This window comes from Arachis ipaensis, chromosome B5 (genome assembly GCF_059453495.1).
Source record: "Arachis ipaensis isolate K30076 ecotype BB chromosome B5, ASM5945349v1, whole genome shotgun sequence".
NCBI classification, from domain to species: domain Eukaryota; kingdom Viridiplantae; phylum Streptophyta; class Magnoliopsida; order Fabales; family Fabaceae; genus Arachis; species Arachis ipaensis.
In genome coordinates this window covers 76,814,427-76,886,515 of record NC_142440.1, presented here as the reverse complement: position 1 = coordinate 76,886,515, position 72,089 = coordinate 76,814,427, and positions in this window count along the sequence as shown.

Sequence of the window (72,089 nt, the reverse complement as noted above, 5' to 3'; positions counted from 1 at the left end):
GGTTAGGGTTAATAGAAGAAGAAAAAAAGGAAGGGGAATAAAACAAGGTAATATAATAATGACGACAAAACAATAACAGTTATACATGTAAAAAGAATAATAAAAACATAATAGTGTATGATATGATTAGATGATATAATCAAAATAAAAATTAATAACTTAGAAATAATAATAAAATTAAATATAATTAAATATGTTCAATATAAGATTAAAGAAATAAATATTTTTATCTATTAGAATTATGCCTAAGATAAAGTAGATTTTGAATTTTAATTTTTTAAATCTGCTTCAAATTAAATAGGATTGAGAAAATAAATAAATTTAATATATAAATAATTAATTTGTAAATAATGTTAGTAAATTTTTATCTTGATTTTATTACACATAATAACAACATAATTCTATTTTTCCTTATTTTTTAATTTAAATTTATTTATTTTATATTTCTTACAAATATTAAATAACTTAAAATATTTTATTTTTTTATAATTTATTTTTTAATTATTGAATAATTTTTTATAATTATTGATATTAAATTAGGATAACATTTTTGTCATTTTGTTTAACTATATCTTTTTCTGATAACATATACATATCTTTAACGTGTGTTTTTATAATTTAGTATTTTAAAAGTATTTTATAGTAATTTTAATTTCAATAAAATATCATATAACTAAGGCTATGTTAATTTTGAAATGATAAAAAAAATACTTATTTGACAAATTTAAAGGGTGAATAATATATTAACACCAATACTAAAATATGATATAAATAAGATCACGTCAATATTAAAATAAAAAAATAGTGATCTAATAAATTTGAAGAGCGAATAATATATTAAAAAAATTAAATTAATTTCTTACGTTAGTGCCTGTTGAGCTGCTAGTTACTATAACTTGAGTTGAAAAGAGTGGAATTTATCAATTTAATTTACATTTAGAACTCGAAAATTCACGCTTTTGTAAAATTTCGATCTCCTAAATGAGTTTAATTGATTAAAATATGCTCTTTAGACTTTAGAAATTGTCAAATTAATTCTACTTTTATTACATTCGATTTCTTGATATGTTTGTTCAAGTTGTTTAAGGTTTAGGAAGCAACGATTACATAAGAAGATGGATGAAAAGCATGTGGAAGTGAAGATTTTGTGAAGAAACGGATGAGAAAAAAATCATGTAATGTATGCATGCATCCATCTGTGCACACGCACATGTGAAAAAATTCTGCTTAGGTACACACACATGAGACTGTTCACGTGCCTCATTTAAAATAGCACATGAATCGTGATTTGGAGGGGGTCATTTCGGCACACTTCAAACCACTTTTTAGGCAATATAAAGTAAGACTTGAGGGGAATAAGAGAAAATTTTACACACACACTCACTCACACTCATGTTTGGACATTTTTTAGGATTTTACTTCTTAGTTTTTAGTAAGAGAAGCTTCAACTTCTCTCTTTTCTTGGGTTTAACTTCTATTTTCTCTCTAGTTTTGGATTTGAATTTTGTTTAATTGTAGTTTTTACTAATATCTTTTTGTTCTTATACAATTATACTATACTTTATTTAGAATTTCATGTTAGTTTACTTTGCTTTATTTTGCTACTTTATAAATCATGTGAATTCTTAGTTTCTTATGAATAAATTTGATGTTTTATGTTTCATTTATGTTTATTTGAATTATTAGTGGTAAATTCTTGTAGTGAGTAATTGTAGTTTTATTAATTTTTACAATTTATGATGTTTTATATTTATGCCTTCTAAGTGTTTGATAAAATATCTCATTTAGTTATAGAGTAGATTTTTATTCTTAGTTTGGGTAAAAAATTTGGGTGAACTTGAATTTTTAATATCCAAAATGATTAAAAATTTAGATATATTAATTAGTCTTGTTTCCACTAATGCTAACTTTTTACTAATTTTAATTAGTAAGTTAGTTAGAACTTGTGGGTTAGACTTAATTAATCCTAATTAACTTTTCTAATATGTAGAGGTTATTAAATTGTGTTTGCTCTTTATAATTATCAAGTTGTGGTTAGTAACAAAGATATAGTGATCCTTAATCCTCAACCCTTATCAAAATCTTTTAAAACTTAAACTTACTTTCATTTTCTAGTTAATTGTTTTAATTGCTTTTAGTTTAATCTTTTTTATCGTTTAGATATTGTATTGCCCTTTAATTTATTATTATTTCAATTTCTATTCATTTCAAACAAAATTCCAATTTTTCTATAGTCAATGATCATATATTATATTGTAATTTTAAGGGAAAATGATTCAGGACTAAACTCTCGGTTATTATTTTGAATTGTGATATCTTTAAATCAAATTTTGATAATGTCAAAGTTCGATTTGGAATTATATCTATAACAAATATTGAATTTTTTAAACTTGTAAATTTTTAAACCGATACTTAACACTCATCAATATCTTTGGCAATGATAGATTGGATACATCAGTTGAAGCTTCCAAGTGGCTGCAACACCGCAATGAAGGGTAAAGATAAAAGCATATGACCACATTCCTTTTTAGTGTATCAACTATCTAAGGGTACACGCAACCTCCTAATTGTGCTATTATGAAGTCCACTTATCATCGTCTTAATGCACGATTTGTTAACAAGGGACGAAAGTCACAAGCTCAAATAGCCATTGGGCAAGTTTTCTCACAATTCCTTTTGAAGACAATACAAGCCAACCTTGATGGGATTGCATAAATGCTTGTGTCATCATTCACTACAAGAAAAAATACTTTTAGTAGTCATTTATTTTATTTTTAGCAGTAATAAAAATAGCCGTTAATACATTTACCGATAATTAGATATTAGCTGTCTTATGTTTTGTCGCTAAAAGGCTTTAGTGGCAATTATAACATTTTCTAGTAAAGACCTTTTTAATAACCGCAAAAAGTATATTACTTTTAGCGGCCATTTTCTTGGCAATTTATATGGCCACCAAAAGTAATTTTAAGATTGCAATATTATTCACTTTTAGTGACTATTATTATTGCCGCCAAAATCTATTTTACCGGCAATTTATATGGCCACTAAAAATAATTCTAAAATTGTAATGTTCACTTTTAGTTGCCGTTACTATTGCCACTAAAATCTTAAGACTTTTAATTATACTCACTCTTTTAGAAATAACAACCTATCCTTTTCTAAAATTTCAAATTATTTTTACTAATAAGTATTATTATTGTAGATAATATAAATATGCTAAAATTAATTACTATAAAATGAAATAAATTTAAAATATTTATACATAAATTTTTCTTGAAAAGTAACAAAGCATAATATAAATTTAAACAACATAAATACTAAAAGTTTATATTATATTAATGATTAGTACATAACTAATGATAAAAAATAAACGAGTATTTTATATCATGATCATAAGTACTAGAAATACAGATCCTAGTGTCATTATAAACACCAACAACACCAATGTCTCTCAATATTCGTCTTCAAAGCTTCTCTCATCAACTTTAACCCCAAAATTGCACAGATGCTACATGACTTCTTTGCAATTAACTCGACAACCTTCTTCACAAGAAAATTCTCAAAGGGCAGCAGTGCCTAATAATAATAATAATAATAATAATAATAATAATAATAATAATAATAATAATAATAATAATAATAATAATAACTACACCAAAGAGCAAATTAGTGAAAAGGGTGATTCAATTGTGTCATCAAAAAAGAGAACACATGATGAGAAAGACGTAAAACAAGATTCAGAGTCCAATTGAGTTGTCAAGAAAGTTAAAGGTATGGACCAAGATATTTAATTTAGTAATCACTAATAATCAAGCTGTGTTATTTCTATTTATTTTATATCGTATATTAAATTAATATATTTTTATATCACTGATTGATATATGAGATTTGTATAATGTAGTAAATGAATCTTTAGAAAACTTGCTCTGCCCTTTTTAGTAAATGAGTATTTTTATCCAATGCATGAAAGTAGTATATATTGGAGACAGAAACAAAAACACAATTTCTCTATAACACTTGACAACAACACACTAACACAACCAAAACAGAACAACAAAACTGTTAATGTGTTAGCATGTTACCTTGCATATGGTTTGAATTTCCAGAAGGATTTAAAAGTGACTTGACTTGAAAGAAGATGGCACCATTGACATCCACAGCAATCCTCCTAAGCCTTTCACGCAGCATTCTCTTGGCATTGCCATCCTCAGCCTCTAATAAATGAATCTAACCTTCTGTTGAGTAAAAGAGAAAGCACTTCCTCTCAACTTCAAAATTGATATCAATGAATCAAGTCCTATGGTCTCTCTTAACAGTACCTGAACCATACATAGTTGAAGTCAATACCAGGACAGGATTTTAGAATTGAATAAACAGAATAGAGTCAACCAACCTGATTGGATCCAAATAATAATAATAATAATAATAATAATAATAATAATAATAATAATAATAATAATAATAATAATAATAATAATAATAAATCATATTGATTTGTAAACAAAACTAGCTCTGTAACAGTCCAGACCACCCGCTAGCACGATATTGTCCGCTTTGGCACACAAGACCTCACGGTTTTGCCTTTGACGATAGGGATGCTAGCCGAAGCCCCCCACACTCACTCGTCAAAACGCGTCATACTAGGGAGAGGTATCCACACCCTTATAAGGCATGCTTTGTTCCCCTCCCCAACCGATGTGGGCCTTACAATCCACCCCCCTAAGGGAGTCTAGCGCCCTCGCTGGCACATCGATCCGGGTTCTGGCTCTGATACCATCTGTAACAGCCCAGACCACCCGCTAGCACGATATTGTCCGCTTTGGCACACAAGGCCTCACGGTTTTGCTTTTGACGATAGGGATGCTAGCCGAAGCCCCCCACACTCACTCGTCAAAACGCGTCATACTAGGGAGAGGTATCCACACCCTTATAAGGCATGCTTCGTTCCCCTCCCCAACCGATGTGGGCCTTACAATTAATGTAACACCCTAATATTCAAATCCTTATGCTCGAGTCATAAGTCAATGATATTACGGTGGTACGACTCTCAGGTGGATTTTTAATAAATAAATATAGGTAATTTCGAAAGGAGTATTAATCGAGAAGCCTAAAAAGAGTAGAAATAAAATCGCGAAGACGTATCTCTCACGTTTCGACAACAAAAGATAAACCGTGAAGCCGAAAACGATATACGAACAAGGCGTAGAGGAGATTAAGAGATAGATAACAGATAGATATATATAACATAAGTAAATAGCTACTAGTCGCGACCCGCGAAGTTTAGGTCGGCTAGAGTACATTATGAAATTAGTTGACAACAGTATATCCTAATCTCCTCTACGCCTTGTCCGTATAACGTTTTCGGCTTCACGGTTTATCTTTTGTTGTCGAAACGTGAGAGATACGTCTTCGCGATTTTATTTCTACTCTTTTCAGGCTTCTCGATTAATACTCCTTTCGAAATTACCTATATTTATTTATTAAAAATCCACCTGAGAGTCGTACCACCGTAATATCATTGACTTATGACTCGAGCATAAGGATTTGAATATTAGGGTGTTACATTATGGTATCAGAGTCTGTAACAGCCCAGACCACCCGCTAGCACGATATTGTCCGCTTTGGCACACAAGGCCTCACGGTTTTGCCTTTGACGATAGGGATGCTGGCCGAAGCCCCCCACACTCACTCGTCAAAATGCGTCATGCTAGGGAGAGGTATCAACACCCTTATAAGGCATGCTTCGTTCCCCTCCCCAACCGATGTGGGCCTTACAATCCACCCCCCTAAGGGAGTCCAGCGCCCTCGCTGGCACATCGATCTGGGTTCTGGCTCTAATACCATCTGTAACAGCCCAGACCACCCGCTAGCACGATATTGTCCGCTTTGGCATGAAAACAGGGCCACGCGTACGCGCACTCCATGCGCACGCGTGGATGGCCACAAAACTCATCAACGCGCAAGCGTCATACGCATGGACGCGTGGGTTGAAAAATAGCCAAACGACACGCAAGCGTCAGCCACGCGTACGCGTGGGTGCTCTTGCGCCCCAGGCACAAAACTGGCACAACTCTGGCACAACTCTCGGGAAAATAGCTGGGCATTTGGTGCAGCGCATCGACGCGCCCGCGCACACCACGCGCACGCGTGGATAGTGCCTTCTTGAAGAACGACGCGTACGCGCCAAGTGCACCTACGCGTGGAGGGTCATTCTGCTAAAAATTTTCTAGGTTAAAAGCTGCAGAATTTACAGATTCAACCCCCAATCTTCCGACGGACATAACTTTCTCATTTTAAATCATTTTTCACCCGTTCTTCAAATGGCATGGACATCCCGGATCCAATTTCATTTCTAAACAGATTTGGCACAAAACAGAGATTCGTAGTCCAAGTTATGTCCCGTCAAAGTATGCCCAAAAACCATGTTTTCATACAAAACCACTAGGTGCCATTTTCAAAACAAGCCATTTTCAACTCTTTTCAAAATCAACCAAAACATGCCAATTTCAACCCTTTTTGAAATCAATCAAAATGTACTAAAATCCACATCAAGCCATCCTCAACTCACACATTGACACTTTACCAAAAATTCCCAAAATCACATCTAACCATTTTAACACTTCTCAATCAAATGGCTAAAGGACAAACACAATATCATGTCATACATCCTTCCTCATCCCAATTTCCAATAATACCATTTCCAATCAACCATCATTATACGTAATCAATATCATACTCACTATCACGTGATTTCACCCACAAATCAACCTTAATCATTCCCCAAGCATATATCACAACATACATATCTTTAATGCATCATCATACCATCAAGGCATCAATAATCATAATCACATATATGATCACATAATATATCTCAACCGAACCAAACATACCTCGTCTACATAATTTCACCCAAAATTACCAAATTCCACACTTCAACTTCTCAAACCTTATTATTCAATAACCAACCTAATCATTCATATATTCATTATCTGAAATTAATCCAATCACTTGTGCCATCATACAATGCACACATCGACTTACCTTTCTTACCTCTTTCCGGCCTCCGGCCCAATTTTCACAATTTAAATGCATAAACCACAAATCAATACTCATTACCCAGTACATCAAATTCTCAATACACCAAGCATACAAGGTCACACAATTCTCAACCCAATCATTAATTCACATTACATATCAACTATGCATATTAGCACCAACCATTTACACAATCCAAACTTAATCCTAGGGGCATCTAGCCTAGGAATTCTCATCACAACACACGGTACTTAAATGAAACTTAAACCGTACCTCTTGTAGCCAAACCAATTGAGCCTCTTCTTTGGAATTCTTCACCAACCTTAGCTCCAAGCCTTACCAAAGCTCCTCAAGCAATACCAATCTCCCAATTGTGCACCAACATCACCAAATACACTAACATAACCAATGTCACATACATACATCAACCTAGGGCTCATAAAAATGACAAATCACAAGGGTTTGAGCACTTCTTACCTCAGCCCATATGAAGTAGGGATAGAACCCACTTAGAATCCATGTTGGAGTATCCCTAAACACCCAAAATCACAAGATTTCAACACTAACTACCCAAAAACGTGTAACAGTGGGGAATTTCGAAAACTGGGCAGAGATGAATGAAATACTCACCACCAAACATAGATAGAATTGTAGAGGATGAGAAGAGCAATGCGTGGCCGCAAACGGCTCGTCAATCGGAGCTCCGTAGCTCAAGTTATGGTGGTTTGAAGATCAAAGAGAGTTAGGTTTTCTCTCTTCTCTTCTCTCTTCTCAAATCAGCGCCCCAACCCTTCTTTTCAGGGTAAAATAAGCTGAAATGCTCACAACTAATGTTTATATATTTTGGGTCTTGGGCCCACTTAGGCCCGGTTCACTTATTTTTGCCCATTGGCCCAATTTTGGGCCAAAACCTTTAAGATTAGCGCTCTAAATCGCACTTTAAATATTTCTACCTTCCCTAATTATAATTCCTCATTTCTTAATCTTATTTACCCATAATCAATTTCATCAGTTGTAGTACCAGACAGATCTCAGCCGGTACTGCCGGTCAAAATTCTACTGCGCACTTTTACGCAGAAAACTATATTTTAATGCACCGGATCCCATCAGAACTCCGCAGTTAAGCGTGCTTGGGCGAGAGTAGTACTAGGATGGGTGACCTCCAGGGAAGTCATAGAGAGCACAACCAAGGATTCGCACCAAGGGGTCGAGAGTTTAAGGAGAGAGGATACGTACAACACTTTCCCCAAGGACAGAATAACTTTGTGACGAGTAAGGAGTCCCAAAGGAATGGTAAGGGAAAACGGGCAGCGGCTGCTTCTGATGTTTCAAGCTGTCAGAGATGTGGAAGTCATCACCCAAATAGGCCGTGCCGATTGGGGTTAGGTGTATGTTACAAGTGCGGGTTACCAGAGCATGTATCAAGAAATTGCCAACAAGGAGAGAGTTAGGATGCGGGCCGATTGCGACAGTAAGATTGAGGTAATTGCCTTAATACAAATGGATAAATGCCTGTGATGTAAATGACTTTCTGTTGAGAATGATGTGTTGTGTTTGTTATGTAGTTGGTTGATTTCTAGATTTTTGGTGAAATGGATTGAACTCGTGACTTTTAGTTCCTTTGATTTAAATAGATAAGGGATGGTTCTAAATGATGGATTTGGAAACGTTAATTCGAATTGTCGGTCAAGTTAAGTGGTGGTTTAGTACTTGAGGAAATAAGTGATGGAACTAATACTTGACGAGAAATCAAGGTGGCATAGCGGAAGCTTGCTAAAGCGTTAGCATAGTATGGTAATAATAAGGAAAAGTAGAGCATGATTGGAAATGATTTATGCTTTGAGTACTTAAAAGTTTAGTGAGCTTATGCAGATAATGATTCTAGGTAATTGGAATTAATTGCGGCTGTGAGCCTTGATGGTTCTGAAACGGATGAGGAAATTATCATTGATGCATAATTAGATTTAGATGATGAGAGAGTGCGAGTTGTCGTGTTTGAGAGATGAGTACCATGATGTTTGGTCATAGTGACCTTGGAATTAGATTGAGATTTATAATGATTGGTTTTGAAAGACGAATGTGAAAGCCACTAAATTGAAATACAGATGCAGTACTAAGATTGGTTTGAGGGAGCCCGTGACGGGTGGTAAACTCTAATTTTTGGGGAGGTACTGTTGAAAATTTTTCTCCAAAAAATTTGAAAGAGTGCTGGTTATGGTTTTGAGGATAATTTTTTATATGAGTAACTTTAACGAAAGAGATGTGTCTCGAATGCTTTTATAGATTATTAAAGGAAAGCGGATTCTCATGATTTTTGTTAAATTGTTATTTCAAACTCATTTGCTTTCTAGAAATGAAAGGGATTTTTGATTGATGAGTCAGAGACTTTATAACAGCAAGTCATGTAGAAATTCAAAGGTTTGAGAATAAGAAAGTAAGTTTGGAGGTTATGCTTGGAGTTGAGCTGTGATTAGTGGTAATTGGCTTGGCAGAGGGAGAGGATAGTGATGGATGGAATTTTCGAGGGCGAAAATTTCTGTTAGGGGGGTAGAATGTAATACCCGGTCTAACCGAAATTTAGTAAATAATAAGTTAAATAGGAGCGAATATGGTTGGAAGATTTGGCAATTGGAATTTGATAATTTAAATATGATATTTGGATTCAGTGAATTTTTCCGAGTTTCACTGAATCCAAATATCATATTTAAATTATCAAATTCCAATTGCCAAATCTTCCAACCATATTCGCTCCTATTTAACTTATTATTTACTAAATTTCGGTTAGACCGGGTATTACAAGCTCATCATAATTAGAAAACAAAACAAGTAAGCTCTCTGCAAGGCTCATTTAACTAAACTCCTATTATCTATACCAAAAGAAAAATATTTGTATGTACAAAGACTTAAGGAAATCTAAATTTGGACGTTCCAAGCAGAGACCATAACCATGGGTTAGTATGCTTCATCATGAAGCATATAAAACAAATTTACTTAACTTTCTGATAGTATTAATATATCACCTATACAATAACTCCACCATCTGAATTTGCCTTACCTCTTATGATACTCAAAATCTTCTCAAATGCACCTTTAAAGATGACAATCTTTTGAATGTCCTATAATCATTAAATAAATTTAAATAACACAAACACTCTATCATCCAACACAATAAATATAAAAAATACTAGTAGAACAAAAGTTTACCCCAACTTCATGTGTCAAGTGAGTAAGAAGCAATAAGGCCTCGTTCCTTATTACCTGGAGGTAAACTTTGATTATTATATTTCAAGCTTTCTTTCAAAATGAGGATCATAACCTATATTAGAATATTTCAATTTTCAAAGGTAAATACTTTTACAGAGTACTAGATTATCACCAACATAGTTATTGAAATTTTAACCAGCCAACATAAATATGAAGGGTTAAACAAGTATATATTGTGTAGCCATATGAGAAAATACAATAATTAAGTTTGAAAAAGTTATTGAGAAGACTGCAGAGCTTTCAAGTCTTGTACCTCGCGATCCATGAACATATCCATTAGCCGTGTTATTCCACAAGGGATGTTCAATATAGCTTCCTGAAACTTGAAGAGGAATCCAGCAATTGTCTTTAATGAGAAAGATGATTTAACAATTTCAGAAACTAATGCAAATAGAATTTATGATACTAATACCGTTGTGGAGAATTAGTGAGAAGCGCAGTCAGCAGTTGCAAAGTATAGTACCGCACATAATTGAAATTGAAATTGAGCTGAAGTATTACCTTGTAACCAGATCCTAAGTCTATCTTCATGGATCACAAAATTCACCAGAAACTAATTCAATACACAATAATGATTGAGGATTTATCAGAACCTTAAAAGAATTTGATTTTGCTCATGCTCATGCAGCACACACACATTTATGCAAGCATCTCGAGTGCAAATGGAAAATTGGAGAGTAGAAGCTGAAGCTCACCATATCTGATAGTTTTTGAATTTATTGCTTATTGGTAGCTGTACGCTCAATGAATTCCAATTCGTCATGCAATTCAACCTTCAGCGACTCCAGCAACAACAGCCGAAATGCCACACCTGCAAAAATATGAACAAAAATTAAGTTACTTCATTCCGTAGAAAACAAAATTAGATAAAAGTGGCATCGAGACCCAAATAATAGTCGCTGCACACACATGGCACACAAAAGAAAGACGCAAAAATCACAAAGTATTCAAAAATCTCAGAATTGGAGAAATTGAAGATGAAAACCTAAATAAAAAATAATCAAAGAGGTTAAAGTGACATCGAGACCGAAATCATGATCTGAAGATTGTATGAGCGCGCAAGACCGACAACAGTGCAAGCAGCGGAGGCGTGTCGGTTACAATCGACGGTGAAGAAGATCGAGTAAGAGTGGTGATTGAGATATTGTAATGTGTTTGAGAGATTGGATTGAGATTGAGATTTGAAGAGTGTAATACGCGTGAGATTAGCGACAGCGCATGTGGCAGAAGTGAGAATCTGATCAAGAACCTCCCCAACCTCAGCGTCGAACCTCCTTGCCACCATTAACGATGGTTTTGAAGATAAAGGTGTTGCAGGTTCTGCCATATTTCATTTCTTCCTTGGCGATAGGAATTAAACCTAGCAATGGAGATCTGAGACACGAACGAACAAGAATAGCGATGCGGATCTGAGGGGAGAAGATGAAAACACGAAGAATGATCAATTTGAATGAGTGTGAATGATTGAAGGATGATGGACGGTCATCGGCAATAGTAAGGCCTACGGCGGTGGTCAGCGACGGATGGAAGAGCTTCAGGAGTTTCTCTCTTTAGGTTACTTGGGGACAGTGTTTGAGTAAATTGAATTAAGAAGATGAGAATAAAAAATATAATATAAAATTTACGGCAATATTGATAATGGCCACTATTGATTTAGAGAGAATAGGATTAGAAGTATAAAAAATAATAATTTAATGGCAATAGTGATAATTGCCGGTATAATATATATAATAACCGGCAATTATATAATTGCCACAATAACATAGTTTAAATAAGAGAAATAGTGGCTATTATATTATTGCTGCTAAAAATTTGTCGATGAAACTAATTTTTTTTTGTAGTGATTGTATGATCGTGCATGGTCGATCTTCACTATTGATGAACCTGAAAGAGCTCAGTAGCAGAAACAACACAAATATCCAACACAAAAATAATATAGAAGCACTCATAATACAATATGGCAGCAACTATGAACAAGCAAATATAGCAAGTAGAGCAATAATAAGAACACACCGAGATTTTAACGTGAAAAACTCCCTCAATATGAGAGGTAAAAAATCACGAGTCACCCAGACCAATGAAATAGTTCCACTATAATCAAATCAGATACAAGAGAGTCTCACACAAATCAAAAATCGTGCATATAATCAGCCAGAACATCAAAGCACCAAAGCTTACAAATAGAAGCAAGAAGATGAAAAATATCCAAAAAACAGAGCTGTGGTTCGAAGCCTATTTCTCCCTTTGCAAACCTCTAATTAAAATCTCTACCATCCAGAATGAAAAAAAAAAAGATGAGCAAAATCTGCAGTCCAAATTTCACGTTGATCCAACAGTGAACGAATGAGGAATTGCTGTTCAACAATTACTGCTTTGCATAAAAATGGGAAATCTATTTTCTCTCTTGCAAAGCCAATTTCTCTCACTGCAACTCTCCAATCAACATCTCTACCAATTGGAATGAAAACCAAGATGAAACAAACATGCAGTTCAAATTTCAAGCCGATCCAACGGTGAACTAATAAAAAATTTCTATTTGAAATTTATTATTTTGCATAAAAACAGAAATTCTATTTTCCCTCTTCTCTCTCACTTTGATGGCTACACTCTCTCATTCTCAATAACCCCAAAAATCTTATTAGGGTGGAGACACAAAGGTGCAAGAATACACTCTCAAAAAATTGGACTTGGGCCTCACAAATGAGATAAAAAAAATCCCAACAAATCTCTTGACAATGCTTTTGTTATCATATCAGCACCATTATCATCAGTGTGAACTTTTTCAAGTTCCAATGACTTGGAATCTAACACATCACATATCCAGTGATACCTATCATCAATATGTTTAGATCTTGCATGAACAGTAAAATTATTGGCAACATGAATAGCACTTTGACTATCACACAACAATACATAACAGTTTTGCTTGAAACCAGGTACTACCAGAAACTTCTTCATCCACAACAACTCTTTACATGCTTTGATTGTTGCAATAAACTCTACCTATGTGGTAGAAAGTGAAACACACTTCTGTAGCCTTGACTGCCATGAAATAGCTCCTCCTGCAAACTTGACCAAATAACTTGAAGTAGACTTTCGAGAATCAATATCTCCTTCCCTGTCTGCATCAGTAAAGCCAGCTAGCAAAGGTTTTTCACCACCAAAACTCAAACTCAAGATAGTTGTACCTTTGAGATATCTCATAATCCATTTAACAATATTCCAATATTTTTTACCTGGATAAGAGAAAAAATGACTCATAGTACCAACCGCATGAGCAATGTTTGGTCTAGTACACACCATAGCATACATCAAGTTTCCAACAGCTGAAGCATAAGGAATTTCATCCATTGCTTATTTCTCCACATTAGTGGTTGGACACTTCTTGGTGCTCAACTTAAAATGAGGAGCAAAAGAACTAGCAACACATTTGGCATCATTTATGCCAAACCTTTAAAGCAGCTTCTTTATGTACTTCTCCTGTGACAAATAAAGCTTCTTGGAATCTCTATAACGAGTAGTAGTCATGTCCAAAATCTGCTTGGCAGGACCCAAGTCCTTCATAGCAAAGAACTAGCTCAACTATTTCTTCTTCTCATTAATCCTCAACGTATTCTTGCCAACAATCAAAATATCTTCCATATAAAGTAAAAGAATAATAAAATCACCATCAAAAAATTTTTGCATAAATACACAATGATTTGAGGTTGTCTTACAGTAACCATGCTCTCCCATAACAGATTCAAACTTCTTGTACCACTGTCTTGGAGCTTGCTTCAACCCATAAAGACTCTTCTTAAGCTTGCACACAAAATCTTCTTTTTCTTTTATAAAAAAACCCTCCGGTTACTCCATGTAGATTTCCTTGTCCAAATCACCATGAAGAAAAGTTGTCTTCACATCTATTTGCTCAATCTCTAGATCAAGAGAAGCTGCTAATCCGAGCACAACACGAATGAATGACATCCTCACAATAGGAGAAAAAATCTCCTCATAATCAACAACTTTTCTCTGACTAAATCCTCTAACAACCAATCTAGCTTTATACCGAGGTTTAGAATTGTGTTCTTCATTTTTGATTCTGAATACCCATTTGTTCTTCAAAACTCGCATACCCTTCGGTAGTTTCACCAACTCATAGGTATCATTCTCAAGCAAGGACTTCATTTCTTCTTGCATAGCTTCAAACCATTGTGCTTTGCTTTCATCTTTAACAGCCTCTCCAAAGCATTCAGGTTCTCTTCCATCAGTCAACAAAATAAACTCATGTGGAAACACATGGTATCCGGTTCAAGACATGAACAACAGTGCTCAAAGCTTCACCCCAAAAGGATTTTGCCAATCCATATTGTGACAATAAGCACCTAACTCTTTCAACCAATGTTCTATTCATCCTTTCAACCAAGCCATTCAACTGAGGAATCTTTGGAGGAGTCTTCTAATGTCTTATACCATGCTCTTTACAATAAGCATCAAATGGACCTGAGTACTCACAACCATTGTCAGTACAAATGCATTTCAACTTCTTTCCAGTTTTTCTATCAAAAAAAAGTTTAAAATTGCCTGAACACATTCAGAACTTGATCTTTTATCTTCAAAGTGTAAACCCATAATTTCCTAGAATGGTTGTAATACCCTTATTAGCCTAAGCTTTACCTCGCGTCGTAAAGCAAATGTTAATCAGAGATTACGACAGTTCTAAGCTCGTATAATATATATATATATATATATATATATATATATATAGAAAGAATAGTATAATCTAGAAGCCCGATGAAGGATATAGCTCAAAAACAGGATTTCAAAAGTGCAACACGTACTAACAAAGCTTCTAACTTAGAGCACAAGAAACAGATGAGATATATCGAAATATAATAGTATAATATCATAGGGATCTAACCACGGCTCGCGGAGTTTAAGCCGGCTAGCCATATACAGACATACAAAATCAGACAGTAAAAACAGCTTGTACATGTTTTGTTCTCTCAATACATGCCTCTAGGCAAAACAAAATACAAAAGTGAGAGATATATATATAAACAAAATAAACCAAAAAGACTCCAAAAGGTATCATGATATCAAAGCAACTCACCGAGATGGGTTGCGACCTACATCTGAAAAGCACAACAGAAATATGGTATGAGAACTGGAGGTTCTCAGTATGGTAACAGTGCCTAGTGATGTAGGATATAAGACCCCGGGACGCCAAAGGCAATCCTAAGCTCCATATCCATCACAAGATTCAATCTTAAAGCATACTAAAACAGATAAGCATAGTTATATAAACCTTAACATAAATAAACTGGGTAATCTATCTTAAGGAATTTCTATTCTAACTAACACCGCTGTCCCATAGCCTTTACCAACCGATCCTCCCTGCGATCCCATCGCCACCGCCTACTTACACTCCTCAGCACCAGACAAACACAGATATTACAAGCAAGGAAAACACAAGTAATATTCAAATATATAACAAGTAATTCAAGAAGCAAGTAGGCATATTATACAATTAGGCAGGCTCAAGTAATCAAAGCAAACAAGCACATAGGAAATGCATATGATGAATGTCTATCCTATTGGCTCGTGATATCACTTGTCGATCTATAAATGCCAACCTGACACATCCTTTCGGATGTCACCTTTCTATCATTTCCGAGGATATAGCACTTGACCCGCTCTTGTTCCGAGGATATAGTGCCTGGCATACTACCATTCCGAAGATATAGTGCCTGGCCCGTTCTTGCGACAGAAAAGGAAAACAACAATTACACATAACTCATCACAATTCATTCCAAGGATATAGTGCCTGGCAAACTTTTCACGTCCAACAAGTCCATCCACCTCAAATCATTAACAGTCGTCACCATTTCTCATCTCAATCCACTTCAATTACCAATTCTCAACATTCCAAGGATAAAGTACCTGGCAAACTCTCAACATTCATATTTCTAAAGTTCATCATAAGCCATTCCACTCCAGACTCGTTAGTCCCTCAGTTTCTTAATTTACATACCAATTTACCTCCACAAGCCATCAAACCATCCTTATTACACCCGAAACCTAAACCTCTGTCTTTTAATTCTTCATAATAATCATCAACTAAAATCCTTAGGTTATCTCTCATATGCCCATACTCAAAATTAAGTCTACAAGCCTTAAAATCGTGTTATAGAAGCTCACAACCTTGTTGGGAAGGTAAGATAGTTGAAAACAAAGTTAAAATTTGAGAATCAGGGCATGTGCGGGCGCATAGAGGTGTGCGTGCGTGATGAGCGGATAATTTATACGCTTTTTGACATTGTTTTTAGTATGTTTTTAGTAGGATCTAGTTACTTTTAGGGATGTTTTTAATAGATTTTGTGTTAAATTCACATTTCTGGACTTTACTATGAGTTTGTGTGTTTTTCTGTGATTTCAGGTATTTTCTGGCTGAAATTGAGGGACTTGAGCAGAAATCAGATTCAGAGGTTGAAAAAGGACTGCTGATGCTGTTGGATTCTGACCTCCCTGCACTCAAAGTGGATTTTCTGGAGCTACAGAACTCGAAATGGCGCGCTTCCAATTGCGTTGGAAAGTAGACATCCAGGGCTTTCCAGCAATATATAATAGTCCATACTTTGGCCAAGAATTGATGACGTAAACTGGCGTTCAACGCCAGCCTTCTGCCCAAATCTGGCGTCCAGCGCCAGAAAAGGATCCAAAACCAGAGTTGAACGCCCAAACTGGCACAGGAACTGGCGTTCAACTCCACAAATGGCCTCTGCACGTGTAACACTCAAGCCCAAGCCCAAGCACACACCAAGTGGGCCCCGAAAGTTGATTTGTACATCAATTACTTACTCATGTAAACCCTAGTGACTAGTTTATTATAAATAGGACCTCTTACTATTGTATTAGGCATCTTTTGATCATCTTAGGATCTTAGGATCATCTTGGGACGTCTGGTTCTTAGATCAGAGGGGCTGGCCATCTCGGCCATGCCTGGACCTTCACTTATGTATTTTTAACGGTAGAGTTTCTACACTCCATAGATTAAGGTGTGGAGCTCTGCTGTTCCTCAAAGATTAATGCAAAGTACTACTGTTTTCTATTCAATTCTTCTTATTTCGCTTCTAAGATATCCATTCACACTCAAGAACGTGATGAAGGTGATGATTATGTGTGACACTCATCATCCTTCTCCCTTATGAACGCGTGCCTGACAAACACTTCCGTTCTACGTGAATTAAGCTAGAACGAATATCTCTTAGATCTCCTAACCAGAATCTTCGTGGCGAAAGCTAGAATGATGGCGGCATTCAAGAGAATCCGGAAGGTCTAAACCTTGTCTGTGGTATTCCGAGTAGGATTCAATGATTGAATGACTGTGACGAGCTCCGAACTCGCGATTGCAGGGCGTTAGTGACAGATGCAAAATGATAGTAAATCCTATTCCCGCATGAACGAGAACCAACAGATGAATAGCCGTGCCGTGACAGGGTGCGTGAGCAGATTATTCACTGAGAGGATAAGATGAAGCCATTGACAAGGGTGATGCCTCCAGACGATTAGCCGTGCCGTGACAGGGCATTGGATCATTTTCCCGAGAGATGACCGAAAGTAGCCATTGACAGTGGTGATGTATCACATAAAGCCAGCCATGGAAAGGAGTAAGACTGATTGGATGAAGATAGCAGGAAAGCAGAGGTTCAGAGGAACGAAAAGCATCTCCATTCGCTTATCTGAAATTCCTGCCAATGAATCAACATAAGTATCTCTATCCCTATTCTTTATGTTTTATTTACTTAATATATTGTAGCCCATATGAGTCAACTTAACTGAGATTTGCAAGGTGACCATAGCTTGCTTCATACCAACAATCTCCGTGGGATTCGACCCTTACTCACGTAAGGTATTACTTGGACGACCCAGTGCACTTGCTGGTTAGTTGTACGGAGTTGTGTCCACACATAGAGCCACAATGAGGATTCAATACAATTATATATTGTTACTCTCACACAAGTACAAAGAACAGGACAACACAATTTCGTGCACCAAGTTTTTGGCGCCGTTGCCGGGGATTGTTCGAGTTTGGACAACTGACGGTTCATCTTGTTGCTCAGATTAGGTAATTTTCTTTTTATTTTCTTTTCAAAAATTTTTCAAAAATATTTTCAAAATTTTCTCATCTGTTTTCGAAAAAAAAAAATAAATAAATAAAAATGTTTTCAAAAATAAATTATTCTATGGCTTCAGAATTTTTAAGAATGAATTCTAGTGTTTCATGAAGCATGTTGGAGCCTGGCTGGCTGTAAAGCCATGTCTCAATCCTTATACTCAAGAGAAGAGCTTCTTTGTCTTTCTTAGCCAATTGGCTGTTGAATGCAAGGAATGTCAGGCGTGTCATGTCTGAGTTACATACTAAAGCTTGGCTGGCTATTAAGCCATGCCTGACCCTTTGATTGGAGTTTTAGAGCATAAGATTCCTGGAATTCATATTAAAAATTTTGAATCCTTATTTTTCTTTTTTCTAAATAATTTTCGAAAAATATAAGTTAAAAATCCAAAAAAATCATAAAATCATAAAAATAAAAAAATTATTTCATGTTTCTTGTTTAAATCTTGAGTCACATTATAAGTTTGGTGTCACTTGCATATGCATCTTGCATTTTTTCGAAAATATCATGCATTCATAGTGTTCTTCATGATCTTCAAGTTGTTCTTGGTAAGTCTTCTTGTTTGATCTTGATGATTTTTTGTTTTGTGTCTTTTCATGTTTATCATATGCATTCTTGAATTCTTAGTGCGTAAGCATTAAAGAATTCTAAGTTTGGTGTCTTGCATGTTTTCTTTGCATTAAAAATTTTTCAAAAATATGTTTTTGATGTTCATCATGTTCTTCATAGTGTTCTTGGTGCTCATCTTGACATTCATAGCATTCATGCATGCATTCATTATTTTGATCTAAAAATTTCATGCATTGCATCCTTTTAGTGTTTTTCTCTTGCATCATAAAAATTTCAAAAATCAAAAAAATATCTTTCCCTTTTTCTCTCATCAAATTTGAAAATTGAGTTGACTTTTTCAAAAATTTTTAAAAATCAAATTGTTTCTCATGAGTCAAATCAAATTTTCAATTTGAAAATCTTATCTTTTTCAAAATCTTTTTCAAAAATCAAATCTTTTTCAAAATTCTTAGTTATTTTCGAAAATTCCAAAAATATTTTTCAAAAATCTTTTTCTTATTTTTAAATCAAAATTTTCGAAAATAACATAAACAATTAATTTTTTGATTCAAAAATTTGAAGTTTGTTACTTGCTTGTTAAGAAAGATTCAAACTTTAAGTTCTAGAATCATATCTTGTGATTTCTTGTGAATCAAGTCATTAATTGTGAATTTAAAAATCAAATCTTTTTCAAAACTAATTTCTATCATATCTTTTCAAAAATATCTTCTTATCTTATCTTTTTCAAAATTATCTTTTCAAAATATCTTCTCTAACTTCCTAACTTCTTATCTTTTCAAAATTTGTTTCAACTAACTAACTAACTTTTTATTTGTTTCTTAACTTTTTCAAAACCACCTAACTAACTCTCTCTCTCTCAATTTTCGAAAATATCTTCCTTCTTTTTCAAAAATATCTTTTCAAAATATCTTTTCTAACTTCCTAACTTCCTATCTTTTCAAAATTTGTTTCAACTAACTAACTAACTTTTTGTTTGTTTCTTAACTTTTTCAAAACCACCTAACTAACTCTCTCTCTCTCTCAATTTTCGAAAATATTTTCCCCTTTTTCAAAAAAAAAAATTTCTTTTTAATTAACTAATTATTTTTATTTTTATTTTTAATTTCAAAAATTTCGAGAAAAAAAAAATACTAACAACTTTCAAAAACCAATTTTCAAAAATCACTAACTCCTTTTCAAAAATAATTTTCGAAAATCCCCCCCCTCTCTCTCATCCTATTCTATTTATTCATTCATTAACTAACATTACTTCCTCACATCATCACCAAATTCGAACCCCCTACTCTATCTGTGTTCGAATTTCTTCTTCTTTTCTTCTACTAACAATAAGGATCCTCTTTACTGTGACATAGAGGATTCCTCTTCTTTTCTTTTGTTCTCCTCTTTCTTATGAGCAGGGACAGAGAAAAAGGCATTCTTGTTGAAGCTGATCCAGAACCTGAAAGGACTCTGAAGAGAAAATTAAGAGAAGCTAAATTACAACAATCCAGAGACAACTTGATTGAAAATTTCGAACAAGTAAAGGAGATGGCAGCCGAACCCAACAACAATGCAAGGAGAATGCTTGGTGACTTTACTACACCTAATTCCAATGTACATGGAAGAAGCATCTCCATTCCTGCCATTGGAGCAAATAATTTTGAGCTTAAACCTCAATTAGTTTCTCTAATGCAGCAGAACTGCAAGTTTCATGGACTTCCATCTGAAGATCCTTTTCAGTTCTTAACTGAATTCTTGCAGATATGTGATACTATTAAGACTAATGGAATAGATCCTGAAGTCTACAGGCTCATGCTTTTCCCTTTTGCTGTAAGAGACAGAGCTAGATTATGGTTGGATTCTCAACCTAAAGACAGCCTGAACTCTTGGGATAAGCTGGTCACGGCTTTCTTAGCCAAGTACTTTCCTCCTCAAAAGCTGAGCAAGCTTAGAGCTGATGTTCAAACCTTCAGACAGAAAGAAGGTGAATCTCTCTACGAAGCTTGGGAAAGATACAAACAGTTGACCAAAAAGTGTCCTTCTGACATGCTTTCAGAATGGACCATCCTGGATATATTCTATGATGGTTTATCTGAGCTATCAAAGATGTCACTGGACACTTCTGCAGGTGGATCCATTCACCTAAAGAAAACGCCTGCAGAAGCTCAAGAACTCATTGACATGGTTGCTAATAACCAGTTCATGTATACTTCTGAAAGGAATCCTGTAATCAATGGGACGCCTATGAAGAAGGGAGTTCTTGAGGTTGATACTCTGAATGCCATATTGGCTCAGAACAAAATATTGACTCAGCAAGTCAATATGATCTCTCAGAGTCTGCATGGAATGCAAGCTGCATCCAACAGTACTCAAGAGGCATCTTCTGAAGAGGAAGCCTATGATCCTGAGAACCCTGCAATAGCAGAGGTAAATTATTTAGGTGAACCTTATGGAAACACCTATAACTCAACATGGAGAAATCATCCAAATTTCTCATGGAAGGATCAGAAGCCTCAACAAGGCTTTAACAATGGTGGAAGAAACAGGTTTAGCAATAGCAAACCTTTTCCATCATCAACTCAGCAACAGACAGAGAACTCTGAACAAAATGCTTCTAATTTAGCAAATCTAGTCTCTGATCTATCTAAGGCCACTGTAAGTTTCAGGAATGAAACAAGGTCTTCCATTAGAAATCTGGAAGCACAAGTGGGCCAGCTGAGTAAAAGGATCACTGAAATCCCTCCTAGTACTCTCCCAAGCAATACAGAAGAGAACCCAAAAGGAGAGTGCAAGGCCATTGACATAAGCGCCATGGCCGAACCTGTAAGGAAAGGAGAGGACGTGAATCCCAAGGAGGAAGACCTCCTGGGACGTCCAGTGATCAATAAGGAGCTTCCCTCTGGGGAATCAAAGGACTCGGAGGCTCATCTAGAGACCATAGAGATTCCATTGAACCTCCTTATACCCTTCATGAGCTCTGATGAGTATTCCTCTTCAGAAGAGAATGAGGATGTCACTAAAGAGCAAACTGCCAAGTTTCTTGGTGCAATCATGAAGCTGAATGCCAAATTATTTGGCATTGATGCTTGGGAAGTTGAACCTCCCTTGTTCATCAATGAACTAAGTGATCTGGATCAACTGACATTGCCTCAGAAGAGACAGGATCCTGGAAAGTTCATAATACCCTGCACCATAGGCACCATGATCTTTAAGGCTCTGTGTGACCTTGGTTCAGGAATAAACCTCATGCCCCTCTCTGTAATAGAGAAACTAGGAATCTATGGGGTGCAAGCTGCTAAAATCTCACTAGAGATGGCAGACAGCTCAAAAAGACAGGCTTATGGACAAGTAGAAGATGTATTAGTAAAGGTTGAGGGCCTTTACATACCTACTGATTTCGTAGTCCTGGATACTGGAAAGGAAGAGGATGAATCCATCATCCTGGGAAGACCTTTCCTGGCCACAGCAAGAGTTGTGATTGATGTTGACAGAGGTGAAATATTCCTTCAATGGAATGAGAACTCCCTTGTATTCAAAACTCAAGGATCCCCCTCTGCAACCATTGAGAGGAAGTAGGAAAAGCTTCTCTCCCAGCAGAGTCAACCAGAGCCCCCACAGTCAAACTCTAAGTTTGGTGTTGGGAGGCCACAACCAAACTCTAAGTCTGGTGTTGAACTCCCATATCCAAACTCTAAGTTTGGTGTTGGAAAGTCTCAACAAAGCTCTGCACATCTGTGAGGCTCCATGAGAGCCCACTGTCAAGCTATTGACATTAAAGAAGCGCTTGTTGGGAGGCAACCCAATGTTTATCTAATTCTTATTTTTATTGTTTTTCATGTTTTCTTAGGTTAATGATCATGTGGAGTCACAAAATAAATATAAAAATTGAAAACGGAATCAAAAATAGCAGAAGAAAAATCACACCCTGGAGGAGCATCTGTCTGGCGTTCAAACGCCAGAACAGAGCATAGTTCTGGCGCTGAACGCCCAGAATGGGAGCATCCTGGCGCTGAACGCCCAGAACAAGCATGGTTCTGGCGTTCAACGCCAGAAATGGCAGCAAAGGGGCGTTGAACACCCAAAATGGGCACCAACCTGGCGCTGAACGCCCAGCGTTGTGTGCAAGGGCATTTTACATGCCTAAATTGGTGCAGGGATGTAAATGCCTTGACACCTCAGGATCTGTGGACCCCACAGGATCCCCACCTACCTCATCATCTCTCTTTCCATTCATGATCATCCCTTCTGTTTTCCTTTTACCACTTACATCCATACACCCACTACCTTCAAAATTCAACATCTCTCTCCCACCCAATCCCACCCATATGGCCGAATACACACTCTCATCCATCTCCTCCATATCTTCTTCTTATTCTTCTATTCTTTCTTCTTTTGCTCGAGGGCGAGCAACATTCTAAGTTTGGTGTGGTAAAAGCATAGCTTTTTGTTTTTTTCCATAACCATTGATGGCACCTAAGGCCAGAGAAACCTCTAGAAAGAGGAAAGGGAAGACAAAAGCTTCCATCAAGGGTCTAAAGCTCAGTGGTAGAACATTTGACTGCAAATCAAGAGATCCCTGAGATACCTCAGGGGATACATTTTCTTCCACACAATTATTGGAAGCAACTAAGGGTGGAACATCAAGAGCACTCCATCATTCTTCATGAAATCAGAGAAGATCTAAAAGCAATGAAGGAGGAGCAGCAAAGACAAGGAAGAGACATAGAAGAGCTCAAGGACATCACTAAGGTGGACTCATTCCTTGTTCTTACTTTCTCTGTTTTTCGTTTTCTATGTTATGTGCTTATCTATGTTTGTGTCTTCATTACATGATCATTAGTAGTAGTAACTTTGTCTTAAAGTTATAAATGTCCTATGAATCCATCACCTCTCTTAAATGAAAAATGTTTTAAATTCAAGAGAACAAGAAGTACAGGAGTTTCGAATTTATCCTTGAACTTAGTTTAATTATATTGATGTGGTGACAATGCTTCTTGTTTTCTGAATGTATGCTTGAACAGTGCATATGTCTTTTGAAGTTGTTGTTTAAGAATGTTAAATATGTTGGCTCTTGAAAGAATGATGACTAGGAGACATGTTATTTGATAATCTGAAAAATCATAAAAATGATTCTTGAAGCAAGAAAAAGCAGCAAAGAACAAAGCTTGCAGAAAGAAAAAAAAATATAGGCGAAAAAAAAAATAGAAAGAAAAAGAAAAAGCAAGCAGAAAAAGCCAATAACCCTTAAAACCAAAAGGCAAGGGCAAATAAAAAGGATCCCAAGGCTTTGAGCATCAGTGGATAGGAGGGCCTAAAGGAATAAAATCCTGGTCTAAGCGGCTAAACCAAGCTGTCCCTAACCATGTGCTTGTGGCGTGTAAGTGTCAAGTGAAAACTTGAGACTGAGCGGTTAAAGTCAAGGTCCAAAGCAAAAGAAGAGTGTGCTTAAGAACCCTGGACACCTCTAATTGGGGACTTTAGCAAAGCTAAGTCACAATCTGAAAAGGTTCACCCAATTATGTGTCTGTGGCATTTATGTATCCGGTGGTAATACTGGAAAACAAAGTGCTTAGGGCCACGGCCAAGACTCATAAAATAGCTGTGTTCAAGAATCATCATACTGAACTAGGAGAATCAATAACACTATCTGAACTCTGAGTTCCTATAGATGCCAATCATTCTGAACCTCAATGGATAGAGTGAGATGCCAAAACTATTCAAGAGGCAAAAAGCTATAAGTCCCGCTCATATGATTGGAGCTATGTTTCATTGATAGTTTGGAATTTATAGTATATTCTATTCTTTTTATCCTACTTGATTTTCAGTTGCTTGGGGACAAGCAACAATTTAAGTTTGGTGTTGTGATGAGCGGATAATTTATACGCTTTTTGACATTGTTTTTAGTATGTTTTTAGTAGGATCTAGTTACTTTTAGGGATGTTTTTAATAGATTTTGTGTTAAATTCACATTTCTGGACTTTACTATGAGTTTGTGTGTTTTTCTGTGATTTCAGGTATTTTCTGGCTGAAATTGAGGGACTTGAGCAGAAATCAGATTCAGAGGTTGAAAAAGGACTGCTGATGCTGTTGGATTCTGACCTCCCTGCACTCAAAGTGGATTTTCTGGAGCTACAGAACTCGAAATGGCGCGCTTTCAATTGCGTTTGAAAGTAGCCATCCAGGGCTTTCCAGCAATATATAATAGTCCATACTTTGGCCAAGAATTGATGATGTAAACTGGCGTTCAACGCCAGCCTTCTGCCCAAATCTGGCGTCCAGCGCCAGAAAAGGATCCAAAACCAGAGTTGAACGCCCAAACTGGCACAGGAACTGGCGTTCAACTCCACAAATGGCCTCTGCACGTGTAACACTCAAGCCCAAGCCCAAGCACACACCAAGTGGGCCCCGAAAGTGGATTTGTACATCAATTACTTACTCATGTAAACCCTAGTGACTAGTTTATTATAAATAGGACCTCTTACTATTGTATTAGGCATCTTTTGATCATCTTAGGATCTTAGGATCATCTTGGGACGTCTGGTTCTTAGATCAGAGGGGCTGGCCATCTCGGCCATGCCTGGACCTTCACTTATGTATTTTTAACGGTAGAGTTTCTACACTCCATAGATTAAGGTGTGGAGCTCTGCTGTTCCTCAAAGATTAATGCAAAGTACTACTGTTTTCTATTCAATTCTTCTTATTTCGCTTCTAAGATATCCATTCACACTCAAGAACGTGATGAAGGTGATGATTATGTGTGACGCTCATCATCCTTCTCCCTTATGAACGCGTGCCTGACAAACACTTCCGTTCTACATGAATTAAGCTAGAACGAAAATCTCTTAGATCTCCTAACCAGAATCTTCGTGGCGAAAGCTAGAATGATGGCGGCATTCAAGAGAATCCGGAAGGTCTAAACCTTGTCTGTGGTATTCCGAGTAGGATTCAATGATTGAATGACTGTGACGAGCTCCGAACTCGCGATTGCAGGGCGTTAGTGACAGACGCAAAAGGATAGTAAATCCTATTCCCGCATAATCGAGAACCAACAGATGAATAGCCGTGCCGTGACAGGGTGCGTGAGCAGATTATTCACTGAGAGGATAAGATGAAGCCATTGACAAGGGTGATGCCTCCAGACGATTAGCCGTGCCGTGACAGGGCATTGGATCATTTTCCCGAGAGATGACTGAAAGTAGCCATTGACAGTGGTGATGTATCACATAAAGCCAGCTATGGAAAGGAGTAAGACTGATTGGATGAAGATAGCAGGAAAGCAGAGGTTTAGAGGAACGAAAAGCATCTCCATTCGCTTATATGAAATTCCTGCCAATGAATCAACATAAGTATCTCTATCCCTATTCTTTATGTTTTATTTACATAATATATTGTAGCCCATATGAGTCAACTTAACTGAGATTTGCAAGGTGACCATAGCTTGCTTCATACCAACAATCTCCGTGGGATTCGACCCTTACTCACGTAAGGTATTACTTGGACGACCCAGTGCACTTGCTGGTTAGTTGTACGGAGTTGTGTCCACACATAGAGCCACAATGAGGATTCAATACAATTATATATTGTTACTCTCACACAAGTACAAAGAACAGGACAACACAATTTCGTGCACCAGTGCGCAAGCCCAGGAAGTTTTTAAAAGTGTGCGTACGCACAGGTACTAAAAATTATATGGTCTGTTCACTAGCACAGAGTGTGCTAGCGCCCCAACAGACGACCCTTCCCGACTTGTGCGTGCGCACAGGTCGCAATTCTTTGTTGATGTGTACGCGCACAAGCCGTGCTAATGCTGCAAGCAGAACGCATTTCTCTGCCGGTGCGTGTGCACAAGTCTGTGCGTCCACACAGATCAAGATTTTTGCAGGGTTGTCCGTCCGCACAAGGCTGTGTGTGCGCACATATCAGAAATCTTGAAATTATGCGACTTTGGATAATTTCATATTTTCAACACCAACTTTGAATGATCATAACTCCCTCTACAAGATTCTAAAGTTCACAAACTTCATATCAAATTAAAGGGTTTTCAATAAGCTTTACTTTCAAGAAAATCCCAATCAATTTTGAAAACTGAGGCAAAAGTTACGATCAAACGAAGTTTACCAAAAACCCACTTTTTACAAAAGTCCCAAAACCTCAACATTACCAACATTTCCCACCAAAGCAAACCAAAAACACTTCAAATTCTACTTTCTATCATAACCTACCCTTTTTATCATATTATACCACTTCCAACCACCAAAATTCAATCATGCGATACTCAAAATCAATCCTCCACCAACACTTTCTTCAATCCTAATTCAATCATTACCAACACCAAAATCAATCCCATATCCTTTCAATTCCAATCTCTCACACCACCTTTATCAATTCAACATTCATGATTTATCAACTCATCATCATTCACATCATTTATCTACAATTAAATGAACCCTTATATATGTTGGGCTTGGGCCCAACTTGGGCCCGGTCCAACCTGTTAGCGTTTTTAGCGTTGGGCCAAACCTTTAAAATTAGCTCCCAGTTTTAAACTTCTAATATTTTTCTAAGGTTTTTGACGGTTTTTACTTTTTTTTCGTGTGGCACCGGGCAGACTTGAATCGGTTCAACCGGTTTAACTGTCAGTTCGCAATTTTTGACGATTTTTCGCAGAAAACAAATTTTTTTACTTAGAAGGACCTACTGAGTCCAAAAATCATATTTAAATCCCCAAATTCTCATTCTAACTTTCCGAAATCTAATTTGGGTATTTAAATAATTTTATTCGTGAAAAATATGGTTCTTACATCCTCCCCTCGTTAAAGAGATTTTGGCCCTTAAAAATCTGAATCACACGATGTAGTATATATATATATACATATATATACATATTCTCCATGAAGCATCCTACTTCCAACGTTACTGATGATTGGATTTTTGATGGTTTAGAATTTCACAAATGAATTCTCGTTGCAATTATAGTTTCTAAACCAATCACTAATCCTTTCATACAAAAAGTTGTTTGTCACTAAAACAAACCCCTAAAATTTATAAACCGAAGTATTCAAACCTCGGGTCGTTCTCCCTAGGAATTACAATAAAGTGTCTTGTTATTGGTTATGAGTTATTTTGGGGTTTTTGATAAGGAGCATGAAAGATAAATGGCAAGAAAGTAAACTAACAACTATAAAAGGCTCTTGGCAAGGTATGAAAATTAGAAGTCCTATCCTAGTTATCCTTTTCAATTGTGATGAGATTTGTTCATTGCTACCACTTAGTTAACCCATACTAATTAAAGGAAAGTCAAGTGGATGAATTGATTTGATTTCTCAAGTCCTAATCAACTCCTAGAGGAATGACTAGCTTTAGAGGCTTTCAAATCAATTAGCAATCTCTCCAATTATCAATCAACAAAGGAATTAGATAACTCAAGTGTCACTAATTACTCTACCTAAGCCAAGAGGAACAAAATCTACACAAAAATCCCATCAAGCATTTCATCAAACACTTGGAAGGCACAAGAGAAAAGTATAGTCAATCACAACAAGAATGAATTCTAACTACAATTGAATGTAAAGAATTAACAACAACAATCAAGGAAATCACAATTATCATGAATTACCTCAAATTGCATTATTGAAAGGAAACCAAGGAACAACAATATATCCAAAACAAAATGGAGAATTACAATTATTAAAGCACACAAATAGAAAGAGGAAGAGGAGAAGATTAAGAATTGGTAAATGAAAAGTGAATCAAAGCATGAGTTAAACCTAGATCTAAGAAGGGAGATTAACCTAAACCTAATCCTAATCCTAGAGAGAAGTGAGAGCTTCTCTCTCTAGAAACTAACTCTAAGCTAATTGGTAACTAACTTCTAAAGTGATCAATTGATCCTCAGTGATGAATGATTCATGCCTCCTCCTTAATCCTTCATCCTTTTATTCCTTTCCCTTAGCAATTTGGCGCCAAAAATGGGTTCAGAAACCCTCTCAAATCGCCAGGCACGTGTTGCATTAATGAGGTCATGTGCCATCATCGGCGCGTGCGCGTCCCTGGTCGATTCTGCAATGTGCGCGCGAGCGCCTTGTGCGCGTGCGCGTGCATGGCTGACTTTGCTTTTTTTTTGACTTTTTTATGCTTCTCTCCACTTGTGTGCTTCCTTCCTTGCTTCCTTCCTTGCTTCCTTTGATCCATGCCTAGTTTCAACCTGAGGTTACTAGCAAACACATCAAGGCATCGTATGGAATCAAACAGAAACTAGAATTCACCAAGACAAGGCTTAAAAAGCATGTTTTTACACTTAAGCACAATCATGGAAGAGATAACAAAACCATGCTAATTCTTAGGCTAAATGTGACAAAAAGTTATCAAAATGTTCTAAATTCAAGGCAAAACAAACCGTCAAATTGGGGTTTGTCAACCTCCCCACACTTAAGCCTTAGCATGTCCTCATGCTAAAATAAGAAGGAACTAAGGGGTATGGCATTTATTGAATGCAACTAAACTATATGAGTCCTATCTAAATGCAACTATCTAAGGCAATTGGAAATGCTTAGTTCAAACAAATCAATTCCCAAGAGAGCATGTGTAAGTACAAGAGCTAAGTAATAAGGACCAAGTCCAAACCACAATTGTATTGAATTGTTAAAAGGAGTTCAAACTTGCAAGAATATAGATAATATAGGTGAAATGCATGTAATTGAACTTTTGAACCCTCACCGGATGTGTATCCGCTCTATTCACTCAAGTGTTTAAGGGTTAATCCACTCAATTCTCTTCTAATCATGTTTTCCAAGATTTGATTTTCTTCTAACAATCAATTCAATGCGTGCATACATTCATCATGAGGTCTTTCATTTAGGTTGTAATGGGGTTAGGGTCAAGGTAGGATCATTTATGGTCAAGTGGGCTAGGATTTGAGTCTTTGATTAGCATAGACTTTCCCACCTAACCTAATTAATGACCTATACAAATGCGAGCTATTCTAACTACCCATTCTTCACTTTTTCTTACATACTTCATGCATTTTCCTTTCATTTCACAACACTTATGCATTGATTCCTTTTTATTGACTTCACTTTGGGGCATTTTGTCCCCCCCTTTTTTTTTTTTTTTTTTTTTACATACATTTTTTTTCTTTTCTTTTCATCATTCATGTTTTTTTTTTCTTATATATATTTTTTTCTTTTTCTTCTTTCAAACTAAATACAAGAACATCAATGCATAAGGTCTCTATATTTGATTAATACATGAGTATGTGCCCAATTCCTAAACATACAAGTGTATTGCCCCTTTCTATCCCGTCCAATGTTCCCAAGCCTCACCAACTTGAATAATACACACTCTCACTAGCCTAAGCTAATCAAAGATCCAAACAAGGACTTTTCATTGGTTTTCCGCCTTGGGCTTGTAATGAGCTAAAATAAGGATGAGTTGGTTAAGCATAGGCTCAAAATTGGCTAACAATGGAGAGTAAAAGGTTGGCTATTTGGGTAAGTGGCAAATGAAATAATGGCCTCAATCATATAAATGCACAAACACAAGAAATAAACGGATATATAGAATCAAGCAAATTAAGGATCACAATCATGGAAAGAGAACAATTTCACACAAGAATGGAGAATAAGTGGTTATAAAATGTAACCACATCAGTAGGCTCAAGTCTCACAAGCTTGTGTTCTCAATTCAATACATGCTTCACAAGGTATGAATTTCAAGCAAGTTTCAAAAATTTTCTTTCAATCAATTGGGTTAATGCCCTATATTTAAACTTTCTTGAAAAAAACCTCAATGTTTGACTAAGCATTGTTGTGATTGAAAAATTCAAAAAAATTTTTCTTAGTTTACCCTTTTCTTTTTCACTCAAAACCAATTTCTTATGCAAAAAGGGTGACTAAGTTTTACTTAAAACATGATTTCTAATCACAACCACAAACCACAAACTAAAAGGAGAATATATAAAAGGAGATATGCGAAAATGTATAAAGAAAAATCAAACTAAAATATGGAATCTATCATCCAAAATATCTAAAAGTATCCAAAAGCATCAAAATATCTAAAATCCAAAATAAGCAATAAAAGTATCCAAAGCAAACTAGAAATGCATCAAAATATATACAAAAATGTGCAAAATGAAATAACTAGGCCGAAAAAGAGTTCACCGATTCCCAAATAATGCTACCGGTGCCCTCCCCACACTTAAAACCAAGCATCGTCCTCGATGCTAAACCGAAGGATCAGTGGGAGGTGCAACGATAGGCTCTGGCTCTGTCTGTGGCTGTGGGACCGGCTGAGGAACAGGCTGAGGAACAGGCTCCTCCTGAGTCTGAGGTGGCTCTGTAGTGGCAGGGGCATCCTGCTGAACCGGTGCCTCCGCGTCCTCCTCCGGATGATCCTGCTCATCGGAGGCCGGAGAATCGGGAAGCGGAGGTAGCTCGGCGCCCAGAGAGATAAGGGCCTGGTCCATCCGATCCAGACAGCATCTGACATGGTGTCGCTCTCGCTCTAGGAACCGGAAGAGACGCTGGACCAGGAGATATGTAGGCTCAGGTGCTGCCGGAGGGTCTGTAGATGGTGGAGGAGCTGCAGCTGTAGAAGATGATGGGCCAGCTGCTGGGGCTGGTGGTGAAGGTGTCCCTATGGTAGCCCGGGCCCGAGAGCGGCGGCTAGCAGGTGGCTTCTCGTGCACCCAAACACCCCAGGGGATAGTAATCTCCCTGTCATCTGCATCAGCTGGTGGTGGTCGCACATCATCATCTGACCACAGGACATCGGCCAGGGCTGCCATACTCGTGACCAAGGTAGGGAACGGGAGTAGGCCACGAATATGCGCCCACCACATGCACTGTCGGATAAGTCTAGGGAAGGAGACATCCTTCCCTTCCATAACACACCCGATCAGCAGAAGCATCTCCATGGGGACCTCAGAAAAGTGGGTGGTAGGCAGGACGTAGTGGGCGAAGATCATCTGCCAAGTCTTGGCCTCCCTAGTCAAATGATTGAACAACATCCCCTTTGGCTTTGTGTTGCCCGCATCTATAACCCAAGAAGCCTCAGGTATCCCAATCACGCGCCGAAGCGCCTCATAATCAAAAGTCATGGTGTGGATGGCTCTCTCAGCCTGATGATGGGCACACTGGTCATGTGGAATGTGGCGGCAATGAAGTGCCTCCCCAATGGCGGCCTCGGTGAGCAGAATCTCTCTACCCCTCACCTGAACTGAATCCAAGGTCGGACGGAAGAAGTTGCAGTAAAATTCCTTCACCCAAGAGATATTGATGTCACCCAAGTCCCGGTCAACAAAATCGATACCTAACTCAAGGATCCGACCATTAATGCGCCGTCTCACATCATTAGGTAGGAGCAACTTCTTCTCAACATTCAGCTTCGTGGTCCGATATCTAGAGAACCGAAGCTCACAGTAGAGATTGGGGAATTTGCCAGGATTGGTGGAAGGCAACTGCTGATTCTCTTTATCCTCGTCCTGCAATGGATTCCGAGCATAATTCTTGTAGATGGAAGGAATGGAGGGGGTAGAGTGTTTTCTCGTTTTGGAGGTGGTGGCTACGGCTTTGCCTTTATCCGACATCCTGAAAAGAATATGATAGAATATATGAAACAATTAGCATGTAACAAAGAAGACATGTACAGGATATCATTATCAAAGAGCAATCATGATTGTGCAAATCCGGGAAGTCAAAAGGGAAACGGAAATTTGCCCAAAACTGAAAATAAAAAAAAATCGAAGTGAAACTAATTTTCTTGAAAATCGGGCAGCATTCCGGCTGAAAATTGGACGTTCCCGGATAGCAGAATAGCACAAACAGTAAGAAAGCAGCATCAATTAAGCACAGCAACAGTGGTACAGCATTCAGGCAACAAGAAGTGCATAAAAAGCAGTCCAAAACCAGCATACAACATACAAACAGACAAACAGCAAGTAAGCACATACGGAGCACTTAACAGGCCTAGAATCCTCTATCCAGTCCTAGCTACCTAACCGCAAGTATTTCTAACTAATCCTAACATACAACATTCCAATTCTAACTAACGAACATGCAATTCTAGGAATTAACATAAATGAACAAATAAAAAGAGAAAATAGCAACAAAGATAGCAGAAATGGAGCAGGAACCTGGGAGCAGAAGGGGACTAAGAATGGAAAAGGAATACGGGAGCAGGGGGCCACAGAAGCAGAAATTGCGCCGCCTTCAACGGTGGCGGTGAGGACAGAGGGGAGCGAAGTTGGCAGAGGGGGTTGCACGGCGGTGCGGCTGGAGGGATGAGAAACTGAGGGGAGGGGGAGGGGTGATGGTGAGAAGGAAAGGAAAGGAGGCTGTGAAGGGGGGCAGAGAGGGGGAAGCGTGCCGCCAGCAGTGAAGACGGGGCGGCGGCGGAGGGGGTGCTGCTGCTGCGATGGTAGATGGGGCGAGGGGAAGAAGATGGAGGTTGAGAGGGATGGTTGCGCGACTGCGCAGTGTGCCTCGCGAGCTAGGGTTATCCCGATATTTGAATTGGCGCGTGCGCGCACCTTGCGCGTCCGCGCCCATGGAGGAAAAATGGGGTCTTACGCGTGCGCGTACAACGCGCTTAGGCGAGGGTGAGCGAAATAGGGAAGGGCGCGTGCGCGTACCGTGCACGCACGCGTGCATGGAGTTGGGCTAGGGGCTTAGAGTTGGCCCAACCCAGGCCTAACTCTCTGGAGAATGGCCTGGAAGTCGCGCCACGAGATTTGCGCGCACGCGGCAAGTACGCGTCCGCGTGCATTGACAGTTTATCGTAGGACGCGCAAGCGCGATGAGTGCGCTCGCGTCTTTTCCTGCTTCTGGCATATATGCGCGCTCGCGGCCTGTGCGCATCCGCGCGAGGTGAGTTGAGCTGGGGGCTTAAAGTTGGCCCAAATTTAGCGCAACTCTCTGGATATTGGCCCAGAAGTTGCAGCAGCGAATCGACGCGGACGCGGCAAGTGCGCGTACGCGTGTAGTTCCCCATAGCTGTATATGCGCGTACGCACGTAGCGCGCGTCAGCGTGGAATGAGTTGGGCTAGAGGCACAACGCTAGCCCAGGAGAGGCCCAACTCTCTGGAATGTGGCTTATGGTGCATGCGCGTCAGGACGCGTACGCGCACGTTACGCGCGCGCGTCCATGCCCATTTCTTCATCTCTATCTCTTTTTTTTTTTTTTTTTTTTTTGAAAAAAAAACTTGCTGGGTGCTCCCCTTAGTGTTCACAACTCTTATTCACTCGACCATCATACAATTCACAAAAATGCAATTTTTGATATTATTCATCTACTACGAAACACAACATGCATGTGACTAAGCTAACAATTAAATTGTACAAACAAATTTGTATGAAACATCTACCTACAATGGTAACTCAAATCACTTATTAGGCAAATTTAAAAGGGAATGGAAAGAGTTTACCATGGTGGGGTGTCTCCCACCTAGCACTTTTAGTTTAAGTTCTTAAGTTGGACATTCTTGAGATGCTTATTGTCATGGTGGCTTATGTTTGTACTCATCCCTGAATCTCCAAGGATCTTTGCTCCTCAATTGGTTGACAGAATTTCCAACCATATTCATCAAGCTTGGGCAAAGTTCTACCCAAGATATGAGTCCCCATAGTTGGTCTTCATTTAGCGAACCGGGATCCCATATCTTGTCTTCACACCCATCCGTTAGTTGAGTTTCATGGTTTTGTCGGATGAGCGGTTGACATAGAGGTGATTGACTCATAGAATTCTCTTTACTCCACCAATGCTTCCTCCTAGATCCATATAAAGTAATTCTTGTCCCACCATCATCCCTATACCTTGAAGCTTTGACCTCAATGAGCCTAATTCCTAACTTGCAACCACTACACAACTCATTCTTGCTTTTAATTCCACAAAGAGCTCTAAGTTGTCCATCCGTTTCAATCAAACCATATTCAAGCGAGAAAGTAAAGCTTATGGATAAGAATTTTACCCACTTGAATGTTGTGTTGGATGGTGACTTGGGAAGAGGGTCTTCCCCACACTTAGACAATGCAAGGTCTACTTTCTTGTGCTCTTCTTTGTGTATTTCCACCTCTTCACAATTCTTCTCACTTTCAACCTTATCCTCTTTGTTACGTGGCTTGGTGTTATCTTCAAGAACTTCATCTTGTTTAATGAGAGGCGATTCAATTTTGGATAGAAATTCATTGATGAACGAGGTCATCTCTTGATCAACCTCTTCATATTCTTCAATTTCAATATACACCATGCCAACGTTCTCCTCTTGGTAGCTCTCTTTCTCATTGCTCACCAAGGGTATGGGAGGTTGTGCACACTCTTTTATACTTTCAATTCCATGTCCAATGGGAGAGGATTCCATTGTAGAGAGAAATTCTTCCATGATTGAATCCATCTCTTGATAAGCCTCTTCCAAGTCTCCAACGATGAGATGCCTTGGAGGTTGCGCACCTTCTTCAACTTCAATATCGAGCTCCTTGGAAGAGTGCTCCATGAGGCTACATTCCCTTGGACTTTCAACATCTCCTAAATCTTCAACCACTTCCTCCTTTTCGTCAATGATTATAGGTTCCTCTAGTTGCTCCAATACAAAATTTGACTCCTCCTTCTCCACCAAATTTCCCAATTTCTCCTTCATGCTTTGCTCTTCTTTTGACTTTTCACATGTGGTCACGGAAGTACCTTGAGTATTCAAGCATTGGTGGGCAAAGTGTGCACCACCTTGGTCAAATTGGTCACAAACTCAAGTGTATCCCGCTTCATGGCTTCTTGTCCTTGAAGTAACAAGATGAGAGGATCGTCTATTGGGGCTTGGGGTGAGTAGGACGGTTCATTAATTTGGAGAGAGTTTTTATGGTAAGAAGGTGGTTTCTCTTGGTAAAATTGTGGAAACGGTGTGCATTGAGGTGGTCCTTGGTAGCAATCTTGGTAGGGTTGCGGTGATTCTAAGGGTTCTTGCTCATAGTGGTCATAAGAATATGATATGGGTGATTGGTCATGTGGTGGATATGGATCATAGGGTGGTGCTTGGTGATGAAAGGCTTGTGAGAATGGTTGAGGTTCATGTTGAGGATGAGATTCATAGGCATATGGTGGTGGTGCTTGGAAGTCACAAGGTGATTCACCATAGCCATTGAATTGACATGCATTAGGATGAGGGTTATACCTATAAGTGTCCGGAGGTTGATGCCAATAGGAGTGATCAATTCCTTGAGGCTCCTCCCATCTTGGAGTGTTCCATCCTTGGTGCATGTTGCCATTAAAGTCCACATTTCCTACAACACACTTAGAACCAAACTCAAAGCCAAAGTGAGAATTCATTATGGAAAAACAAAATAAAACTAGCAAAATCTAGTAAACAAGCAAGAGACAAACTATTTACACTATTCACATATGTACAATAACCAATAACATAACACCATTGCAATTCCCCGGCAACGGCGCCATTTTGATGATTGGATTTTTGATGGTTTAGAATTTCACAAATGAATTCTCGTTGCAAGTATAGTTTCTAAACCAATCACTAATCCTTTCATACAAAAAGTTGTTTGTCACTAAAACAAACCCCTAAAATTTATAAACCGAAGTATTCAAACCTCGGGTCGTTCTCCCTAGGAATTACAATAAAGTGTCTTGTTATTGGTTATGAGTTATTTTGGGGTTTTTGATAAGGAGCATGAAAGATAAATGGCAAGAAAGTAAACTAACAACTATAAAAGGCTCTTGGCAAGGTATGAAAATTAGAAGTCCTATCCTAGTTATCCTTTTCAATTGTGATGAGATTTGTTCATTGCTACCACTTAGTTAACCCATACTAATTAAAGGAAAGTCAAGTGGATGAATTGATTTGATTTCTCAAGTCCTAATCAACTCCTAGAGGAATGACTAGCTTTAGAGGCTTTCAAATCAATTAGCAATCTCTCCAATTATCAATCAACAAAGGAATTAGATAACTCAAGTGTCACTAATTACTCTACCTAAGCCAAGAGGAACAAAATCTACACAAAAATCCCATCAAGCATTTCATCAAACACTTGGAAGGCATAAGAGAAAAGTATAGTCAATCACAACAAGAATGAATTCTAACTACAATTGAATGTAAAGAATTAACAACAACAATCAAGGAAATCACAATTATCATGAATTACCTCAAATTGTATTATTGAAAGGAAACCAAGGAACAACAATATATCCAAAACAAAATGGAGAATTACAATTATTAAAGCACACAAATAGAAAGAGGAAGAGGAGAAGATTAAGAATTGGTAAATGAAAAGTGAATCAAAGCATGAGTTAAACCTAGATCTAAGAAGGGAGATTAACCTAAACCTAATCCTAATCCTAGAGAGAAGTGAGAGCTTCTCTCTCTAGAAACTAACTCTAAGCTAATTGGTAACTAACTTCTAAAGTGATCAATTGATCCTCAGTGATGAATGATTCATGCCTCCTCCTTAATCCTTCATCCTTTTATTCCTTTCCCTTAGCAATTTGGCGCCAAAAATGGGTTCAGAAACCCTCTCAAATCGCCAGGCACGTGTTGCATTAATGAGGTCATGTGCCATCATCGGCGCGTGCGCGCATGGTACGCGTGCGCGTCCCTGGTCGATTCTGCAATGTGCGCGCGAGCGCCTTGTGCGCGTGCGCGTGCATGGCTGACTTTGCTTTTTTTTTACTTTTTTATGCTTCTCTCCACTTGTGTGCTTCCTTCCTTGCTTCCTTCCTTGCTTCCTTTGATCCATGCCTAGTTTCAACCTGAGGTTACTAGCAAACACATCAAGGCATCGTATGGAATCAAACAGAAACTAGAATTCACCAAGACAAGGCTTAAAAAGCATGTTTTTACACTTAAGCACAATCATGGAAGAGATAACAAAACCATGCTAATTCTTAGGCTAAAGGTGACAAAAGGTTATCAAAATATTCTAAATTCAAGGCAAAACAAACCGTCAAATTGGGGTTTGTCAGTTACCAACCCAACAAGTTGCCAAAGCATCTCGTTCGTAATCACTCCACCGTGCTGGTTCACGAAAATTTACCTTTCAACAAATTTCCTACCGGCAAGTGCACCGGATTATCGTCAAGTAAAAACTCACAAAAGAGTGAGGTCGAACCCCACAGGGATTGGTTGGTTGATAAATGTTAATTGAAGAATTATACTAGTTGAGAAGAATCAAAATTTGGGTTGGGATTGTAGAAAGTAAATTAGCGAGAAACTTAAATTGCAAGAAAGTAAATGAACAGAAATTAAATTGCTGGAAATTAAGTGACAGAAGCTTAAATTACAAGAAAGTAAAGGGGAATGGGGATTAAGCATGAAATTAAAGACAGAATTTAAAAGAATGGGTAGATCATAGATGGGAAAATTTATTAGGGTCAGGAGATGTGAGAATTCTCCGGATCAAATTTATTCTCATCTCTTCCTCAATCAATGCATTCATTGATCTCATTGGCAATCTTAAGTGATTAGATCCCAATTCCTTGGTAATCTAATCTATCTAAGCATGAATAATTGCCCAATTCCTTGATTTAAGTGCTCATGGGAAGAGATGAAGTTTGGTCACTAATTAAACCACACAAATTTATAGATAAAAGTATTGGTAGGATTACATGTCACTATATCCATCCAAATCCCAATCTAATCCAATGTGAGAAAGTAATTCTAGCATGATCTCCTCATTCCTCTCCCAAGGTTTCGAGGAGATCCAATTATGAATAACTTCTTTCCCAAGATAACTATCCAATTGAATGAAGAACGAAAGCTTTCTAGTAAAATCAAGAGAAAAGAAAGAAGAAGAAGAATGAAAACTAGTATTGATCCATTGAATTTAGACAAAGCTCCCTAATCCAATGAAATGGGGTTAGTTGTTCATAGCTCAATTTAATTTTACAGAAAAATAAAAGTAGTGGAGAAAAAGTAAGAACTTACAAAAGGAAATGTTGCAGAAAAAGAAAGTACATCAAACTAAAGGAAAAAATGGCAGAGGAAATGAAAATCAGGGTCTGAACCCCCAGAGCCCCTTCAGGGCCTCCCGAGAGCTCTTTCAATCTTCAACAATTCTTCTATTTATAACCCTCTTCTCATCTTCAATTAGATCAAGTATTTGGATGTGGGCCTTGGTTGAAGCAGTTAGGAGCAATTCTCCAGTGATGGGCATTGGCAACTCACTTTCATATTGGGCATAGGTGAAATTTGGAATTGAATTGGCCTTAACGTTGGTGATCACATTTGAGGGAAAATATTGAATCAAATGCCGCTTTGAAAATTCAGTTCTGCTTGCTGTCATTGGCATTTGAATCAATGTTGGAGGGCCAATGTTCTGCTATTCACGCGTACGCGTGACCTAACGCGTGTGTGTGGTTGGGTTGAAACAGTATGTTCATGCGTACGCGTCGATGCAAAAATCCCAACTCCCATTTCTGAAATCTTATCGCAGATGTTGGAGGCTAGCGTTTGAGGTAACGTTGGCCTCCAACGTTCGCACATCCACGCGTGCGCATCACCTACGCGTGCGCGTGGATGCTAAATTTTTAATTTTCAAATATGAATGTTGCACATCAAGCCTTGAGATGTCACTTTGTCCTCTTGTCAACGTTGGCAATTTGAGGCCCACTATAGACTATTAAATATGGTTGGAAAGATCTGAATGTCAGCTTTCCAATCCAACTAGAATCACCTCAATTGGACATCTACAACATAAGTTATGCTCCTTTGAAGGGGACAGGGTCGCTGGCGTTGGTGTGCAACGTTGGAGGCAACGTTGGCACACCAATCGTTACACCAACGCTGGAAACATTGCCAGATTTGGAAGCTCAAACGTGCTGTCCACCCCAAACTATTATATACTGATGGAAAGCCCTGAATGTCGACTTTCCAACGCCATTGAAAGCGCATCATTTGGAGCTCCACAGCTCGTGTTATACTCCATCGAAGGTGCAGAAGTCAGCTGGCCTTACTACAGGTTGGTACTATGTTCGTTTATGCACTTTTCGGTGCAGTTTTTTCCCTCAATTTTAGTGTCCACCATGTAGTGCTATATATGCCTGGAAAGCTCTCGATTCCAACTTTTCAATGCTTTTAAAATCACCTCATTTGGAGCTCTGTAGCTCAAGTTATTCTTGTTGGAAGTATACCCCCTTCAGGCTGTGGGGAGCAACATTTCCAGCAACAACGTTGCTTCCCTTTGCCTACTTTCATGGCCTTCTTGTTGCCTCTTTGCCTTCCCTTTTCTTAGCTTCCTTTCCACCTATCATCAGCCAAATATTTGCATCAAAGTTTGCTATAATTCATAAGATCTTTGCATCATTAAATCATCAAACACAAGTTGCATAAAATCTTATGAAAAGCACATAAATAACCAAGTTTGCATGAATCAAGGTGTGCATGAAATTCTCATCTAAATACTTACTTATTGCCTAAGAAATGCATGAAACTACTCTAAAACAAACTGAAAATGGCTTGTGAAACTAGCCAAGATGCCCTGGCATCACAACACCAAACTTAAATCTTGCTTGTTCTCAAGCAAGTGACAAAACATGAAAATACAAGAGATACAAATCCTTATTCAGAGAATTTAAGTCCTTGGTTCATGGAGTTTTATGCATGGCAACTTAGGTTCATGTTCATGCTGGTTTCTAAGCTCTCATATGCTCTTGAATTTTCACTCTACTGCCTTTCTATGAGACTCTTATTTCTGACCCTTAGCTTCTCTATTTTTGTTTTCTTTCCTTCTTTAGAGCTTATTGCTTTCTGTAGCTAAGTGTTATGTGTTGAGACAACTCTTTAGGACAGGTTTTCAGCCAACACTCCCAAACCAGTTGGTTCAAGATGATAGGTGTTGAAACACCCCTAAGGACTTAATCACCCAAGTCTCTCCTCAGCACATACACACCACAGGCACATGGTTTATTATTCATTCCTTAGACCTTGGTGTCCAGCACCTCTTTGGGTTGCTAAATGCCTTCTGACAAGATTGCTCTTGATAGTGGACTTTCAGTTGACAATCCCAGGTTAGTTAATCTATGTTGTCAAGTGATGAAGCACTCCTAAGAACTTACTCATCTAAGCAGATCCTTGCACAAAAATATCACAGACACATGCCTCAAGATCCAAACTATTGGTGCCTAGCTTTATTTTCTGCTCTTTTCTTTCTTTTTCTCTTTTTAGGATCTTTATTAATTCATTTAAGTCTTAAAGAATGCACTTCAAGCTCATAATTCAAGAGATATCTTAGCCTTGTACCTTATTGATGAACCAACTTAGCTAACAAATACCACCATAACACTAGGACTTAATTTTGCATATTGGATTTCACTCTTGTCTTTCACAGTAAATTCTCATAAACTCTTTTATTGAGCTCAAGGACACAGCATACAATTCAAGCAAGATAAAAATGAAGCAGTTACTTTGACTAGCAGCCCAAAATTGACAATAAGCAAAGACAAACAAAATGTAAAGGTTCATGAAAATAGGATACAATCATACTTCTAATTCAAGCACTATAAATTAGAGACAGTTAAGTACAATACAACCTCTTGGTGTCTTCTTGTTTCTTCCTTGTCATTTTCATCCATAGCTTTTGCATCCTTCTTTGTCTCCTTGGATGATGGTGCATAGTTTTTCCAAGAGATTGATTGAATTCCTGCAAAATGATTGGAAGTTGCTTGTTCCTCAAGTACTTGAAAAAGAGTTAGCATGCATGTATGCTTGTGAATCTCTGAACTGAATTTGGTGTGTGAACACCAAACTTAGTTCCTTGCCTAATGCAGCAGATTGAATACATGAAGAAACCTCATGTGCTTTTATTAAGAAAACAACTATGAACTAGAAAAATAAACTATGAACTAAAAATGAAACCGTTGTTAAGTAGTTTCCCTGATTGGTTGGAGCTAGTGACTAGTCATGCTGAGGGTTACAATGTGTTCTTTAATGAAATCTTTGGTGCAACACCAAACTTAGAATTACACATTCACCCTTGGATTGTTTTGGTATGAAACACCAAACTTAACTCTTTGCAATACAGAGAATCTACTTAACTCTTTTATTGAATTAACTAGGAAAAGAAAACTACCTTTGGTTGGGTTGTCTCCCAACAAGCGCTCTTTTAATGTCATTAGCTTGACATTTTGGTCATGAGTTTCTTCCTCTTCTTCCAGTTTGTTAAGAGGAATGACCTCAAGTGGAAGGAGGGACCAGTTAATGCCCCTTGCTTTAAGTGCTTCTTTCCAGCAAGCTTTCTTTTGTAATTGGCTTGAGTGAACTTGCTTGTTGGGTCAGCAGTTGGATTGTTCTTTGACATTCTCTTTTTTATGGATCTGGTCCCTTGTTTCTCGGTCAAAATCCTCATTTTGGTGCTTGTTTCTACTGCCTTCACATCTTTGATCTCAGAACTTGGGTGTTGTTGGACAATTGGAGCATCTTTTTCATCAAGAGCTTCTTGAATTGGTGACTCACTTGGTACAAGGATCTCTTTTACTTGCTCTACCGATTCCTCAATTTTACCCTCATTAAGCACTTCTCCACTCCTTAGATTGATGGCATGATATTCTTCCTCTGGCCAAGGGAAGACATTGGTTGATTCCTCAACAAAATATTGTGCCAATTGTCTCATTTGCTCTTCCTGATTTCTCCTTGAGATCTCCACATCTTCAATCACCTCTCTTATATTTTGCCCTAAAAACACACTGAGTTGGGCAATGAAGTGGTATCTCTTGGAGAGTTCTTCTATTGCAACTTCTAGGAGATTTTCTGGAGGTGCATTAGTTGGACAATTACGGGATGTTAGTCCTTGATACATGGGGTATGCAACATTAAAATTCCTTCCCAAGTTAAAATTTCTGCAGTTGTCATTATAATATGAACTATGTTGTTACTCTGGAAAGTACCCCATTTCATGTTCTTGATTTTCCCATCCACCATGAGCATAATGATGTGAATCATTCTGTGGTGGTGGAAAGTTTCTCATGAATTTTGATTGACCAAAAGATGATGGGTGATCATTTCTTTCTTGCAAAAAGCTCTGTCTCAAACAATAATCACCAAAAGAAATTGGAATCTCCATTATCACAAATGAGGAATTCTTAGTGAGGCAATATCACAAACAGCTTAAAGTGCAGAGAATAATATCAACAAGCTGAAACAAAAACTATTTACAAAAGAAAAGAAAAATTCTCAATCTAGTTATCCTCCAATTTAATAATTGTCAATACAAAAACAATCTCCGGCAACGACGCCATAAATTTGATTTGCAAAAATTTGCCTCTCAACAAATTTCCTACCAGCAAGTGCACCGAATTGTCGTCAAGTAAAAACTCACAAAAGAGTGAGGTCGAATCCCACAGGGATTGGTTGGTTGATCAATGTTAATTGAAGAATTATACTAGTTGAGCGGAATCAAAATTTGGGTTGGGATTGCAGAAAGTAAATTGGCGGGAAACTTAAATTGTAAGAAAGTAAATGAACAGGAATTAAATTGCTAGAAATTAAATGACAGAAGCTTAAATTGCAAGAAAGTAAAGGAAAATGGGGATTAAGCATGAAATTAAAGACAGAATGTAAAAGAATGGGTAGATTAGAGATGGAAAAATTTATTGGGGTCAGGAGATGTGAGAATTCTTTGGATCAAATTCATTCTCATCTCTTCCTCAATCAATGCATTCATTGATCTCCTTGGAAATCTTAAGTGATTAGATCTCAATTCCTTGGTATTCTAATCTCTCTAAGCATGAATAATTGCCCAATTCCTTGATTTAAGTGCTCATGGAAAGAGATGAAGTTTGGTCACTGATTATATCACACAAATTTATAGATCAAAGTATTGGTAGTATTACATGTCACTATATCCATCCAAACCCCAATCTAATCCAATGTGAGAAAGCAATTCTAGCATGATCTCCTCATTCCTCTCCTAAGGTTCCGAGGAGATCCAATTATGAATAGCTTCTTTTCCAAGATAACTATCCAATAAAATGAAGAACAAAAGCTTTCTAGTAAAATCAAGAGAAGAGAAAGAAGAAGAAGAATGAAAACTAGTATTGATCCATTGAATTTACACAGAGCTCCCTAACCCAATGAAATGGGGTTAGTTGTTCATATCTCAATTCAATTTTACAGAAAAAGAATAGTGCAGAAAAAATAAGAAATTACAAAAGGAAATGTTGTAGAAAAAGAAAGTACATCAAACTAAGGGAAAAATTGCAGAGAAAATGAAAATCAGGGTCTGAACCTCCAGAGCCCCTTTAGGGCCTCCCGAGAGCTCCTTCAATCTTCAACAATTCTTCTATTTATAACCTCTTCTCATCTTCAATTGGATCAAGTATTTGGAAGTGGGCCTTGGTTGAAGTAGTTAGGAGCAATTCTCCAGTGATGGGCATTGGCAACTCACTTTCATATTGGGCATAGGTGCAATTTGGAATTGAATTGGCCTTAATATTGGTGATCACGTTTGAGAATCAAACGCCGCTTTGAAAATTCAGTTCTCCTTACTGTCATTGGCGTTTGACTCAAAGTTGGAGGACCAACGTTCTTCTATTCACACGTATGCATGACCTACGCGTACGCCTGAATGGTCAAATTTACCATTTCACGCGTGCGCGTGCCGTACGCGTGCGCGTGGTTGGGCTGAAACAGTATGTTCACGTGTACGCGTCATTGACACGTACGCGTCGATGCAAAATTCCCAACTCCCATTTCTGAAATCTTATCGCGGACGTTGGAGGCTAGCGTTTGAGGCAACATTGGCCTCCAACGTTTGCACATCCACGCGTGCGCGTCACCTACGCGTGCGTGTGGATGCTAAATTCTCAAATTCCAAATCTGAATGTTGCACATCAAGCCTTGAGACGTCACTTTGTCCTCTTGTCAATGTTGCCAATTTGATGCCCACTATAGACTATTATATATGGTTGAAAAGATCTGAATGTCAGCTTTCCAACCCAACTAGAATCACCTCAATTAGACAACTTCAACTCAAGTTATGCTCCTTTGAAGGGGACAGGGTCGCTGGCGTCGGTGTGCAACGTTGGAGGCAATGTTGGCACACCACTGTTTACACCAACGTTGGGAACATTACCTGATTTGGAAGCTGAAACGTACTGTTCACCCCATACTATTATATATTGATGGAAAGCCCTGAATGTCTACTTTCCAATGCCGTTGAAAGTGCATCAATTGGTGCTCCAAAGCTTGAGTTATACTCCATCGAAGGTGCAGAGGTCAGCTGGCCTTACTACAGGTTGGTACCATGTTCGTTTATGCACTTTTCGGGGCAGTTTTCTCCCTCAATTTTATTGTCCACTATGTAGTGCCATATATGCTTGGAAAGCTTTCGATTCCTACTTTTCAATGCTATTGAAATCACCTCATTTGGAGCATTGTAGCTCAAGTTATTCTTGTTGGAAGTATATCCCTTCAGGCTGTGGGGAGCAACGTTTCCAGCAACGTTGGAGCACCAACTTTGGCTCCAACGTTGCTTCCCTTTGCCTACTTTCATGGCCTTCTTATTGCCTCTTTGCCTTCCCATTTCTTAGCTTCCTTTCCATCTATCATCAACCAAACATTTGCATCAAAGTTTGCTATAATTCACAAGATCTTTGCATCATTAAATCATCAAACACAAGTTGCATAAAATCTTATGAAAAGCACATAAATAACTAAGTTTGCATGAATTAAGGTGTGCATGAAATTCTCATCCAAATACTTACTTATTGCCTAAGAAATGCATGAAACTACTCTAAAACAAACTGAAAATGGCTTGTAAAACTAGCCAAGATGCCTTGGCATCATGTGTCGATGTCCTCTCTCGTCTTCCGCTGCGTTACTCTGATTATTGTTGTTAAGAATCCAAAATTCTTTCCGTTAAACCAAATACCAATTTGTACTACTGTTCAAAACCTTTAAAACAAGTTCCATATAAATGAGTTCATTTATTAAAACTTTTTCAAAAGAGTCGAAAATCATTTATTTGTAAATCAATCATTTTAAAGCATAATTTTCCTAATTCATTGAAGCCCGTAAATCAAAACCTTTCCATTTGAATCCCCTTTTGATAAGTGAAATTACAAACTCAAGATCACAAGTTAACAAAATCATACAACTCACTTTCCAGTTTTAAATCGTATAATTTGATCAAAAGTTCCCATCCTAGTTTCAAAACCAAATCATTTAAACCAAAGCTCCAAACCAGATTTGAAAATCATTCTAAATATTAAAACGGCAAAAATCATAGTTAAAAACCATAAAGGCGTTAGTCGGTATTTCCATTGCCACTAGTGCGGAACCATACCCATCACCCATACAGGGTACCGACAAGACTTCTAGTCATCCCTGGTAACCATTTCGGCACGTCCACTCTGATCGTTCATCACCACAAGTCCGAAATCCTCGTCTACTGCCACTAGAATCCTCCTTTCCCATGGTTCACTCCCGAAAAAACTCTAAGCTTTGGTAATCCTAACGGGGACTTTGGAAAAGATAGAACTAAGCTATTGTCGGGTCCAAGCAATATAATACTCAACACATACGCTTACCTCCCGTCGGAGGATCCGACCCTATCGCATCACGTGCATCCATGGCAACCACACAGTCTGACTGTTGATTCTGACCCATGTTCTGGTTTTTCTTACGACGACAGTTCTTGGCTAGGTGTCCAGGTAGTCCACAAACATAACACAGGCGACTCCCTTTCATATAGTGAAACTGGGCATTGTTGTCCCTCCTAGAATTCTTTTGACTTAGCAGATGCTGGGGAGTGCGTCCATCTCTCTTGAAGTTCTAGCTCTTTGGCCGAAGGTGATCATCACGCTCCCTACTAGTACTTCCTCCAGAAGTCTCCTTTGACGAGGCTACCATCTTTGCGTATTCTTCAACTACTCTTGCCTTATTCACCAGATCGGAGAAAACACGGATCTCCATAGAAGCCACAACTGTCATGATGTCGTCCTTCAAGCCCCTTGATACTTGACACAATTCCAACTCTCGTAGGTCTCCGGGGCACCCTCACATACCCTAGAAAACCTACAAAGCTCCTCAAACTTGCTTGTATAATCAGCCACAAACAAGGAACTTTGCTTTAGCTGCATCAGTTCCATCTCCTTCGCTTCCCTTGCAGACTCAGGAAAATACTTCTTGTAGAAGGCCGTCTGAAATACATCCCAAGGAACATCAGCGTTCTAAAGCTGTAGCAAGCGGCATTCTAACTGCCACCAATGCTAGGCCTCTTCCCGAAGTTGATAAGCAGCAAACTCCACGTATTGGTTGTTCGAGACATGTTGTGCCTGTAGTGCACGCTCCATAGCTTGAAACCAATTATCTGCTTCCGTGGGATTAGTTGAACCTCGAAAAATCGGAGGATGAACCTTGAGAAAAGTCGCCAAAGTCATCGGAGCACCTCCCGTGTTATCTCCACTCCCTTTAGCATTGTCATTCGCATTTCCTTCGCCATTCCTGTTTTCGTTTCCGGCCGGTTGGCCTAATCTCTGCATAGCTTGCAGGGTCGCAGCAGCATTAGCCTCCATGGTATTTGCTAAGTTCGCCATTGCCGCCATGAATTCGGCATGGTTGTCAGCCGGTTGCTCATTCCAACTCTCTCGTGCACGTGTACGACCTCATCTGCGAGTAGCCATTTGGGTTCCTGTCTACACCAAACAATCGATATCAAGGTGATCAGTCTCAATATTAAAAGCCTAGTGCTTCAATTATCCCAAACAGGCACTCACAAACAAGCATGCTATGCAATATCAAGTAGATAACCTAATAGCATCAAAGAAAAAGACACACAGAGTATGCAATGAAGCACAATCGGTCCATCCCTCATGCTCACGACGACGAACCGCTCTGATGCCACTAAATGTAACACCCAAATTAGCCTAAGCTTTACCTCGCGTCGTAAAGCAAAGGTTAATCAGAGATTACGACAGTTCTAAGCTCGTACATAGTATATATATATACATAGAAAGAATAGTATAATCTAGAAGCCCGATGAAGGATATAGCTCAAAAATAGGATTTCAAAAGCGCAACACATACTAGCAAAGCTTCTAACTTAGAGCACAAGAAACAGATGAGATATATCAAAACAGATGAGCTTGTACATGTTTTGTTCTCTCAATACATGCCTCTAGGCAAAACAAAATACAAAAGTGAGAGATATATATATATAAACAAAATAAACCAAAAAGACTCCAAAAGGTATCATGATTCTCCGCTTCTGTCATCATCAGAGCAACTCACCAAGATAGGTTGCGACCTGCACTTGAAAAGCACAACAGAAATATGGTATCAGAATCGGAGGTTCTCAGTATGGTAATAGTGCCCAGTGATGTAGGATATAAGACCCCGGGACGCCAAAGGCAATCTAACCTCCATATCCATCACAAGATTCAATGTTAAAGCATACTAAAACAGATAAGCATAGTTATATAAACCTTAACATAAATAAACCGGGTAATCTATCTTAAGGAATTTCTATTCTAAATAACACCGCTATACCACAGTCTTCACCAACCGATCCTCCCTGGGATCCCATCGCCACCGCCTACTTACACTCCTCAGCACCAGACAAACACAGATAATATAAGCAAGGAAAACACAAGTAATATTCAAATATATAACAAGTAATTCAAGAAGCAAGTAGGCATATTATACAATTAGGCAGGCTCAAGTAATCAAAGCAAACAAGCATATAAGAAATGCATATGATGAATGTCTATCCTAATGCCTTTCGGATGTCGCCTTTCTGCCACTTCCGAGGATATAGCGCTTGGCCCGCTCTTGTTCCGAGGATATAGTGCCTGGGAGACTACCATTTCGAGGATATAGTGCCTACCCACTCTTGCGGTAGAAAAGGAAAACAACAATTACACATAACTCATCACAATTCATTCCAAGGATATAGTGCCTGGCACACTTTTCACGTCCAACAAGTCCATCCACCTCAAATCATTACCAGTTGTCACCATTTCTCATCTTAATCCACTTTCAATTATCAATTCTCAATATTCCAAGGATATAGTTCCTGGCACACTCTCAACATTCATATTTCTAAAGTTCACCATAAGCCATTCCACTCCGGACTCGTTAGTCCCTCAGTTTCTCAATTTACATACCAATCTACCTCCACAAGCCAACAAACCATCCTCATTACACCCGAAACTTAAACCTCCGTCTTCTAATTCTTCATAATAATCATCAACTAAAATCCTAGGTTATCTCTCATATGCCCATACTCAAAATTAAGTCCACAAGCCTTAAAATGATGTTATAGAAGCTCACAACCTTATTGGAAAGGGGAGATAGTTGAAAACAAAGTTAAAATTTGAGAATCAGGGCGTGTGCGGCCACACAGGGGTGTCCGTACGCACGCCCAGGAAGATTTTAAAAGTGTGCATATGCACAGGGGTGTACGTACGCACAGGTACAAAAAATTATATGGTCTGTTCACTCGCACAGGGTGTGCTAGCGCCCCAACAGATGACCCTTTCCGACTTGTGCAAGCGCACAGGGCTGTGTGTCTGCACAGATCAAGATTTTTGCAGGGTTATGCGTCCACACTGATGTGCGGAAAATGATCCGACACAAAACTCACCGGCAAGTGCACTGGGTCGCATCAAGTAATAATAACTCACGGGAGTGAGGTCGATCCCACAGGGATTGAAGGATTGAGCAATTTTAGTTTAGTGGTTGATTTAGTCAAGCGAATCAAGATTTGGTTGAGAGATTTGTGATTTACAGAATTTAAATTGCATAGAAAGTAAAGGGAATGGGTAAATTGCATGAAATTAAAGAGAACTAAAATTTAAAGTGCTGAATCTTAAAGAACAAGAAATTAAATGGCAGAAACTTAGAACGCAAGAAATGTAAATTGCTGAATCTTAAAGTGCAAGAAATGTAAATGGCTTGAATTGTAAAGGGAATTGGGAATTGGATTTGCAGAAATTAAACAAGGAAAAGTAAAATTGCAACAAACATAAGAGTGGAAGATGAATTGGATTGAATCGGATCTTGAAACAGAAATGTAAATGAGCTTGAAAGCAGTAAACAGAGAATGTAAAATGATAATTCAGATCTCAGGACCCAAGAGACTAGATAACCAAGTCTAGATCTCAATGCCTTCCTAGATCCAACAAGAACAATTGCAAAGGAAATGTAAATTGCAGAGAAAGTAGATGAAGAAGCAATTAATAGAAATTTAAATTCAATTGTGCAGCAAAGAAACAGAGAGGTCTCAGGATGAGATTGAAACAGAATTCCTTCAATTCTCCAACCCAAGATCCAAGACAATTGTAATTGAAATTGAAAGCAAGAAAACTAAGAGGAAGGGAATTTAATTCTCCTTCCCCGAGACTTAGAAATTAAAATTCACTCCACACCAAAAGCTCTCCGAAAACTCTCTATGAAAACTAAAAGGAAAGCTTCCGAAGAACTTAAATCCTAAGCTATTTATACACTTTCTTCAAATGGTCTTCAAGCCTTCAATTGGGCCTTTGCTCTTGATGAAATTGGGTTGATAGAGGCCTTGGTTGATTGCTCTTGGAGTTTGGAGAAGAACCGAAGTGAACCGGGTTTGGAATCATGTAAGCTTGAGTAAAAGTTTGAGTAAAAGTTTGAGGCAAACTTTTACTCAAACTTTTCATATCAGCCACCCCATCCTTGCTGCTACCAACATTTGAGCCAAAGTTTGGGGTCAAACTTTTGCTCAAACGTTGGCTCCCCCTTGCACACTCATGGCGCCAACGTTTGCCAAAAAGTTTGAGGCAAACGTTGGCGCAAGCTTTTGCTCTCCAGGGTGTGTTGTTCATGGCGCCAACGTTTGCCAAAAAGTTTGAGGCAAACGTTGGCGCAAACTTTTGCTCTCCAGGGTGTTGATTTGTGATGCCAAAAGTTTGCCAAAAAGTTTGAGACAAACTTTTGCTCAAGCTTTTTGCCCAAAAGTTTGCACAAAAGTTTGAGGCAAACTTTTGGTCAAGCTTTTTACTCCCTGGTTCATTTTCACTTATTCCAAAAGTTTGAGCTAAAGTTTGAGGCAAACTTTTGCTCAAACTTTTTGTCCTCTCTTCCTCCTAGCCATTCCTTCTTTCTTCAACCTTTCTCCAAGCTTTCTTCACCTATCATTAATAAACCAAACACATCAAAGCTATGCTCAAAATCATGAGATATTCATTCTTTCATAATATGTGACAATTATAGCATAAAACCTCATGAAATTGCATTAATTCATCTATGGTTGATTAAATCAAAGGAAGCATGAAAATCCACCCAATTGGCTTGCTTATGGCTCAAGAAAGTGCATAATGCATTTGAAAACAAAAGAAAAAGACTAGTGAAACTAGGCTAAGATGACTTGTCATCACAACACCAAACTTAAAGCTTGCTTGTCCCCAAGCAAGAAAAGATTTATTGAGAAGAAAGAATGAAATGGAAGAGGATGTTCATGCTAGTAGAGTGTTATTGGTGGTTCATGGGGTTTTATGTGGATATGTAAACACTCACTTTTTATTGACTCTTAAGCCTAGAAAGTCTCCTTCAAGCTTCAAGTAACATACTGCTATGACCTCTCATTATTTCTTTATCCTTGGCTATTATTTTGTTCATAAGCTTTATTTGAGTGTCATGTGTAGCAAGTTCATTTTCTTTTCTTTATACTTGACACATTATTCACTATAGACACTTGGCTCACATTCCTTCTTAAAACATTGATGCCCAGCACCTCTTTGGGCTATTAAATGCCTTGTAGTTAGGTTACTCTTGATAGTGGACTTTCAGCTGATGATCCCGGGTTAGTTAACCCAAGTCACCGAGTGTTGATGCACTCCAAAGAACTTAGTAGTCCAAGCAGATCCTAATACAAAGACACCACAGGCATATATTCTAAGGTTCAAGCTATTGGTGTCCAGCTTTGTTTCTTTTTGTTTTCTTTTGTTCTGCCACTCTTTGGCTATTTCTTTTTCTCCCCTTTTTTTCTTTCTTTTTGTTTTTCTTTCTAACCAAGGATTTTTTATTTGATTGAGATTCATAGACAGTAGGCCACTTTATACTTAGAGGAAGACATCCTAGTTCTCTTATTCACTAAAAGTGAGCTATCATACAATCACACATACATACCACCACTTACTTTTATTGTACTTCTGTCTAACAGAGAACTATCTCACTTCACATTCAAACATTTCTTTTATTGAATTAAAGATGCAGGGGACAAAACATGCTTTTTGTTCAGTGAAAGTAAACACACAAGCACACACATAGACTAGCTTACTTATTTTAAGAGTGATTCTACTTGTATTAGATGAACACTTTAACAAAACACAAGTCAAAACATTTTTCAACAGTAAGAGTTAAGTGTAAATACAACCTATTGGTTTGCAGTTCCTTTGTCCTTCCTTCTGTTGTGCCCTTTTGAGTTATGATGCATAGTGTCTTCAAATGGTGGTGAATTTCCTGCACAATTCTCAAAAGTTGCTTGCTTCTCAAGCCCTTAGATGACCAGTTAGTATGCATGAATTGAGTGTGGCTTGTGAATTTAATTTGGTGTGGGAACACCAAACTTAATTTCTTGCCACTTCTCTGGATACAGCAGGTTAACTCTAGGCAGAATCTTGTATCCTTGCTAAAGGTTATGAAGTTAAGACTAAAAAGCAGTTAAGTGGTTGAATAATCTGTTTGATTGCTTGGAACTAGCAATGTGTAGGAAGTTAGAATGTGCTTTTGAATGAGGTTTTGGTGGAACACCAAACTTAGAATCCTCCATTCTCCCTTAAGTTGTTTTTGGTGTGCAACACCAAACTTAGCTCCTTGCAATACATATCAATTATTCAACATTTTTATTGAAAAAGCTATGAAAAGAAAACTACCTCAGGTTGAGTTGCCTCCCAACAAGCGCTCTTTTATTGTCACTAGCTTGACATCCTTCAATTCCTTTCAAGAAGGCTGTAGGTTCTGGACCTCTTTTTCCTTATCCCATTGTCCTCCCAAGTACAGCTTTGCTCTGTGACCATTTGCTGTAAATTGACTCTTTGTTGCTTCATCTAGCAATTCAATACTCCCATAAGGAAAAACCTTTGTCACCAAGTACGGGCCAGTCCACTTAGACTTAGGTTTGCCAGGGAAGATCTTAAGCCTTGAGTTATACAGGAGCACTTGTTGTCCTGGCTTGAACTCCTTCTTTGTGATCTTCTTATCATGCCACCTCTTAGCTCTTTCCTTGTATATTTTAGCACTCTCATAGGCTTCTAGCCTGAATTCATCTAACTCATTTAGTTGTAACAACCTTTTCTCTCCTGCAGCTTGGGAATTAAGGTTGAGGAGTTTAGTGGCCCAAAAAGCTCTATGTTCCAGCTCTGTAGGGAGGTGACAAGATTTGCCATATAATAACTGAAAGGGTGACTTGCCAATAGGGGTTTTGTAAGCTGTCCTATATGCCCATAAGGCATCCTTGAAGATGGTTGGCCAATAAAACCCACTCTGTAATACCTTTGCAGCTGTTCTCTCTGGTCCAAAGTGTCCACCATATGCTGAGCCATGGCAATGCCATAGTATGTCCTTCATTTCACTTTCAGGGACACACCTCCTAATCATTCCATCAGAGCATCTCTTGAATAGAAAAAGGTTCATCCCACAAGAACTTCCTTGCTTCATTGAGTAATTTCTTCATTTGTTGCTTGGAAAATTCTTGAGGTATCTTCCTTCCTACCTTGTAGTTTGCTATGTCAGCAAACCAAGGTGTTTGTTGAATTTGGAAAAGATGTTCATCAGGGAAGTTCTCATTTACTTGATGTGGTTTGTCTTGCTTAGCTTCTTGTGGCACTCTTGATAGATGATCTGCTACTTGATTTTCACTTCCCTTCCTATCCCTCACTTCAATATCAAATTCTTGTAGCAGCAACACCCACCTGATAAGCCTTGGCTTTGAATCCTATTTAGACATTAAATACTTGAGAGCAGAATGGTCAGTGTATACTATAACTCTTGAGCCGATCAAGTATTGTCTAAACTTATCAAATGCATATACAATTGCTAAAAGTTCTTTTTCAGTGGTGGTATAATTTTTCTGTGTTTCATTCAACACTTTGCTAGCATAATATATGACATGATGCAATTTGTCCTTCTTTTGCCCCAGTACAGCACCGATAGCAAGGTTGCTTGCATCACACATAAGTTCAAAAGGTAAATTCCAATCAGGGGGTGTGATGATTGGTGCTGTAATGAGCTTTCTCTTGAGAGTTTCAAAGGCATGTCTACAGTTGTCATCAAAAATGAAGGGAACATCATTCATTAGCAAATTGCTCAATGGTTTTGCTATTTTTGAAAGGTCTTTGATGAACCTTCTGTAGAAGCCCGCATGCCCAAGAAAACTTCTTACTGCTTTCACATTTACAGGTATAGGGAGTTTTTCAATAATTTCTATTTTAGCTTTATCAACTTCTATACCTCTACATGACACTTTATGCCCAAGAACTATTCCTTCCAGAACCATGAAATGGCATTTTTCCCAATTCAACACCAAATTAGTTTCTTGGCATCTTTTCAAAACAAGAGTTAAGTTATGCAAGCAAGTGTTAAATGAATTGCCAAAAACAGAAAAATCATCCATGAAGACTTCTAAAAATTTTTCCACCATATCAGAAAAAATAGAAAGCATACACCTTTGAAAAGTGGCTGGGGCGTTGCACAGCCTAAAGGGCATCCTTCTATAGGCAAAAACTCCAAATGGGCATGTGAAGGAGGTCTTCTCTTGATCCCTGGGGTCCACCACTATTTGATTGTAACCCGAATACCCATCCAGGAAGCAATAATAAGCATGGCCTGCTAGTCTTTCCAACATTTGATCGATGAATGGCAAAGGAAAATGATCTTTTCTTGTTGCATCATTCAATTTCCTGTAGTCTATGCACATTCTCCACCCAGTCACTGTCCTAGTGGGGATTAACTCATTCTTTTCATTGGTGATGACTGTCATTCCTCCCTTTTTTGGCACAACCTGAACCGGACTCACCCAAGAGCTGTCTGAGATTGGGAAAATTATCCCTGCATTCCATAGCTTCATCACTTCTTTTTGAATCACCTCTTTCATGGTTGGGTTGAGTCTTCTTTGAGGTTGAACCACAGGTTTTGATTCTTCCTCCAATAAAATTTTATGCATGCAAATAGCAGGGTTGATGCCTTTGATGTCCTCAATTGTCCACCCCCAAGGCTGTTTTGTGAGTTTTTAATACTTCAATCAACCTTGCTTCCTCATCCATGTTCAAAGAGGAATTTATAATTACTGAAAATGCCATTGCTTCCCCAAGAAACACGTATTTGAGGTGAGGAGGGAGAGGTTTCAACTCCTGTTTTGGTTTGTCCTCTTTCTTGTCTTCAATGAGTATTTCCATCACTTCCTCTCTTTGTCCATTCTGATGCTCCAAATAGTTGTCTTCAAACATTTCTTCTACCAGCCCTTCAATCATGTCCACATTCATGTAGTTTTCTTGCTCTGAGGGGTGTTGCATTGATTTGAAGACATTGATTACCATTTGTTCATTATGCACCCTGAAGGTCATTTCTCCCTTCTCCACATCAATAGTAGTTCTTGCTGTGGCTAGAAATGGTCTCCCTAAGATGATTGAGCTGCTTCCTTCCCCTTCTGTGTCTAAGATTACGAAGTCTGCGGGGAAGATAAATTTTCCAACCTTCACTAGTAAATTCTCCACAATACCATTGGGTGTCTTGATTGATCTATTAGCCATGACTAGTGACATCCTGGTGGGTTTAATTTCTTCTATGGCAAGCTTTCTCATTAATGATAGAGGCATCAAGTTGATGCTGGCACCTAGATCACACAGGGCATTTTCCAATGTTATCTTGCCTATGGTGCATGAGACTACAAAACTCCCTGGATCTTTGAGCTTTGGTGGGATACCCATCTGGATCACAGCGCTACATTCTTCAGTGAGCATGATAGTTTCCTTTTCTTGCCAACTTCTCTTCTTGTTGATTAGCTCCTTCATGAACTTGGCATATAGGGGCATCTGCTCCAGTGCCTCAGCCAAGGGGATATTTATCTCCAACTTCTTGAAAGTCTCAAGGAACTTGTGAAATTGTTGGTCCTTTGCCTCCTTATTGAATCTCTGGGGATATGGTAGTGGAGGTACAAAGGCCTTCTCTGCTTGTTGCTTTTGATTCTTTGTTGGCTCTTCAATTGCTTCATTCACCTTTTTTGGAATTTTTGATTGTTCCTCCTTTTCTTGAATTTGCTTTGAAGCTTGCTTGCTTGCCATTGCATCATCATCATTGCCTTCTTCTGTGTGTGTTGACTGTTCCTCTTCTAGTGGTCTCTTGCTGCTCTCTGCTTGCTTCTTTGTAGTGTCATTGTTGCTCATCAATGTTCTCCCACTCCTTAATTGTATTGCCTTGCATTCTTCCTTAGGATTTGGGATTGTGTCACTCGGCAGTGAGCTTGAAGGTCTCTCAACAGAAATCTGTTTGGAGATTTGCCCAATTTGCCTCTCTAGGCTCTTCAAGGAGGCTTCATGGTTCTTGGTTGTCATTTCCTGGTGTTTCAACATTTTGTCTATCAAGGTCTCCAAGTTAGTGAGTCTTTGAGATTCAGGTGATACTTGAGGTGGGTTGTGAGATGTGGGTGGTGGATGGTAGGCATTTTGGTTGGTGGGTTGGTTATTGGATTGGTACTGGTTGGGGTTGGGGTAGTTGTTTTGAGGTTTTCTGTAGGGGTTCTGGTTAGTTTGCTGCTGGTTGTGGTTTTGGTTGCTTCTTGGGTTGTTTTGGTTTGTGTTCCTCTGCCATGGTTGTTGGTTTTGGGTGTGATTATCTCCCCATCTGAGGTTTGGGTGGTTCTTCCAGGATGGATTGTATGTATCACCATACACTTCATTTGGTCCTTGGTTGTGCATATACTGTACTTGCTCTTGTTGTTGTTCTTCTTCAGTTTCTTCATTTTGCCCCCATGTGGATGATGGTTGGCTTGTGTTAACTGCTGCAACTTGGAGGCTATCAATCCTCTTGGCCATTTGCTCAAATTGTTGTTGAATTTGCTGCTGCATCATCTTGTTTTGAGCCAAGATTGAGTCCACTCCTTCTAGCTCCATTACTCCTCTCCTTTGTGATGGTTGGCGATTTCTTTGGTGAGCAAAGAAATATTGATTGTTGGCCACCATGTCAATAAGATTTTGAGCTTCTTCTGCTGTTTTCATCAGCTACAATGATCCTCCAGCTGAATGGTCAAGTGATTCTTGAGCCTTTAGAGTGAGTCCTTCATAGAAGTTCTGTAGCTTGTCCCACTCAGTGAACATTTCTGGTGGACATTTCCTCAGCAGAGCCTTGTATCTCTCCCATGCTTCATACAGATTTTCAGCATCCAATTGTGTGAATGTTTGCACCTCAGTTTTTAGCCTGATGACTCTTTGAGGTGGATAGAATTTGGCTAGAAATTTAGTCACCAAATCATCCCAGCTTGTGATGCTTCCTTGAGGAAAAGTTTCAAGCCATTGTGCGGCCTTGTCCCTTAATGAAAACGGGAATAGCAGAAGCTTGTAAGTCTCAGGATTCACGCCATTGGACTTGACAGTGTCACAAATCCTTAAGAAGGTAGATAGATGTTGATTTGGATCCTCCAATGGTCCTCCCCCAAATGAGCAGTTGTTTTGGACCAATGTAATGAGTTGTGGCTTCAATTCAAAGTTATTTGCATTGACATTAGGGGTGAGAATGCTGCTTCCACAATGTCTAGCATTTGCAAAGGTATAGGAGGCCAAAACTCTCCTCTGGGGTGGGTTGTTATTGTTGTTGTCTGCTCCACCAGGTAGATTGGTTGAATGTTCCTCCATATCTTGGAATTCTTCTTCTGATTCCTCTTCTCCAACAATATTTTTCCCTCTTTCAGCTCTTCTTAACCTCCTGAGAGTTCTTTCGTCTTGTTCATGAAAGGTGGGTGTGGTTCTTCTTGTACCTGACATACAAGCAGAACATAAGAAACACACGAACCAGTGACACTTCAATCTACTGCTAGAATGAAGTTTTAGTTAGCTTAAGCAAAAATTCAAACAGTTAGTGGGTTAATTGAAAATTAAAGGACAGAAAAGAAAAAGTGCTTGATCTAGATCTCCACTTCACGTAATCATTGTCAATCTAATCAATCCCCGGCAACGGCGCCAAAAACTTGATGTGCGGAAAACGATCCGACACAAAACTCACCGGCAAGTGCACCGGGTCGCATCAAGTAATAATAACTCACGGGAGTGAGGTCGATCCCACAGGGATTGAAGGATTGAGCAATTTTAGTTTAGTGGTTGATTTAGTCAAGCGAATTAAGATTTGGTTGAGAGATTTGTGATTTGCAGAATTTAAATTGCATAGAAAGTAAAGGGAATGGGTAAATTGCATGAAATTAAAGAGAACTGAAATTTATAGTGCTGAATCTTAAAGAACAAGAAATTAAATGGCAGAAACTTAGAACGCAAGAAATGTAAATTGTAGAATCTTAAAGTGCAAGAAATGTAAATGGCTTGAATTGTAAAGGGAATTGGGAATTGGATTTGCAGAAATTAAACAAGGAAAAGTAAAATTGCAACAAACATAAGAGTGGAAGATGAATTGGATTGAATCGGATCTTGAAACAGAAATGTAAATGAGCTTGAAAGCAGTAAACAGAGAATGTAAAATGATAATTCAGATCTCAGGACCCAACACGAAACTAACCGGCAAGTGCACCAGGTCGCATCAAGTAATAAAACTCACGGGAGTGAGGTCGATCCCACAGGGATTAAAGGATTGAGCAATTTTAGTTTAGTGGGTGACTTAGTCTAGCGAATCAAGAGTTGATTTGAGTAGTTTGTATTCGACAGAAGCTAAATTGCATGAAATTAAAAGGGAGAGGGACAATTGGCAAGAATTTAAAGTGCAGAGAAATTAAAGAGGCTGAATCTTAAAGTGCAAGTAATATAAATTGCAGAAACTTAGATTGCAAGAAATGTAAATTGTAGAATCTTAAAGTGCAAGAAATATAAATGGCTTGAATTGTAAAGGGAATTGGGAAGTGGATTTGCAGAAATTAAACAAGGAAAAGTAAAATGCAATAAATAGAAAAGTAGAAGATGACTTGAATTAAACCGGATCTAAAACGGAAATGAGAAAAAGCTTGGTGTAGCAATGAAATAAGGAAATTGAAAATTTAAAACTGTAGATCTCAGGGCTCAAGAGACTAGATAGCTGAGTCTAGATCTCACTGCCTTCCTAGATCCAGCAAGAATCAATTGCAAAGGAAATAAAGAAATGTAAATTGCAGAAAGAGTAGAAGAAGAGGCAATTAACAGGAATGGAAATTCAATTATGCAGAAATTTAAACAAGATCTCAAGGTGAGATTGAAACAGAAGTTCTTCAATTCTCCACCCAAGATCCAAAGCAAGAAAAGTAAAGAATGCTCATGCAAGAACAAGGAAGAAGAGAGATCAATTCTCCTTCCTAATTCTCTAGAATTCTAAAGCAACAATTCAAAAATGTAAAGGTGAGCTCTCTGTAAGTGTTCTAAGAATTCTCCCGGAAAAGCTCTCTGAAAACTTAAATCCTAAGCTATTTATACACTTTCTTCAAATGGTCTTCAAGCCTTGGATTGGGCCTTTGCTCTTGATGGAATTAGGTTGATAAAGGCCTCGGTTGATTGCTCTTGGAGTTGGAGAGAAATCCATTGTGAACCGGGCTATAAATCATAAAAGCTTGAGTCAAAGTTTGAGGCAAACTTTGGCTCAAGCTTTTCATATCAGATGCCCCCATTTGCTGCTACCAACGTTTGGGCTAAAGTTTGAGGTCAAACTTTAGGCCAAACGTTGATCCCCTTGTGTGCATGTGTGGCGCCAACGTTTGCCAAAAAGCTTGAGGCAAACGTTGGCGCAAGCTTTTCTCCTCTAGGGTGTTGGTGTGTGGCGCCAACGTTTGCCAAAAAGCTTGAGGCAAACGTTGGCGCAAGCTTTTCTCCTCCAGGGTGTTGGTGTGTGGCGCCAACGTTTGCCAAAAAGCTCGAGGCAATCATTGGCGCAAGCTTTTTGCTCCAACCAATGTGAATTCACTCTCCAAAAGCTTGAGCTAAAGTTTGAGGCAAGCTTTTGCTCAAGCTTTTTGTTCTCTCTTGCTCCTTGCCCTTTCTTCTTTCTTCAACCTTCTTCAAAGCTCTTTTCACCTATCATCAATCAACCAAACACATCAAAGCTATGCTCAAAATCATGAGTTTGTTATTCTTTCATAATATATGACAATTATACCACAAAATCTCATGAAATTGCATTAATTCATCCATGGTTGATTGAATCAAAGGAAATATGAAATTCTACCCAATTGGCTTGCTTATGCCTCAAGAAAGTGCATAAAAACAATTGAAAACAAAAGAAAAAGACTAGTGAAACTAGGCTAAGATGACTTGTCATCAGCTGTCTCTTAATTAAAATCTCTAAATTGGTTAACTTCTGCCACGCACCACTCTTCATCTAACAATCAACAGAAATTTAATGCACAAATGCACATATCAAGAGGTTTTTTAATGGTTGTAATAGGGTTAGGGTCAAGGTAGGAATGTATTTGGTCAAGTGGACTAAAATCTGAATCCTTAATTAACTTAAACTTTCCACCTAACTTAGTCAATCCATGTAATCATAATAAAACATATAACTATCCATTAACCATTTTTTCCACATATTCATGCATTCTAATTTCAAGTATAGTACATATGCATTGCTTTCACCACATACTTTAGGGGTGAGAATGCTGCTTCCATAATGTCTAGCATTTGCAAAGGTATAGGAGGCCAAAACTCTCCTCTGGGGTGGGTTGTTATTGTTGTTGTCTGCTCCACCAGGTGGATTGGTTGAATGTTCCTCCATATCTTGGAATTCTTCTTCTGATTCCTCTTCTCCAACAATATTTTTCCCTCTCTCAGCTCTTCTTAACCTCCTGAGAGTTCTTTCGTCTTGTTCATGAAAGGTGGGTGTGGTTCTTCTTGTACCTGACATACAAGCAAAACATAAGAAACACACAAACCAGTGACACTTCAATCTACTGCTAGAATGAAGTTTTAGTTAGCTTAAGCAAAAATTCAAAGAGTTAGTGGGTTAATTGAAAATTAAAGGACAGAAAAGAAAAAGTGCTTGATCTAAACTACCACCTCACTTAATCATTGTCAATCTATTTCAATCCCCGGCAACGGCGCCAAAAACTTGATGGGATATTTTTGTGGAAAAACGAATTTCTCCAAAACACCCAAAACTAACCGGCAAGTGCACCGGGTCGCATCAAGTAATAAAAACTCACGAGAGTGAGGTCGATCCCACAGGGATTGAAGGATTGAGCAATTTTAGCTTAGTGGTTGATTTAGTCAAGCGAATCAAGATTTGGTTGAGAGATTTGTGATTTGCAGAATTTAAATTGCAGAGAAAGTAAAGGGAGTGGGTAAATTGCATGAAAGTAAAGAGAACTGAAATTTAAAGTGATGAATCTTAAAGAACAAGAAATTAAATGACAGAAACTTAGAACGCAAGAAATGTAAATTGCAGAATCTTAAATTGCAAGAAATGTAAATGGCTTGAATTGTAAAGGGAATTGGGAATTGGATTTGCAGAATTTAAACAAGGAAAAGTGAATTGCAACGAACAGAAAAGTAGAAGATAACTTGGATTGAATCAGATCTAAAAACAGAAATGTAAATGAGATTGAAAAGCATTAAACAGAGGAAGTAAAATTGGAATTCAGATCTCAGGACCCAAGAGACTAGATAACCAAGTCTAGATCTCAATGCCTTCCTAGATCCAACAAGAACAATTGCAAAGGAAATGTAAATTGCAGAGAAAGTAGATGAAGAAGCAATTAACAGAAATTTAAATTCAATTGTGCAGCAAAGAAACAGAGAGGTCTCAGGATGAGATTGAAACAGAATTCCTTCAATTCTCCAACCCAAGATCCAAGACAATTGTAATTGAAATTGAAAGCAAGAAAACTAAGAGGAAGGGAATTCAATTCTCCTTCCCCGAGACTTAGAAATTAAAATTCACTCCACACCAAAAGCTCTCCGAAAACTCTCTATGAAAACTAAAAGGAAAGCTTCTGAAGAACTTAAATCCTAAGCTATTTATACACTTTCTTCAAATGGTCTTCAAGCCTTCAATTGGGCCTTTCCTCTTGATGGAATTGGGTTGATAGAGGCCTTGGTTGATTGCTCTTGGAGTTTGGAGAAGAACCGAAGTGAACCGGGTTTGGAATCATGTAAGCTTGAGTAAAAGTTTGAGGCAAACTTTTACTCAAACTTTTCATATCAGCCACCCCATCCTTGCTGCTACCAACGTTTGAGCCAAAGTTTGGGGTCAAACTTTTGCTCAAACGTTGGCTCCCCCTTGCACACTCATGGCGCCAACGTTTGCCAAAAAGTTTGAGGCAAATGTTGGCGCAAGCTTTTGCTCTCCAGGGTGTGTTGTTCATGGCGCCAACGTTTGCCAAAAAGTTTGAGGCAAATGTTGGCGCAAGCTTTTGCTCTCCAGGGTGTGTTGTTCATGGCGCCAACGTTTGCCAAAAAGTTTGAGGCAAACGTTGGCGCAAACTTTTGCTCTCCAGGGTGTTGATTTGTGATGCCAAAAGTTTGCCAAAAAGTTTGAGGCAAACTTTTGCTCAAGCTTTTTGCCCAAAAGTTTGCACAAAAGTTTGAGGCAAACTTTTGGTCAAGCTTTTTACTCCCTGGTTCGTTTTCACTTATTCCAAAAGTTTGAGCTAAAGTTTGAGGCAAACTTTTGCTCAAACTTTTTGTCCTCTCTTCCTCCTAGCCATTCCTTCTTTCTTCAACCTTTCTCCAAGCTTTCTTCACCTATCATTAATAAACCAAACACATCAAAGCTATGCTCAAAATCATGAGATATTCATTCTTTCATAATATGTGACAATTATAGCATAAAACCTCATGAAATTGCATTAATTCATCTATGGTTGATTAAATCAAAGGAAGCATGAAAATCCACCCAATTGGCTTGCTTATGGCTCAAGAAAGTGCATAATGCATTTGAAAACAAAAGAAAAAGACTAGTGAAACTAGGCTAAGATGACTTGTCATCACACACAAGGCTGTGCATGCGCAAATATCAGAAATGTTGAAATTATGCAACTTTGCAGAAATTAAGCTTTACTTTCAAACAAATCCCAATCAATTTTGAAAACTGAGGCAAAAGTTACGATCAAACGAAGTTCACCAAAAATCCACTTTTTATAAAAGTCCCAAAACCTGAACATTACCAACATTTCCCACCATAACCTACCCTTTTTATCATATTATACCACTTCCAACCACCAAAAATCAATCATGTGATACCCAAAATCAATCATCCACCAACACTTTCTTCAATTCCAATCTCTTACACCACCTTTACCAATTCAACATTCATGATTTATCAACTCATCATCATTCACATCATTTATCTACAATCTCAACATTCACAATCAATATACCAATAAGATCACTAATCATCATCAAACATCAACCATATCAACAATAATAAATCACATAAGCAACATCAAACATCATAATCCTTAAATACTAACAATCATTATCAAATTCACATATTCCTCATTTCAAAACTCCATGTCATAATCATCTCCATACAAATTATCCTCCTACATCACAACCACATACAATCATTCATTCTCAACATATCAATATTATTAAACATACATCAACATTCAACACCTCAACAACCATTATAATTCATTCCTATCCTATGGGTCACTAGCCTAAGTGTCCATGAATATTATATACTACATAGAGGAAATCAAAACCATACCTTGGCTGATCCCCAATATACTTGAAAACCCCAAATTGAGCCCAAGATAAGCTTTTAATCGCACACTAAGCCACCAAGAATCTCCAACAAGCATCAACAAGCTCCAAACTCACCATAATCAAGCTATATATACATAAATCATCATAAATCAACTTAGGGCTCATTATAATTGAAATTTCACAAGAGTTTCAATGCCTCTTACCTTGCCCAACAGGTTTGGAAGCCAAAACCAACATCAAACAAAGGCTAGAGTGTACCTAAACACCCAAAAATCACAAAATTTCACTTAGCCAAAACCCTAAAACTCGAAACTTTAAGGAGAAGAACTGAGCAGGATTCGAGCATTACTTACCAGTTTCTTATATGGGTTTTGTAGAGCTCTTCACAAGGAATGCGTAGCCCAAACGGTGCGGTGATCGGAGCTCTCTAACTCAAGATATGAGCTTCGGAAGATTGAAGTGAATAGTACTCAATCTCTTCTCCTCTCCCTCTTTCAATTTCCGATGTGTGTGTTGTGTTTAATGAGTGTTGTTGCTGCATGGGTTTATTAAATGAACCCTTATATATGTTGGGCTTGGGCCCAACTTGGGCCCGTTCCAACCCGTTGGCATTTTTAGCCTGTTTGGCCCAACTTTGGGCCAAACCTTTAAAATTAACGCCCAATTTTTAACTTCTAATATTTTTCTAAGGTTTTTGACGGTTTTCACTTTTCTCATGCGGTACCGAGCAGACTTGAATCGGTTCAACCGGTTTAACTACCGGTTCGTTATTTTTCACAGTTTTTTTGCAGAAAACACATTTTCTGACTCAGAAAGACCTACTAAGTCCAAAAATCATATTTAAATCTCCAAATTCTCATTCTAAATTTCTAGAATCTAATTTGGGCATTTAAATAATTTTATTCGTGTAAAACCCTGTCCTTACATCCTTCCCTCGTTAAAGAGATTTTCGCCCTCGAAAATCCAAATCACACGATGTAGTATATGAACTCACGCCGTGTAGTATATATCTTCGTGCGCCGATGGTGCAATATGAACTCCCTGGTACAAAAAACCAGAGAGTTGTGCCATACTTGTGCCATACTTAAGGTTCAAGATGTACTTGTGGTGATCAAGGACTTGGTCTTTCTAGTTGACTTTTACATCCTTGAAATCCTTCCAACAGAAAATAGAAGCTCATCTTCCGTTCTACTTGGTAGACCCTTCCTTAAGACCTCTAAATTCAAGTTAGATTCCTTCACCAGAACATATTCCTTTGAGGTTGGAGACAAGACTATCAAGTTCAATTTGGAAGAAGCCATGAAGCATCCTCCCGAAGAGCATTCCGTTCTCCGATGTGATGTAATCGATGAAATGGTAGAGGAAGTGCGAAAAGAAGACTACAACAAGTTGTGCTATCCTATTGTTGAAGAGACGGATGATCAAGAGGATAAACAAGAGAAAGTTGTTGAGAATGAACTCTGTGAGCTTGATGAAAAGGAACCTCAGCTTGAGGCAAAGAGTGAATTGAAACCTCTTCCATCTCATTTGAAGTATGCTTTCTTAGAGGATAACCAAAAGTTTTCAGTCGTTATTGCTAGTGAGCTTTTTAGTGAAGAGGAAGAGAAGCTCATAGATGTTCTAAGAAAGCACAAGAAGGCAATTGGATGGAGCCTAGCCGATATTGTGGGGATTGATCCTCGCAAGTGCATGCATCGCATATTTCTCCAAGAGGGAGCTCGGCCGGTTAGGCAACCACAAAGGAGGCTCAACCCAACTATCCTCGATGTGATAAAGAAGGAGGTCACTAGGCTACTTGATGCGGGTATCATATACCCATTTTCTAACAGTGAATGGGTGAGCCAGGTCTAGGTTACTCCCAAGAAAACGGGCATCACTGCGGTTAAAAAGGATGATGGTGAAGTGGTCACCATGAGAGTACAAAATGCGTGGCGAGTGTGCATCGATTATATATAGAAGATTGAACGCCGCTACAAGGAAGGACCACTACCCTTTGCCCTTTATCGATCAGATGTTGGACCATTTGGTGGGTAAATCCCATTATTACTTTCTTGATGGATTCACTGGTTACTTCCAGATTCACATTGCTCCTGAGGATCAAGAAAAGACCACATTCACTTGCCCTTTCGGCACCTTTGCCTACAAAAGGATGCCATTTGGACTATGTAATGCACCTGCTACTTTTCAGCGGTGTATGATGAGTGTCTTTTCCGATTTGATGGAGAATTGTATGGAAGTCTTTATGGATGACTTCAGTGTTTATGGAACTTCATTTGATTATTGCTTAGAAAACTTGGCCAAGGTCTTAGCTAGATGTGTTGACACTAACCTTGTCTTAAATTTTAAGAAATGTCACTTTATGGTAAGACAAGGTATAGTGTTAGGACATGTAGTATCTAGTGAAGGCATTTTTGTAGACCTAGCCAAGGTCGATGTTATCACCACTTTACCTTACCCCTCATCTGTGAGGGAGGTCCGCTCATTTTTGGGACATGCAAGATTCTACAGGCACTTTATTAAAGATTTCAGCAAATTTGCATTGCCATTGTCGCGCCTACTCCAAAAAGATATGGACTTTGAGTTTGACAGTGCATGTGTGAAAGCGTTTGAAGAGCTAAGGAGAGTTCTTACCACAGCACCGATTGTGCGAGTCCCCAACTGCATACTACCGTTTGAGATAATGTGCGATGCGTCAAACCATGCTGTAGCTGCCGCGCTTGCACAACGTGATGGTAAACTCCCTTATGTCATTGCTTACTCTTCTAAAACCTTGGATGCAGCACAATCCAACTATACCACTACGGAAAAGGAACTCCTAGCTATTGTTCATGCTTTAGATAAATTCAGATCTTATTTGCTAGGGTCCAAGATAGTGGTATACACGGATCATACAGCTTTAAAGTACTTATTGACAAAGAATGAGTCAAAATCTAGACTCATACGTTGGATCTTGCTTTTGCAAGAATTCGACTTTGAGATTAGGAACCAGAGTGGGTCTCAAAACTTAGTTGCGGATCATTTAAGCCGCCTTGAGAATTTAAAATTTGACCCATTTTCGATCGATGAATCATTCCCATTGGATAGTTTGCATGCTGTGTCGGATAGTTTTCCTTGGTTTGCCCCAATGGCGAACTACTTGGTTGCAAAACTCTTCCCCCCTAACTTTTCTAAATACCAAAGGGATAAGTTGAGGAGTGATTCCAAATACTATATTTGGGATGACCCTCACTTGTGGAAGAGGGGAGTGGACTAAAGAGAGAACTTTTGCGTGGTCTAGAAATTCGCAGATAAATCCTCGTTGCAAGTATAGCTTCTAAACCAACAAAAGTTCTTTCTTACAAAAGTTTTAGTTGTCACAAGTAACAAACCCCTTTTAAAATTGATAACCGAAGTATTTAAACATCGGGTCGTCTTCTCAAGGAACTACAGGGAGGTGTTCTTATTATTGGTTACGAGTTTTGTAAATTGGGGGTTTTGAAAGTAAGGAACAAGTAATTTAAATGACAAGTAAAATAAATAAATAACTATAAAATAAACTCTCGGCAAGGTATGAAAATTCGGAAGTCCTATCCTAGTTATTCTTATGAGAATTGAAATTAACCCCACTTAGTTAACCTTTACAAAAGCAAGGGAAAGTCAAGTGGACTAATTAGTTAGATTCCTAAGTCCTAGCCAACTCCTAAGGAAAGACTAGAGTTAGTGGAATTTCAGACAATTAGAGGAATTAATTAACAATCACGATAAGTTTAATAACTCAAGAGCCTCCAATTAATCAATTAAAGCCAAGAATATAAAAAGCTAAATAAGAATCACAATTCTAAAATACCTCAAATTGCATTAAATAGAAATTATTATCTAACATGAAGAGTTCATAAGCCAAATTGGAAAGGAAGAGAATCAATAAGAAAAATAAATAAACCAAAGTACTAGGATAAATAAAAGTAGAAGGAAAACTAAATTAAATGAATATTGAACCTGTGATGAAGAAGAAATAATCCTAAATCTTAAAACTAAATCCTAAGAGAGAGGAGAGAACCTCTCTCTCTAAAAACTACATCTAAACTATGAAAAGTGAATGTAAGATAGCATGATGATGAATGGATGCATTCCCCCACTTTATAGCCTCAAATCTGTGTTTTCTGGGCCAAAAACTAGGTCAAAAACAATCCAGAAATTGGCCCCAGCAATTTCTGTTATGTTCATGTCGCGGCAAAGTGACGCGGAGGCATTGTCCACGCGTTTGCGTGGATTGCAATTTTGCCAGGTCACACGTCCGCGTGATCCACGCGTTTGCGTCGCCTGGCGTCGGGACAGCTTTGACAAATTATATATCGTTGCGAAGCCCCAAATGTTAGCTTTCCAATGCAACTGGAACCATCTCATTTGGATCTCTGTAGCTCAAGTTATGACCGTTTGAGTGTGAAGAGGTCAGGCTGGACAGCTTAGTAATTTCTTCAACTTCTTGTATTCCTTCCACTTTTGCATGCTTTCTTTCCATCCTCTCAGCCATTCCTGCCCTATAATCTCTGAAAACACTTAACACACATATCAAGGCATCTAATGGTAATAAGAGAGGATTAATAATAAGCAATTTAAAGGCCAAAGAAGCATGTTTTCAATCATAGCACAAAATCAGGAAGGAAAACATAAAACATGCGAATAGTATGAATAAGGGGGTAAAGAGTTGATAAAAACTACTCTATTGAGCACAAGATAAACCATAAAATAGTGGTTTATCAACCTCCCCACACTTAAACAATAGCATGTCCTCATGCTAAGCTCAAAAGAAGCTATAAGGGAGTGAAGAGGAATGGTAGAATGTATGAAATGCAACCTATGTATATGAATGCAACTATATGCTAAGATGTTTCTATCTACTTGGTTAAAAATAAATAAGTTCTCCAAGACAAACATAAATCAAATTCCACTAATTCAAATCATACAATAAAAGACAAGTAAACTTGTAAGAAGACAGATCATGAAAGCAGGGAACATAGAATCAAGCATTGAACCCTTACCGGTAGTGTATATCACTCTAACTCTCAAGTGTCTAGGGTTAATCACTCTACTCTTCTCTAATCATGCTTTCTAAACTTTGTTCTTCATCTAACCAATCAACAAAAATTTAGTATACCAATGCAAACATCATGAGGTCTTTTCAGGGTTGTAATGGGGCTGAGGTAAAGGTAAGGGTATATGTATGGCCAAGTGAGCTTTATAAATTGAATCTTTAATTAACCTAAACTTTTACCTAACATACATATACTCTATATAACTTTAGAATCATCCCTAGCTACCCATAATTCCCACTTTTGTATGATTCCCATACTCATGTACCAAATTTTTGATATTTCTTTACTTTTATCACATGTGCATTGATCTTTTTACTAACTTAGCATTGGGGTAATTTTGTCCCCTTATTTATTTATTGAAATTTTTTTTCTGAATCATAAAAGCAAACATAACTTATCAATGCACATGGATTTTTAATTTTTTTCTGGTTTTACATGAGTAGGTTCCCAAATTCTCAATATTCAAATAAATTAGAAACATGATACATTCCCTTATTAACCCATGTTCCCACAATTTTCCCACACTTAGTTGATGCACAATCTCTATCTTAAGCTAACCAAAGATTCAATTGGGGTGATTACTTGTTTTTCCACTTAAGGCTAGTGATGTGATAAAATATAGAACAAATGGGGATAAAACGGCTCAAAGTGGCTAACAAAGGTAATTGAAAGGATAGGCTTATTTGGGATAAGTGAGTAAAAATTCAAACAATGGCCTCAATCATATGCAAGCATGTAACACATTAAATATTGGACATATAGGATGAAACAAAATAAAGATTACAATCATAGAGAAGTAAACACACAAGAATAAAATATTTATGGTTAAATAATGTAACCATATAAATAAGCTCAAAATCTCACGGTTTGTGTGTTCTTAGCTTTTTAAACTATGTTCCAAATACAACTTCAAACAAATTTAACACAAAAATTTTGATTTAAATTAGTGAAATTTTTTTCAAAAATAGGGTCTTAGAAGAAACTCATTACTTTAACCAAGCAGTAGCTAAATGCATAAAATCAAACAAACATGCAATTAAACATGCAAATACAATAATGAACAAACAATGAAAATAAAACAATGGTGTTGGAAAAAAGAAAATAGCTAACCCATGGAGATCGGTATCGACCTCCCCACACTTAAAGGTTGCACCGTCCTCGGTGCATGCTAAGATGTGCAAGTGGATGGGGGTTGTGGTTCCTCAGCTGGTGCTCTTTTTGTTCCTTTCCTTGCCGGTGGTTTGGGAGTAGCTTTCTTAGTACCCTTCTTGGTGGCCATCCTGAAAAGTGAAAAAGAAAGTAATTTTTAAAGCTAAGGGTTAGAGCAAGGAAGAGAGCGGGAAAGGTGGTAATCAATGCATAATAAAAAAGAATAACATTAACACATGGTCATGACTACATGTGAAAAAGTTCATCAATGGAAATATAGCAAGTGCATGTAAAGACAATTAAATGCAAGATGTTTATTGGCATGCTAGCAAAGGCATGAGTAGCATAGATCAAGCATTCTATGTCCAAGTTAGATTACCAAGTCTTTCAAACTAACAACATGTTCGTAATAACAATTATATTTAATTAATAAAATATAAAAAGAGTTTTGTGAAAAGCAAGCTTTTAGAGTAGTAGATAGAAAGAAATCGAAAAAATAGTGCATAATACCATACGGGCTTTTTCACAAACACATAGCAAGCATGGTGAATAAGCTATTGAAAGTATTAAATTGAACATACAAGCAACCCTTTAAAAGGTAATATATAATTGTCAAACAATTCCTTTAATAATCCACAAAAATATAGAAAATAATGACCCAAATAAAATTCTAACACCAATGAAAATAATGCAATGAATGAAAATATGCAAATAAATTAAATGAAATAGAATGGTAGTGAAGAGGGATGAGAAGTTAAAGAGATGAAGAAGAAGAAAGTAAGAAAAGGAAGAAGAAAGAAGAAAAGATAGAAGAAATTAGGATTAGAAAAGAAAAGATAGGATAATTGGCGTTGATCTAGATAAGTTGTGCGGCGCAGGCGACGCGGACGCGTGGGTGACGCGGTTGCGTGGTGTGCGACAAGTTCAGGTGACGCAGACGCGTGAGGCATGCGGTCGCGTGACCTGATTTGTGCGATTGGCGCGAGTGCAGCCTCGCGTTCGCACAACTCTCTATTCGAAACTTTTTTTGCCAATTTTTTGGGTGACACGGTCGCGTGGGTGACGCGATCGCGTGGATGGCCATATTTTGAAAATGACGTGGATGCGTGGGGCACGCGGTCACGTGATAGGACTTGTGCTTCTAGCATGATTCCAGCCCCACTCCATCACAACTTGCTCCCAAACACCCGTTTACGTCAATTTTACAGGGTCACGCATTCACGTGGATGACGCGGACGCGTGGGAGGCATTTTTCCCACATGATGCGGATGCGTCAGCAACGCGGTCGTGTGGATCAATTTGTGCCAAAGGCTCGCCTCCAGCCATGCTCTCGCGTGACTCTCTGTTCAATTTTCTTTTCTTCCCAATGCACTGGTGACGCGGGCGCGTCGGCGACGCTGTCGCGTCGTGTGCGATTTTTTTTTATGCTTGAAAAATGCAGAATGCAATGATAATATGAATGTTATACAAAACTCCAGGTTCAATACAATAAAATAAAATAAAACTCGAAAACAAATAAAACTAAATAAAAATGAAAAAAGAACGATCATACCATGGTGGGTTGTCTCCCACCTAGCACTTTTAGTTAAAGTCCTTAAGTTGGACATTTGGTGAGTTCCTTATCATGGTGGCTTGTGCTTGTATTGATCCTTGAATCCCCACCAATGTTTGTAATTTCAATGGCCTCCGGGATCCCAAACTAGGCGCAGAAAGCCTTCAAGCAAGTTAAAGCGAGTGACAAGGCCCCAAGAGTGTTGATTTCTAGAATGAATTCCGGGGTCCCAAACCTTGCTTTTGCACCCGTCTTCTTGTTGATCATCATGATTCCATCCGGGTGGCACGCAATTGAAATTCTCACTAAGACATCCAAACAGCTTCCTAGACCTATTCAATTGAGAATTGTACCAACCTTTGTACTTCAATTTGGAGCATGCAACCATATTGAACCTTGCATGACAATTCTTACCACTGACCGTCTCCCGCTTGCTCTTATAGCCACAAAGAGCTCTAAGCTGACCATCTGTTTCAAGCAAAGCATATTCAAGTGAGCTAATTAAGGTTAGAGATGAGAGATTTACCC